The sequence below is a fragment of the Aulonocara sp. 'chitande type north' Nkhata Bay genome, linkage group LG8 (assembly GCF_057382095.1).
Source record: "Aulonocara sp. 'chitande type north' Nkhata Bay isolate Kocher_YH1m ecotype deep benthic linkage group LG8, A_spYH_male_GT1.1, whole genome shotgun sequence".
NCBI lineage: Eukaryota > Metazoa > Chordata > Actinopteri > Cichliformes > Cichlidae > Aulonocara > Aulonocara sp. 'chitande type north' Nkhata Bay.
In genome coordinates, this window is record NC_141351.1 from 20,359,350 (window position 1) to 20,431,438 (window position 72,089).

A 72,089-nucleotide genomic window follows, 5' to 3' on the forward strand; every position below is an offset into this window, starting at 1 on the left:
TTTCAAAATAAAACAGGAAACAACCCCAAATATAACTACTAAACCCAGTAACAAATAACTCACAACAAGATGAAGTGATAGGAAAGGAGAGGATGCTGGGATTTAAACTTGAGACGGAATTTAAGCAACACAGTAGTTTGTAACATAATCATGACCTCTATCAATTTGTGTTTCTTGACATGGATTTCCCTGTGTTTCCCAAGATTAATTTCATCCCCTTAAATAAGATTTTCCATCTGTCTCATATATACTGACTCATGTCCATATAAAATTATGCTCCACATTGAAAACACAAAAAGGTCCATATTTGGAAGCTGGAGGGATCAGTGGTGGAGTGATTAATTTTGCCACTTACAGCATTGTTGAAGTGATGTCACTCTGATTTAAGTGATATGTATGTTTATGTCGGGGGGAAGAAAAGGGGATTTAAATTATTTTGAATGTGGCACGGTTGTTGGCGCCAGTTGGGCTACTTTTGAGCATTTCTGAAACTTCCGATCTTTTGGGATTTTCCCACACAACCATGTCCAAGGTTTCCAGTGAATGTTCCAAAAAAGAAAAAAAAAACAGCAAACAGTTCCCTGTCTGAAATGCCTTGTTGATGACAGAGGTCAGACGAGAATGACCAGACTGCTATGAGCTGATAGAAAGGCAACAGTAACTCTAATAACTACTTGTTATAACCATAGATACAGAAGAGCATCTTTGAACACATCATACCTTAAAGCAGAGGGGCTACAGAAGCAGCAGAAGAGCACACAGACTCCCACTCGTGCCAGTTAAGAAACGGAAACTGAGACTACAAATCACACAGACTCACCAAAGACTTTATTTCAAACCAGTTTTTAGGTTAGTCATCAATTATTTAGTTTTTACATACAACATAACTGGAGGTCTGATATTTTAGTGGCTATTGTACGCAGCAACTCTAATAGGATGTGACACTCAATAAAAAAGCAATAATTTTTAATCCAAAAGTATCATTTTCAAGCGGTGACGCTAAATAGATAATAAAAAATGATTATGCACAAAGCTAACAGGGTGTTTTTCATGCTGCAACTCTTATTAACGAGTCATTCAAGGCAGAAATTTAATTAGACTTTTGAGGTACCTGGGGGGAAAAAAGACGTCATTTAATAGCAAAAGCCTGAGATCATCTTAGGAGGCACCACCAGGCCAGCTACTGACACTAACAAAGTAGATTTCATTCCAAGATCTTCTTTGATGTATATATTGCCAGTGTTGGGTTAGAGGTTACCTCTTCACCTACGCATGAAGTATGGAAAAAAAAAAAGCACAGCCCTATGAGCAGTGGGAAGTTTATTGTTCAACTGACAAAGAAAAATCACCTCGGAACAGATTTCCTCCTCATCAACCCTCCTAAGTAATTTAATTTAAAATGGGAGTTTGTGGTTATATGAAATATTTAGTCATACTTACCTCCTTTGACTTTATCTAATGTGACATATAATCTGATAGCTGCCTCGCAGATACCGTTTTAATCATTGCCAATAAACTATTTAATAAATTTAAGATGTTCTGTATAAGTCTTCAACAGGCCCACCCAGGACATCTGGTGGCGACATCAGAAGTAAGCTGATCTCTTTAAACGTCACCCCAAAACATACTCACGGACACGCTCTCACTGCCAGTCATCCCAGTTCTCATGACCTCGCTGACGAGGAGTACCAAACTCAGGTGTTTTCAGAGTGTGTGGTTTCCAGCCGGGCTGCTGCTCAGATGAAGAAAAAAAAATGTCTTCTATATAACAGCTTTAAAACGTTTACTTTAATATATGAGCACATCTCACAGATGGCTTAGGAAAAGATGGAATATTTGTGGAGTAAAATGTTAAGAGATAAATATCTTTCCAGTTACTTCAGCCGTCCATTTGTCATTAGCAACTGAGCTCTCTCTAGAGGTAAGGCAATATCCACCATATCCAGTACTGCAGGCTTGTCTGTTGATGCATCTCCATTCATAAACTCTTTAGAGTGCTCATTAATGGGACGGCGGGTGGGCTACGATCTCCAAACCAGTCTTTTTCCATACATCAAGCTGCACACCTTCAGGTTTTCTGCCATGACAGCAGCCTGTCACCCTCTGCTTTGCTTTCACAAAGAATTAATTTAACTATGCACAATAATCACACAACCTGACGTCTTGTTTGTTTTGGATGTTGTTCTGACTCTCGGATGTCCATTCGGGGAAAGGCTGGGTTACACTCACATATCATGTGGGTTGAGGACCACACAAAACCGAGCTGATTCATAAACAGAAGTGTCAAGACTGATTGATATCACTTCCAAGGAAAAACAGGTGAGAGGGAACAAGAACAGGCACAAGATGATATTGCTAGTGATTTGTATCTACTGTGCAACTCTGAGAATTGCTTAAAATGGGTGTGATTGCTATGACATCATCAAAAACATGAATTAAGTCCCAGTTGTGGTTGCACAACATGCCTTAAAACCACAACATTGCATATTCACTCCTGGTGCTAATATAATTTCCATATGTTCCGTGATACTGTATTTTGTCAATTACTTGACATGAATCATGGTTGAGTGCCAACAAAAAGACAGATTCTGCTCTGCATATATTGCAAATACATCAGGTCAGAGATATTCGGTGGGACACGAAAAAAAAAAATTAGAAAAGTCATACCATTGTTGCACCCATGCAGAAAAACACCTGATTCAACAAATGGTTTCTTTAATTCTTTTTCTTGGGTTCCATCATGGCGTTAAGACAGAAAACAGCATGAAGATATTTTGGCCAGATTGTAGGCCCTAACCTCATATTCCACACAATTTCAAGCTCAGTTAGCAACATGGTTAATTCGTACTCACAGTTGGTAGAGCTATGCTTTGTGATTACACTGCCCTGTGGAGGCTAAAACAACCCACAGCTTAGCTGTCGTCTTTGAATGTATGAGCAGATACTAATCTGCAGGAAATGGCAGATCAGACTTTCACATATTGCTTTTTAATGAACACAGCATGTTGTCCAATGATGCTCTAATGGGCTCATGTGATGCATCATCAGTGCTGGTCATTTGGACACCAATATCAATCCCATATTACCCAGCACCATCTCCACATTTTGGCCTCATCCCAGGAACTAAGCAGTGTCAGGACATCAACAGAGTAAGACTTTGTGAGTCTTTTCTATATCGATGTTGTCCACCAGAATGGTTGTAAATGGTAATGCTGAGGAATGAAAAAGAATAAAAGACACCTAAAGTGTCAGGGAACACTTTAAGAAATAAATATCACAAAGTGCTTCAGAACAGAAATACTCCAAAAAACAAAAGAAAGAGTAAGTAAAAAGTAAGCAAGTTTCAAAAGATGTCATTTTAGCTGCTTTTTAAAAGAGATCAAAGAGTCCAAAGATCTCGGGCTCATAGCGAGCGAGTTCTAGAGTCTCGGGGCCATTGTTGCAAAAGCTCTGTCTTCTTTAGTTCACAGCCTTCCATGATGCACAGCAAGCAGGCCCTGATCACATGACCTCAGGGACCTGCTGGGGTTGTATGGATGTAAAAGTTCACCGAATGTGCTGGTGCTTGTAAGTCAAAACCAAAATCTTAAGTTAAGTAGACTCTGAAGTTAATGGAGAGCCAGTGCAGCTAAATGTATGAAGTGATGTGCAAATACGATCCGAGATCATGCTAAATACACTCATCTCTGTCACTTAGAACAGCTTTGGTCATTCCAGGTTAATTCCTTTATTTGTGTTTAGATTCTTGCTTGTCTGGCTGGTTTCAAGTGAAATCTACTCAGTTAATAAACTATAAGACTGCATACTTCTTTGTGTATAGTAAACTGAATTTGATGTGATTTGTTGGAGTTATTTACTTAGTTGCAGGCCGACTGCCACATCTGCAGAACCTTCATCTGACCCCAGCATGCTTCAGTTTTTGATTGTTGCTCAGTATTCAGTGTTATAGATAAATACTGGAGATTACAAACCAAGTCTTCAGGGGCGTTAAGTACTGAGAATACACCTCATGTTGAAACAGTGGAGAGTTTAATCCCTGCTACAAATTTCCCATGTGGAGCATTTCTAGGTTATATTTCATACTCAGTGCACTGACATGCCTTGACCATGATTTTATTTTCCAACTGAGCAAAGATTATTCTGGACAGTTGTTCTGGACAATTAACCTTGTTTTACCCACACCAGCCTGATTACCGAAAGTCAAGAGATCTGGACACGCAGCCACGCAACTGTCTGACCCTGTCAGTCCCCTCCCCTCCCCTCCCCTCCCCATCCTGCCTGCCTCTCTCATAATCAGTTGCATCCTGCTGCCTCTTGGAGGAAGGAATGTGACACAGAATGAAGCGCTCCATACACAAACTCCAGGATGAGTTATTTCTGTTAGAGTGCACGTCGTTAAGTTTGAATTTATCACCTCCCATTGCCCAAATGTTTGTTTGGCTTTGTTTTAAAATATAAATGACGATAGTTTTGTAGGATATTTAAAAACCTGAGTTTTACAATATTCCCTTTAAAATAATGCTAACATCTATAAATCAAAATGCATTTTTACTGTACGTGTGATGTCCTCCTTTTCTGCTGCTGCTGCTCCAAACATTATCAAACAAAGCTCTGACAATAATGCTTTGATGAGTGGAGAGTAATTACTCGTGTGCTTTATTCAAATTGGATGTATGTTGACATTTTGAGTCTGTTCAGAGAAATAACCCACTTCAGATGAGCATTAATCTGATTAAGAGCACAATTTATTTGGGTTTCCGTGCTCAATAGAAACCCTTCCTGCGCTGCTCACGGCCTGCCAATAGACCAGAAGAGCCCAACCACTATGAATGGCCAACAGCTGTGTATATAGAGGGAGCACATTTCCCCTCGCGCTGAGGAAATAAAACACCCTGTTTCAGGTAAACACTGAGTCAGAGCTCACACAGCATACACATATGTGCAAGGACAGCATTTTAAATTTGCATGCATTATGTAATATTAAAAATGTGTTGCTTATGAGAATTGGTGAATGTCGCTATATTTGAATATATACAATAGGTTGTCATTATATTTACAGTCTGTATGTTTTATGTTTCTACTAATTTATCTAATTGAGCCCCTAAGTGGGTAATGTCACTTCAGTTTCTCTCAAAATGAGATGGTTTTAGGGGACAAACATTTGGTGCCAAGGCGCTTTGCTTGTGTGGAAACTTTTTAACACCGGTTGCAGTTCAAGCACGTCATAAATTATCTCCATACAATTTCCACTTGTAAAACATTTTTACTCACTGCATCTGCTTGTAGCCGTGTTTGCCTGGTGAAACATTATACTTTTGTGACAATATTTCAATATCTATCTCACTCTCTTATCCATTAAAAGAAGACTTCTAATTCCAGTCTAAAAAGAAATATTGCACTGTGAATTCAAAATTAATTTAAAAAAAAAAGAATTTTATCACCACAGGTTTCAGGTCAAAAAAATGTAAAGCTGTAATACTGGCAGTAAAGATGTCTCCTCTAAACTGGCAGCCCCCAAACCTCAATTCATAAACCTGTCTTGAGATTATGTGTATGGTTGAGACACACAGTCTAACTACTTGGCCAGCTAAGCAATGGAAACAGTTCCTGCATGAGTATATTCTCACCGTTGATGGTGCATTTGAGAGAGCTAATGCACTAGCCTCGGTATGGTTAATACATTTCTATGAAACAACAATCAGAAACACATAGCCCCGCCATTCCTTATTTGGTTTGTCCCCTGGCGCATGCTAGCTTTCTCACAGCATTTCTTGGGAGTTTATCCATTATGCAAAGTAAAAATGCAAGAATATATTCAAAGCATAACAAACAGTTTGTGTTTGTGCTCCCTTTTTAAACTTGAAACCCTAAAATCTACATCCAAGATTCCACAAAGGCTGCGTCAGTGCAACCATAGTGGTGCAATTTGGATAAATGGTGAAGATGAAAGCAGAATTACGTTTTTACATGCCTTCCAGACTGCTTGCACATTTTTCTAAAAGCACCAATGTCTGGGTGTGTAATTACACACCAAATGCTGTTTTTTGGGGGGTTTTTTGGCTTTTTGTTTTTTTTAATGGAAGTATGTGTCGGCACACAAACATTAGTCCCGACTCAAAGTAGGCACAGGATACGCCCATGAAAGAGCTCTTGCTCAGGAGCTGCTGATGACAACAGCAGTATCAGAATAATCAACGACTTTGAATTAGTGATTCCTAGCTTAGTTGGTTTAATGAAACATGATATGCCTTATGAAATGTATTTCCCCTTGTCACAAGTTTAATATGTGTGATGTATTGAGCTAATATGAGCTCCCTTCCTCAAACTGTGTAGTAACTTAAAACACATAAAACCTTGGAAAAAGACATTTTTAAGAACTGCCTTGACTGTTTTTGTTCCTTTTATTCTTCTCCCTTGTCTACCTCCATTAAAGCTGATATAAGAGAACATCAAATAGTCATCTTTTAAGAGCCCATTAAAACCAAATAATCAAAATTATCGTGTCAATTCAATTCTATCGTATTCCATAAATAAATTATTATTCCAAAAAATAGTTAATTATTACTTAAGTAAATGTGTTCAAATTGTATCTATGGTACCTTTAAGGGACACATTCACATACATTAGTTACATGAGTTTTTCTGTTTTATGCCATTATTTTTGCCACATTTCAGCAGGAAGTATAGACTTTACTCTATTGATTTCACAATGATCCAAAAAAAAAAAAAGAAAAGAAAAAAAATACAAATATTAAACCATTTGATTGTTTAAGGATTAACTGCCCAATATTAGATGAAAATATTTTTTAAAAAATAACACTAAAATATATATTTTTTACACATTAATGAATCAGTGCGAAGCTGCTATTATATATATATATATATATATATATATATATATATATATAATTATTCCAAGGGGACATTCTGCTGTATTTTGAGAAAGCAAATTATTACTTTGCTAGTAGTACTTTTACACTTTGTGTTTCACTCAAACACTAAGTAATGTTTTGAATGTAAGATTTTAGTTATAACAATGTTTTCTAACATATGATTATTTTTTTACTACGATTATGGATCGTCTAACTGCTGCATAAAACTGCTGGACTAAAAGTGTGAGACTACAGATTTTATAAGCACTGCTTTGTGTGGACATGTATTTTGGATTATCTATTTTCCCATTAATCATGTGTGACCCCTCGGATTTATCTTGTGACCTCTGGTCTTGGAGCAATTTTGGGGAGGTGTGTAAATAAATAAATCTAAAAACTTTGAGCATTTTGATTGTCCTGAGACCATTCTCTATTTGAGCATCATTATTTTAACAGTGTCCGTCTATGATAAACAGAAATGTGAAGCCATTTGACCCCTGCTAGGGAATGCTGGGAGTCATAATGGTTGGTTTGAAGGGGTTGGACATCCCTCCAATGTCAGAGAGACAGAGAAAAGACACGGGGTGTGGTTGGTTAAATGCGAGACACCCCCTTTGTACTGTTTCAACAACATGGGGGGACATCTGGCACTGGCAATACTGCCCAGTGTTGAGGTCTCCATCGGCTTTCTCAAGCAGTGAGCTGTGCAGCATTGAAGCACTGCCTGCACATTCTCATGCTAATACCCAAAAGGCAGGAGCAGATGTGAAACATTTGGTTCTGTTCTTGTTCACTTGTAAAGAAATAATGTGTCCCGTTATCATTATTTCACTTTTTTTGTTCTTCTATGTGTTATAAAAAGGAGTTCATGGCGGAGGCCATCTTCTTTGGTGGCCCCACTTAGGTTGCATGTCTCCCTCTCACTGGCAGAAAAAAGTGAGTGTCTTGGGGATTTGAGGAGTGATTTTGTCATCTGGGTAGATGCTGCCACAGTAATTTTAGAGGGAATGGTGCACTTAACATTTGCAAAATTGCTCCTGCAAGCATGACAGACGAAGTAGTGTGTGTTTAGCTTAATGTGTGTTTCAAACCTTCAAGAGTTTATTATTATGCATTATAATGTTTTGAGAATTTGACTGTATTTTACTAGTTATAGTGTATATGATCATTCTTTTAAAACTCAGAAAATGACCTTAAGGAGGTTAGGCTTATTTAAGCCTAACCTCCTTAAGGTCCTTTCGCGAATCTCTTTGTACTTTTTTCTACCGTGTATTTTAGTGTGTAGCATTCCCCCTGTCGGATAATTTTAACTTTAATTTGCACATGCAGATGCCATCTAATTTCGCAGAGTGGCTGCGCAACAGTGTCCCCGCCCCCACCTGGAATATCATTGGCTCCTATCTGCTTCTCTCTTGATATTATTGGCCAGAGAGGTGCCTCTCAAGAAACTTGACGTGCGAGACAAGTTTACAACTCTATACACGTGCTGCTGGTATGTCAGGGAGAGATGTGGTAGCATCCTTTACAGAGCAAGGATAGCACAGACTTTATTACCTGTGTGTATGATTCGCTGTACGCTCACCTTTCAGGGGATACTGTGGAACAGTTATTGGGGCAAGTTCTTAACACCTGTTCACAGCAGGCATCCATCATTTGGCACTTTTGGAGGAGATTGAGGTGTTATCCACAGCTTACTGTGGATGTAGACACTTTAGTTCCTTCATGGCAAGAAGACTCAGTGATGTGCGCCTAGCATGGCTGTGGCTCCTGCACCGACCACCAAGGGACCGGTATGGCTTTTAGCCGCATCACTAAACTGGACCCCCCGTCCCGAGGCATCTTCAGGAAAGCGGTGGTCATGCTGTGCTCCCTCCTCGCCTCTTTTTTCCTCCTGCACCTCCTCACCGAAAGCTGCACCACCACCACCGGCAACTCACCGCCCAGAGGCTCCTCTAGTCGGACTGCTGGTCTTTTCGAGGACCTGAGTTCGCTGAGGACCAAGAGACTGGTATATGAATGGACTGGCGGATCGGAGTTGAACCGCTACGGGACCGCCGCGCGCACCTCACAGGTCCTCGCGGATGAGCGCGCGACGCAGGATTCGGAGCTGCCCGAAGAGGCTCTCGTGCTGCCACCTCCGGATTTAGTAGTTTCCAGGAGAGTGTCGCCCAGGTTCGCAGGTAAAGTCAGTCCGCTCGGGGAGGGGAGCAAGAAGCTACCTCAGGCTCTCATCATCGGGGTAAAGAAAGGAGGGACCCGGGCTCTGCTTGAGTTTCTTCGGGTTCATCCTGACATCAGAGCCGTGGGAGCCGAGCCGCACTTCTTCGACCGAAACTACCACAACGGGATGGAGTGGTACAGGTGAATATTTAATAAAGTAAATTTTTTTTATAAAGAGAGAGAGAAAACACACACTCACACACACAATTTAAACACTTCAGTTAATATTACGCCTGAACATTCCCCAACTTTATTATCAGTCTCATTGAAATCTGTGCAATGTTTTCGGTCATTAAATTGCCACGATGATAGATTGTGTTTTTCCAGCATTTTATTTCCCCCCACAACCACATCACTGATAAAGGCTGTTCCTCATAACCCAGAAATCTTTATTTAACATCTCAGCTTTTATAGAGGTAGCCTAATTGCAGCTGGAATAAGCACTGAGGACAGTCTGTTGATTTATGAAAGCTACATTAGGCCTGTTTTCATTAGATGTTATCGGGCTGCTCATTTTGTTTCACATTTTGGGGTTGACTGCCTTTTAAGTTGCTTTGGTTCGAGCCATAGTGGAGTCAGAGTTTAAGGCTTCATTAGGCTGGGAAATAAGACAAGGGTAAATCAAAGTATTTAAAAAAAATCAGAGTGTTGAGGAGTAATTTTCTCTTAGCGCTTAAAATCAATTTCTTTCACCTTTAATAATTTAGTAGTGAATACTTTAATGTATGTGGTAAGTTCAGCGAAGACCTTAAAGTTAATTATTTATCAAGGGGATTTAAAAAACAAAAAACTCAGACATGAGGCTTTATCCAAGATTGTCAGTCTCATGTGCTTTTATAAAAACCCAGAGAAAGTGAAAAACTCTTCATCAACAAAAGCTGAAACAAAAACAATTTACTGAAGAAAAATTACAGCAGTGAAGGTTTTTGACTGTGTTTTTGTGGCATCAGGACAAAGTTTGTCCGTGTGTGTAATAAAAAATAAATAACTTTGAATGTTAAAAAAAAACAAAGACAAAAAATAAACAAATAAAAACCCACAACTTCCTTGCCTTGCCGACGTTTTCTTTCTTTTTCTCAACACGCAGCATTACTTGAGTGTTAATTTTGATCACTTTAAATTTTGTCTGGCAAAAGTGGAAGTCTAAACACCGATCCCGCATAAACACACTACCCTCCTTCAATGTCTCAATTTCCCAGTTACGGAGTGCGATGCGTTTTTCTCACTCAAGTCAAATTTGTGATTGATTTCATCTGTCAGTGCGAGTGTGTGTGAGTGAGTGTTTTGTGTTCACATTTCCACAGGCCTGTGGGGAATAATGGCTCTTCCTCTCAGTGGTTCTCTGTGTAATGGGGCATTGCCGACATTGCGGCTCTGTTATTAAGAAGGATTAGGGCCATAATGAAAGGTTACCTGAGTGTCTCAGGAGGTATAATTCACCTTTTGATTGAGTTAGCACTACACGCAGCACCCTCTAAAAGCCTGGAGACAAAACTTTAACTCTCACCAACAACTCCCTCCAGACCCTTCTCCTTTTCACCCTCCCACCCTTCCTCCCCCAAACACTCTGGCTTTCTCCCATCTCCCACTCACACACCTCCCTCTTTGTGCCTCTCTGAGAGTGAACATTCTCTTTTTGCCATCACTCTTTCACACCCTTCTGTTTACCTATTCATCCATTGTGAGGTTTTATATCCATAAGGGTCCCATCTATCCCGAGGAGTTGCCAAGATTCTCTGGAATTTGGACCGTGCCTCCAAGGACAGACCTTAGTGCCGGTTCGCCTTAATGCTGCCCATTTAAAACAGAAAGACCCTTGAAATGAAAGAGGCATAAATAACTGTTACAACAGCATGGCCCACTCTACGGGAGTTCATCTTGTCAGCTCTCCTCTACAGTCTGAGAATCTTCCTGTTTTGTGGGTTTTTGGAAGCGTTTGATTGAGCTGAATCCATTTGAAGTTGCTGGCCCGAGGTCATCTGAAGGTGTTTTTGTGCACTTCGGAAGCACTTGTTGAAACAGGGGAATCGATTTGATTGCTAAAGTCTGCCATCCCCTCTTGAAAATCGGTGCAGCCTCTGTGCCTCGGAGCTACTGTCATTTTACTAATGGTTATAAGATTTCAACGCTGTGGGAATGTTTAAAACATGTCTGACATGCGATAGGCTGAAATCTTTGTGCCAGGACTACACTGCTTGGTGGACAACCCCCCCCTCCCCCCCCCCCCACACACACACCCCAAAAACTGTTGGTGTTTGTAGAAAACAGGACTTGATTTGTGTGACTAATCACTGTGTCCAATTTCTTGAATTATGTGATTCTTTTCATTAGCAACAGTGAATACTTAAAACACTGGGGCTTCCATTTTAGAAGACTTTGTTTATTGTCAAGGACGCCATGTGTCTTCAGTGTGAATCCCTCGTCTCTGTCTCCTAAGGGAATGCGTGGAACGTATTTTAACACCTCTAAGCTCTTAATGTGACATGGCAACATCTCTGGCATCCTTTTCCAGCTTTCCCAGAATTATACTTGTCTGGCTTGTTCTTGGAATTTCCTTCTACTGCCCTAAAAAGTTGGTTCCGCACCAAAAGATATGATGCAAAAATCTGTCTACCAGGAAAGATAAAAGTTTTAGTATTGACACCACAGCTGTACGAGCATGAAACATGGGGGGGGGGTTAAACTTGTAACTTCACCGCATTTCCAAAAAACTGAGTATTTTTGCAAAATTATGACTCACCATCTCCACTTGTTTAGATTCTGGTTGGGTGTTTTTGGGTGTTCCCAGCTAGCTTATCCAACTTGTTGACCTTACCTCAGTTAAAATGAAATGGAATATATTTTAATAATAGATTTAAAGCAAAAACATATTTTCTTTAGCTTTTTTAATAAATAAAATATCTGGTTTTTCATGCACCGCTCGTCCACAGGAGCATTTCAGATGTCTCAGCTGTGTCCTCGTGGTAGATTTGGGTCTTTTGTTGTACAAGAAACTAACACCCAGCCCAATTGCACAGCCAGTCAGTGTTACATTTCACTACACATTACTCTGAATAACCACACACAACCTATTAGGCTTTTGTTGTGGAAATGGACACTCAGAGTGAACAAGGAGGTCAAGCACAAGTACTCTGAAGTAAAGCAGAGGTCCGCGCTACAGAGTAGTCACTATTATGTTTTTGCCCTACTTAGGTTACTGAACACCCAAGCTTTCACCTGTCTAGACCCTGCCATTGCAGTTTTTTGTTTGATGTCCACAGACCGGTTGGATTAGGCTTCACCTGATCCCTTAATGGGTTAATTACCCTTCCTACAAACATGTGTGACCACAAGGGCATGGGTAAACACAAGGGCAATGTGCCGCCAGCTCTGCTGCACATATATTCATATTACAAAGGTATTCAGTGGAGAAATGCAGGATTTCGTCTTTAAAGCACTAACACGGACACACAGGGCCAAAAACTGGCAGCTTATGTATCAGCAAATTTTTGAAGTCTCCGTCTATGATTTTTCTCATACGTGTAATACTTAAAGCCACGAGAAAGCAAATGAAAACATTATGCTCGGATTTAAAAAAAAAAGCAAAGCTAAAAAGAAACACATTAAATTAGGGGGTTTCCCCGTTCATAAAACTGGCCATATTTGAAAGGAAGTTCTGTAATGGCTATAAAACAGGTTTTAATCATAAAAGCAGTGACCCAGCGGGGACTTCTGTTAGAAACGAGCCGTGTTTTGTAGCCTGATATGTGTTTCTTTGCCGTACGGCGGTCACAGTAGAGACGGGAATGAACATGGAACAAGTAAAATATTCTCGTTCTGTTTTGAATACACTTAAAGGTCCAGATGTAAATGTGTGTCGTGATAACATGCGTCCTTTCTACATTTTAATCCCCTGAATGCAATGGACTTTATTAGTTTTTAAAATTGATTACAATTTTCTGTATTAGGTTACTCATCTTGAAACTCCATTTGTTAAAATAAAATTTAAAAAGTGAAGTCTGATGGTGAAAAGCTAGTAAATTCCCAGGAATTGAAATGAGGCCAACTTCCAACTTTGTTCTTTCCAGTGTGTTTACAATGGGTTTCAGTGAGTTGTGTGGCAGAGTTTAAACTACAGTCCTGTTTGCTGCTGCCTGATATTCCCTCTTTCCCTCTGAGAGTGAAGCAGCTTGGGGGAACTAGTGGAAAGAATGACACGGCTCAAAAAGGGAGAGGTTAGCTGTTAATAATAAAAAAAAAACTGTCTGTCAGCATCTTTAGCCTGTCACAAATTCATACAATTTAGCAAGTATAAAAAATGGAAATTGGATAAAAAAAAAACAAAACATAAAACTTGCAAACATTTTGTTTTGTGCCTGGATCAGCTGGAAGATGAGGAAAAACATGTGTGAGAGCGTGTATACATTTATATTTATGTGCAACTTTAAATACTTTTAAGTGTATCCCGGTCAGGAATGACATGTTCGTCCAAGTCGTAAATAAATCTGCTCACTTGAAAATAATTCGGTTCATGCCACCCACTAGCTTTGCACCTCTGTGTATACCGATTCTACTTCACTTGCCTATCTGGAATTTTGCAATATGATCGGATTTGAAATGTCCTAGACCGTTTGTCTGGCCTTATTAGTCTCTGTGTGCGACATTTAAAAATATATCAATATGGTCTCTTTATAGATGCTTTGAAAGGAGCAATTTGTTGTATCTATTCTCCAAGGCACTGTGAAGATTTTAAAAACAGATTTCAACCATTTCCTCAAATGGAATTCCTGTTTGATTTATCTTGTTTTGACGCCACATTGGAAAATACTAAGCAGTTATAAGTTACCTTGTTAAAGGGCTGTGGAAATTACTGATTTTCTGATGTGGTTAGACATTTTTCGTCATAATTAGACATAATTAGACGTAAGAGTGGAACTTAGTTTGGTAGGGAACGTTTTTTTCCTGCCCAACATAGAAAAATTATACATAAAACTGCTTTACAGTTGGTTTAGCTTGTGAGTTTAAATTTAAATATTTTATTTTATATTATTTTTATTATTTTATATTATATTTTAAGGACTGAATGATTGTAATTTCAGCATAAATCTTCACAAAAGCGTGTTTTAAGGGTTTGTTTTTCCTAGAGCAGAAGTACATTTGCAACATAAAGGCAGGTTTGCCAGAGGCAGGTGGAGTGGAGGGGACGCACAGAGGTGGAGGGGTCATGGCTGAGGTTGTAGAGGGCACACACTCCCACATAGTGGACGTAACATGATCACCAGAGACCTGAGTATGAGCTCTGAGCTGCCTTTGGATTGTGAAAGTGATTATCGTGTGGTATAATTGTAAAACTGGGACGGTCACCTCCTCCCGAAGGCATGCAGCGCACATTGACAGTCCCCCCCTCATCCCCCTCTCGCCAACTTCTTGACCTCCGCCACCCCCTCTAACATCTTTACTTGGCCTTAGCAGCTGACCCTATGGGGCCCCGTGAAGGGGAGGTAGATAGAAGCAAGGGAAATATCCAAAGTAGTGCCTGTCAGCAGCTGCCCTGTGGCATCCTGGGAATCTGCCCTCCAATGGGTGGGTGAGGACAGGCAGCAGGTGCAGGGTGCTCAGCAGACACCACCTGGAGCTCCACTAGGCACTCGCACCTGATGTATTCACCTGACGCACCTAAAATAAGTTGCGTTTGCCGTCTTCTTGAAAGCTAGCAAAGATGAAGGAAGCTTGGAAGTTTCTTTGTTTTAAATATTTCAGGTGTCACAGACCTCTTAGAGCTTTAATGAGCATGTGCGGAAAGGGAGGGTGATTGATCGCAGTCAGGAAGGTCAGCCTCAGAATGTGCCACCCTCAGAGTTCATAAAGCCAACAGATGGTAATGTAACACTGGAGTCAGATTACATTGTTTCTAGGATTCTGTTGTTTGTTCACATTTGGGTTTATGTGTACACAAGTCAGCAACCTGTTTGACCCTGTTGTATCTCAGGCCTGTTCAGCTTAGCAGCTGTTGGCCTTTTTACGAGGTATTCAACCGTACATTAGACAATTATTCTGGGATTCAGATTTCAAAAGGAATACTTGTGTCGTTTTTTTTTTTATCGTGCTTGACTGTACTAATATACGTTGCACTGTAAACCTGTGAAGCTCTGTAATCACTTCTATCGCTGTATTGTACAGTTGAGATGGTTGACCTTTTCAAAGCATTTTGTTTTAACTCTGAAGGCCGCTGTTCTATTTTCAGCTAATATACCTGAAGCCCTTTGCCGGTTTAATGCTTTAACAGCAATGCCCATGAATGTCAGTGATGTTTATTTTCCTTCAACTCCATGGAAACCTGCCAGGTAATGTTTTCTAACATCGCAGCAGTTTTGCCTCCAGGCACTCTGCTGAGCAGTATGACTGAAAGGATGGGGAAAAAAGTCATGTTTGCAATTTTCTTTCTGTACTACATTTGTGTTTTTTTCTTTTTCCTTCTTCATGGCACTTCAAGGTTGATGGAAGTTAAGAGTTATCCTTCCTTGAACAAAGAAAGACTGTAACCCTATCATTTGGCGCTGAAGAGTCAAGGGGTTTTAGACTAGACCGTCAGCTCTCTTCATAGAAACGAGGTAAACAAACCACAAAACAACCTCCAGAATTCATGCATATTAAGATTTTTAGAGGATTTGCCAGAGTGCTTTAGGATTTTAGAAACGTGCAGCCAAAACCGTGTTATTTGGGCACAGAAGGGCTTGGGAAATGATGCATGGATTGAGCATGTACGTGTTACAGCCCTCAGTAGTGCGGATTGGCAGGGTAAACCAACGCCTCTGTGATGGATCTCTCTTTCCCATCTCGCAGGCTACAGATTTATCACAGGACAGGGAGCCTTCTATATTGTCCGCTAGAGAGAACAAGACAGACAGACAGAAAGAGAGGGGGAACCACCGCTATGGAAAGCCTGGGAACCAATAAAAAGAAGGAAGCCCTCTCCTCCTGGGTCCTCCATTTTACGTTCCAACTGTAGCGTTTTTTCTGCCATTTTCTGGCAAAAATCTCAGACTGGTATTTGAAGTCCATGTAAATTAAAAGAAATCCCTACAAATTCTAAGTGTTTATAGTGCTTGCATTCAAGGACGTTGGATGTTCATCTTTCCACCCTTTTGCTTGTGTTCGCTTAGCAGGAAAGCCTTTTTGTATTTTCAAGTGTCTTATTTTAAGCTTGCTGGCTCACTTGGAATCGTTTCCCTTTCTGCCTCTGTGCTTAAAGGCATTGACTTTGTCACACTTGCCATGTGTGCTATCTGCAGCTGCTTGTGTGGTGATAGGATGGCACCAAACAACCTTTTCCCCCTCTCCATCGGGGGCTTGGCCAGTGCCAGTCGCTTTGGCAGAGTTTGCCTTGCAGACATGCAGGGGCAATGCCAGACGGCACCTCCGGCACAACTTTAGTTTGACTGCCCAACCTCTGCCTCCATGCAGAACATTGAATTACACTGTCAGTATACTTAATGCGCACATGTGTGCTTGTCTGGGTGTTTGAGCCATCTAAAATGAGGGATTGGCATTTTTTTGGCATAGCCAGTTAAGAGGCCAACACATCATTTACTTCAGATGTTATTTTCAGGCTTTCAGCACTTCTGTATCCAGTGTATTTGGTATATTCCTGCTAGATATTGAACAAAGAAGTGTATGGTAGTGATGAGTGAAATAAAACATGCAGAAGATTAGGGTTTGGCAGTACTATAGACCAGGACCAGAAATCCTGCACAATTTTTAAAATAGCTAATAATGGAGGTGCTGAATGGAGAGAGAATGGCAGCCTGGCATATAATCTGACTTGAGAGCTACTTTATTCAGACAGAAGCACCCCAGATCCATTGCATGTGCGGTTTTGAGAAATCTACCTGGTTTCTCAAGGAGGAATCCAGCTGTTCAAACAAACGCTTTACGTGAAGTCTTTTGTATTTCAATTTTAAAAGGTTGCATGTCACAAAAGAGCCATTCATTATATAATGCAGCGGGATTTGTCTTTACAAATCATCGAATAAAATGTATCACAAATTTTCTATGACCTCATACAGAGCCTAGGCTTCAACTCTCAAGTCAAACAAGAGTCATTATAATCACAGGTATACCGTTTTTAAATTTGCTCATTTAGAGAAAAGATGGCACACAGGCTTTTGCTAACTATCGGCCCGATGTCTGGCAGCTTGATTAAGGAGAGGAATGTGTTAGAAAATGAGTTTGCCAGCCAAGACCCGTTTATTGATAGATGGAGTGCAACAGCACAACCTGCGTCTTTTTACATAAAGATGGAAGAGGGTGATAAAGGGTCTGTGTAGCGCAGAGCCCGTGATTGATGTGCCCACAGGGGAGTGCAGAGAAGCCACACAGTAATTCAATTAATCTTAACCTGAACACTAGTAATTGCTACTGTAACTAGGTCTGACTGTACATTAGACAGGAGGAAGATTGCTGTCAAAGAAACATGTTTAGCTAATAGAAGTAGGAAGGAACATTCCCATTGCTCCCATTGCTTTAAAAAAGAGCTTTTTAAAAAAAAATGGAGTGGAGTTTAATAAACTCAGCTGTCTGCTCCTTGCTATCTTAAATATAACAGGACACCGGAGTATATTCTCGAGCATCTCACACTTCTGATAATAAGTTGTCTGCTTGACGTTTATTCAGCTGTGTAAAAACTATAACTTTAATCTCAGCCAAACCGATTCACTCAGGAACAAATAAAATACTAAAAAAAAGCCAAATAATAACATTTTGAAGTTATCTAAGTGACTTATATATGTTTAACCTGAGTAGCGAAAGACTGCAGTGGGTTTGAAAACGATTTGCCGGGAGTCCGGTGTTCTCACCGGCTCTAGTGAGCCTTTTCCCCGGCTAACTATTGAGCTAGTGGGTAATAGACGTCTCCGAAAACGTCGGAGCGCTTTTGAAAATATGTGGTGTCTTGATAAACTGAGCAGATATTTGAGGTTTACACAGCTACATTCTCGCCTGAAAATATGTTAAACATTTATTTTGTGACCCAGAAAGAATGATAAGAGTAATATTAACACTAACTAGCTGCCGCCATTGTTGGAAACTGAGCTGGGCCGCGCTATGAATTCTGGGACAAAGCTTCTTCTTCTTCGGGGTTTAACGGCAGCTGGCATCCTTGTACATGCAGTGCTGCCATCTCCTGTTTCAGTCCATTATTACACTCTTAAATCCTACTACTTATTCCTGCGTCTTTTGGGATCTAACAAAGCTTCAAATGACGCGTCGACTATTAAATTAGTCGTCGACGAATAGTCGACGTAATCGTGACTAGTCGACTAATCGTGGCAGCCCTAGTTGTGGACAATAAGTAAGAGATGAAACGTGGCAGGGAAAATGAGGATTCAAATTTTAGTAGAAGCTTTACATTACATCAGTTACCTATAAAGAAAATGTCCTTTTGAGAAGCTGTCAATTCAGTTTCAATTCAACTCAGTTTTATTTATACGGAAATGCAAATCACTGTTGTATTTCTGCTGTTGTGAGATAAAGTACAGCATTTGTCACCTCAAGCTGCTTTATATTGTAAGGTAAGTAACCTATAATAATAAACCCCAACAATTAAATGACCCCCTATGAGCAAGCAAGCACTTGGCGACAGTGGGAAAGAACAACTCCCTTTCAACAGGAAGAAACCTCTGGCAGAACCAGGCTCAGGGAGGGGCAGCCATCTGCCGCCCTGTTGGGACTGATGGGAGGAAGACAGGGCAAAAGACACTGTAAAAGACATCCAGAGATTAATCATCACACATTTAAACTTCTGCTCCACATCGAAATTAGGCAGTTGAGGTGCTTCTGTAATATTGTGAAGTTCCTTGAGGACATCAGTGTTTTAAGTTCTGGCTATTTCAATTAAAAGCATTTTTTTTCTCCTAATGTCTTATATCCATTAAATACATGTATTGAGATTTAATGAAGTGACTTTTCCACAGAGCCAGGTTACCTGCGTCTTCCTGTTTTGGCTAACACACAACTTAACAGACGAGCGTGACAGCCGTATTGATTTTCTCTGCTGAAACACCGACAAACCACAGCAGAAGGCCCCATTTTCAAATCCTCGGCTTCATGTTGTGCCTTTCTGCTCGTCATCAGATAAACAAAAAGTGTAGTGTTTTATATTCTTTTGTGATCAAATCAGTGTATTGTTTTTCTTTTCTCTTGTGACTACCCCCTATTGAGGTCTACACCAAAGGTTTTTGGATTGTCAGAAATCTTTTGAGATGCACCCTGAGATATTGACCCTATTATTTCCTGTAGGAGCAGAGCAGTACTTTGAAGGTGTTGATCCATAAAGACAGAAAGACAAGACTTCTTTATGGGCTGGTTTTATGCATTCTCTGGAAACTGGATAGCTCGCGAACAGCAAGATAAATCAAGTTAACAGTAAAATCTATTTTTCTTACCCTCCTATGTCCCATTCCTTTGCCAGACCTATTTCTTTTGTTCAGTACGCCTCTGAAGAGCATTAGTCCTCGTCACTTAATTCGAAGCGAGGGGGTCACCGAGCTCCAGATACAATGCTAAGCATTTGTAAAAACTGACCGTGTTAAATCAATAGCTTATGTTTCATTTCTGCGTTATTGCAGTCATTTTTATTTACGCAGCTGGCTAGAGCTGGGTCAACCACGGTCAGTTTGGACTAAGGGTGTAACAACATTGTAGAGCCTGTGGGACTTGTCATGAGCCCAAGTCATTTTAACCGTCAAACATGTGGTTGGGCTGGGGCTCATTATATCATTATGTTGTCAGGGTGATTGTTTATCCTGACATCTTCGTCTCACATAGACACATCCTACCATACAGTCGTATCATCAATAGGCGGAGCAAGCCACCAACATAGACAGATGTACAAGATATACCATGCAGTGTCTTCTCTAATAAGATGGTAGCTGTTCTTTATCCACTGCAGTTCGTACTGCTGCTCCTCAAACAGGCTACCATCAATTATTAATCCAGCCAATTAGCAAGTCTGCATTATTCACCAGGAACCTGTGATCACATCCATTAACTTCACTGTCTCCCCTATTGTGGCTCTCCCAAATGGCAGTCACACATTCCACAGTTCCTCCTACCCAGCTGACGTACTGTAGTGTATTTGTATTTATGCTGTATTACTTTCTTCACCTCTTCTTATTACACGTCACACTCTGCACATACTCAGTAATCCCAAAGTAGTGTAACTTTTGTTTTGTTGGGCCAATCAAATAAAGAAACACCCTTTTAATGCTTCCTTTTAAGGCGTTCTAAGCCTTGGTAAAGACTTATTTGTAGTGGTATTACTGTGCTAAATTCACAAATAAAAAAGGAAAGATATTGGAAATGTAGGATGAATAAACATATTACAATTCATTAAAGTGTTATTACAATATACACGTAACTGATAAAAATTTATAGACAATCGATACGTCTGACTAAACTGTGTGCATCATTAGCACAGAATGTAAAGTTAACATGATGTTTTTTTTGCACAGACTTTCAACTGTTCACACAAGAGGATCAGTTCAGAATATCTTTGCTTTCTCACATGTAGCATGCAGCAGGGGTTCACTTCAGAGGCATTCGCACTACAGGAAATACTCTGGGTATTTAGGCAAGGGAGCTGCCTGGGTAGAATGTGCATGAATGTAGCATGCACGATGCACACACACTAGTAGCAAATGCCTGCGCTACTCTCACATCAGCACAGTCCAACATTACATGGACGTTTTACCAATGTCCCATACTGACTGCAAGTGAAAACAGTTCTACTGTGTGGTAAAGTATAGTATAGTATATAGTAGTGCATCAAGTAAGTAAGTGAGCCTTACTTTATTATGTATAAGTAAAACCTTTAAAAAAATGTAGGTCTCTTTTATTCTTATAGATAGATAATATAATCTTGAGTTTATAGATTATTCATTAATGATGATAATAATGATAATAATAATAATAATAAGACTCCTAAGAGCTAGTAGTGTGACAATCACTATCTTTGCTGTTATGGAATTCTACCATAGATTTCCCATAATGCATAGTGCAATGTCCCTGTCATGTAAGTTGGTGACAGCTGGACCTTTAATGAGAATAAAGCAAAAGTATGCAAAGCTCACCAATTAATTTTTGCTGATTAAAACAAGACGAATAAAGTAAATCAGGGGCAAAAATTAATACCCGCTGTCACAAAAAGAAAACAAAAACACATAACTCCTATCCAACTCCATTTGTATTTTCTTCTGAAAAGGAAGTCATGCATTTTCATGTCCGTCCGCTATTTCCCTGAGCTCTATAAACAAAGAGGCAACACTGCTTGTCACTGGGATTTATGGACCCTCAAATCGCAGAACAAAATCACTTCCCGTTTTTCCTGTGTTTACCGGACACACAAGCAGGCGGCTGCACATTTGATAAAAAAGTGATTTATTTTCATTTTGCTTATCTGCTTAATTGATGTCCGCCAGGCCTCCCTGACAGTCATAATTTCATTATACAAACAATTTAGAGAAGTTTGATTAACACAAATGAGAGTTCAGGGGCACTGCCGGTTTCCATGTTACCCTACACATGCTTTTCTTCACACTGACTCCGTCTGGCTCGGCCCGCATACTTGAGTTATAAATAACAACTCCTTATCACAATAAACAGGAGGAACAAAATAAATCTGCACTCACGATGAAATGTCGCTGTGCCACTTTAAATCCTCTTGCTGGAGCCACACGTTTATATGGTGAGAATGTGTGTCGCCATGCTGTAATTTTACATATGTTTCGCACCCAGCTGAGATTTAGTTCACTCAAAGGAGCCCATATGTGGCTGCTTCAAAATCTTCAACAAGCTTCTCATTGAGACACAACTGCATTGATTTTCTTGTTCGGGATTCACCACAGCTATTGATTTAGGGCTCTTCTGAGACAACAGCGTGATTAGGCCTATATTGTGAAGGGTTCGCCCCACTATTGCCTCATTGATAGGCCTGTGCTTTTTTTTTTTTTTAGCCCCACCAAGTGTTACACAAGCACTAATGGAGAGACCTAAACACACGTACACTGCGCATATATATGCACAGACTCAGCGGCTATCGTGGGCAGGTCTGTTTCTGACATCCCATTTATTACATCATATTATTTTCCACTCAGCCCAGCAGCAGTGGATATTCTTTTTCACCACCCTGTTTTTGCTCGTATGGGTTTTTTTCCCCCCCCTCCTCTTTCTTGTATCCAACTAGCTTTAAAACAGGGTCGGCTCTGGCAAGGCGTAAATCCAGCTAAAGGGTTTTCCCCCTCGCCCATAAAGCTTTTACTTCAGGCAGTCGAGTGATTCTAGCTCTCCCCAATGAACTCCTGAATGCACATTGTAGCAAAAGTGGGTTTTTGGAAGAGATTTTTTGAGTCTCTAGGTGAATGTGTAAAACATGCACTTGCAGACGGTTGCTTTAAATGTAATAGGTTCGCATTCAAGACACACATGAGCAGATAAACTCAAAATTTACACTTTAACAAATATGGTTAAATACTGCGAGCTACAATCTAAAACTTATATTTCTGCAGAGCATGAAGTCTCACGGAAATGCTAATTTCTTTTTTGTTTTAAATCGTTACTTTAAAGATGCTGTGATGGTTAAGTTGTTTTGAATGTGTGATGTGGTTTAAGCCTTTGTGTTCCTGAAAACTTGAATTTATGTTTAGCAAGGATTGCGCCACCGTGTCTGTGACTTTTATAACAATTAATCTCATCTGCCAGTGTTATTCAGTTGTTAAACTACAACAATAGCAGCATTCCTGCCTCGGAACAATGCAGAGAATAATGGAATTGCTACTAAGCTGATTTAAAAGTTTAGTTTAAGAAAGACAAGAAAATGATTTTGTGGTACGTGGCAAGAAATATAGCCAAATGTGTTTGTGGTGATTATAGTAAGAACACTAAAATAACAGCATAATTGAAACTAAACAACTAACAGTATTAAAGCTTGTATTCCTTACATCACCCTAATGTAACATTTTTTTTATTGCAAAGAACTCCTGTTGTAATTTATAGCAGGTCCACTGTAAAATAGCAGTTTAATGCTAGCTGTCAATAATCTTATAGTGGATTTGATGCAGTGTTTAGATACAGTTACACAGGTTTTTTTAAAGGAAGCATTCACTGTCATTAAGTCTTTTATTGAAGTCCTGTTGTTTGCACCACATTTTATTTATGCCACAATTTATTCTATGGGTATACAACTGAACTACAGGCCTGTAATGTAAATGCAAATGTGATTGAAAGGGGTTCATAATAACTCCCATTTCAACTGTCATGAATATGAATTGCATTAATGTGCATTTAGTTTTGGTTTGCTTCTTTTTGTATGTGAATGTGGACTCTTGAACGATCGTACACGCCCAGCCCCTCCTCGTTATTGTCTTACACCCAATTTATTTATTTTCTTATTGCGCTGCGGACAGGCTATATTTATTCGTGGCGCAGCCTCTATCTGCATGTGAGGCGCATCAGTCATTCAAGGCTGGAAGAGTTTGACTCAATAACAGTGCAAATATCCAGCCATTATCTCTCTGCGGAGTACTCCCTCAATGTTAATGTGTTTTTAGGACGATTACATCAATGTGAAATATTGAAAAATAACCAGATTGATAACATGAATCATCAAGCCTGTGTCTCCGCCCCCTTAAACACCTCATTTAGCATCTCCATGCCGGTAATTGCCTACATGGGCATTGCAACATCCCTCATGGAGTTAACTGTTAATCTATAGCTGCTCAAGTGTATGAGCCTCAGGCTTCCAGGTCAGCTTCAAGACTCATGTATTTAAACAGGAGATATGCAGTGCTTAACAAATGTATTAGACCACTACCCAATGCAAGGTTTATGTCACAACTGCCCTAATTTAAAAGTATTGATAATTGGCAAATCATTTTATTTTTAATGCTAAAACAGAATTAAAAACAGAAAAAAACAACAGTAAAGCACATTATTATTTTTTAAATGACGATGCCAAATTACAGTTACTTACAGATGTGTATTAAAAGAATTCAGTTGTTATGATTGATTCATTTCTGACTTCTCAGAGAAGTACAGTGTGTCACTTCAAGGTCAGTTCAATTTTATTTATACAGCACCAAATCACAACAATCATCTGAAGGCGCTTTATATTATATTAAAGAAAGTGTACTTTATTGATCCCTGTGGGGAAATTCCTCTCTGCATTTAACCCATTCACTCAGTGAAGCAGTCATTAGGCGCCCGGGGAGCAGTGTGTAAGGACAGTACCTTGCTCAGGGGTACCTCAGGATAGCTGTTCAGGGGAATCGAACCCCCGACCTTCTAATCATGGGGCCACCACTCTACCTATTGAGCTATCCCTGCAATAATGCATACAGAGAAAAAAAACCCAACAATCATATGACCCCCTAGGAGCAAGTTTGGTGACAGTGGGAAGGAAAAACTCCCTTTTAATAGGCAGAAACTTTAAGGAGAACTCTGCTCACGGAGGGGCGGCCATCTTCCGCAACTGGTTGGGGTGAGAGAAGGAAGACAGGGCAAATGAAATGCTGTGGAAGAGAACCAGAGATTAACAACAAGTAGTGATTAAATGCAGAGAGGTCCATTAAGACATAGTGAGTGAGAAAGGTGACTGAAGAAGAAATACTCAATGCATCATGGGAATCTCCCAGCAGCCTATGCCTATTACAGCATAACTAAGGGAGGATTCAGGGTCACCTGATCCAGCCCTAACTATATGCTTTATCGAAAAGGAAAGTTTTAAGCCTAATCTTAAAAGTAGCGTGTCCATTTCCCGAATCCAAACTGGAAGCTGGTTCCATAGAAAAGGGCCTGAAAACTGAAGGCTCTCCCTCCCAGTCTACTTTTAAAAACTCTAGGAATAACAAGTAAGCTTTCTGTGTGAGAGTGAAGTGCTCTAATGAAGTGATATGGTACCATAAGGTCATTAAGATAAATTGGGGCCTGATTATTCAAGACCTTGTATGTGAAGAGCAGGATTTTGAATTTAATTCAGACGTAGCTATAAAAACATGAATTAATTTTTTGCCAACATTGCTTTTAGTCTTTAACAAGTTTTAAATGTTTTATAAAATATTTGTGTTTTTATGACAGGTGGTCTAATCTAATAAATTTGTCAAGCACTATATTCTGGGTTCACTCTTCATCCCTGCCACTATAATTGCACTTATTTACTTAAAGATTTGACCAAACCATTAAACTGTATGGGGAGTCTCTTAGCAGTGCAATATCCCTGATGCTAGATAATATAATCTAGACTTCAAACATTTTTAATATTATTTAATAATAATAATAATACTAATAATAATAATAAATCATCGTCATCATCATTATTAATTCAGTTAACCTAATATTCAAGTGACTACTAAAGTAATAGGTCATTTTAATGAACTAGTTCACAGACCAATTCGCCACATTAGCAGGATCATTCTCAGAAAGAAATACCAAGTGTGGCATTGCTTTGTAAAGTACTGTTACGTCCCTCTGCAGCTTCTAATCGTCTCAGTGTTTTCAGCTGGTGCTAATTGGCCACACCTAGTCAGGTGTGGATAAAAGCATACCTGAAGCAAGCTTTCCGGCAGTGCACTAGTCTTTGCCTTGGTGGCACCAGCCATTTTAGCCAACCTGGTTTTCCATTTTAGGATGAAACCTCTTCTCACTGTTGTTCATCTCCTTTTTTTTTATGTTGTGGCTTTTGAGCCGGGTCGTAACATAAGTGGTGGCACGTCCGGGATCTTTGGACATTTTAGTGGAGACTGAATATCAGTCTTTTGTTTTGCTTTTAAGTGGGTGAGTGATGGTGTTCACTGTAATTGAGCAAACTCCCTTTAGTAAGTGTGTTTCAGCTGGGTGGCTGTGCTGCCCTTCCATCGAAGCACTTGTTTGTTGTTTTGCTTTATTGTTTTAGTTTATTGTGTTTGGTGGCTATCCTGGGTGGGGGTACGCTTCAGAGTTTGGTAGGAGACTATATCTGGTCTGCTGCCTGCTCTCGAGTTCGCGTTTAAAGTTGCCTCGAGCCTGGTACACCACTGAAGACTAGGGTAGGAAAAGTAAGGGTCTACAGCAAGCTGCCACCCTGGCAGATGAGTTTAGGCTGACTCACAAAGCAAGTGCTGTAGGACAGGATATCCCTCTACACTATAGCGCATCCTGGACAGGTGAGAGTGGGCCAGCTAAGAAGGAAAACGCAGTTATGGTGTTAAGACCTAGGCCCAAACTGTGTTTTTTCTGTCACAAGCCTGGCCATGTGGTTGCCAATTGTGTCAAACTGGCACTCAAACAGAAAGCCCACTCAACACAAAAGGGACCTGTTTTGAGAAAAGTCAGTCGTGGCTCTCAAACTGACAAGCTTGCCAGGCCTACGGAAAGGCTAAACCTGGAGCACAATTGCTCGGTAGCACCCCGTAATCAGTGTACGAGGCCAACTAACCCTGAGCTGCCGCTGGTTGATCCTTTCTCCGGTTCATGTTCAAAACCACCCTTCAGATCTGCACCCCTTGCTAACAAGTATGTCTGTGTTTCAGCGAAGCCCGCTAGCTGCCTGCTGGGTTCTCCACACGTGATAGTTCGAAGCCCTGGCTATCCCATGGGACACTGTTTCGAGGGTTTGGGGCCACTCTCTGGGAATGTTGTGAACCCACTGAGATGGGATTGGCAGTTTCCGCAGGCAATGCCTAACCGGTGCTATGGGGTTTGGTAGGTGGAAAGCCTGCAAAATTCGTCATGAAACGGTTATGGACTCATTTTTGGTTATGGTAATTTGACAAACCATGGGTTTGCATTTATGGGAGGGGGTGTTACGGCCCTAGCAGGGCCTCTCTCTCTCCTGAGGGTGCCTGTGTGGGCGTGTCCCACTACCTCCTGCCTGAGGTGCCACCTTTCCCTCCTGTACAGCTGACTCCCATCAGCAATTAAGGGTATTTGAGCCCAGAGCAGGGTGAGCTCTGGGCCAGAGTGCCATTTGTGTGGTTTACAGCTAGTGAGCTGAGTGTTTTTGTGGTGTTTCCAGCTAGTGAGCGGCGTTTTCCTTTTGACTTTATGCTTTATTGACCAACGCCTGAGTTTTGTTTGTGTTACTTTTATGGTGATAGCGGCTTGTCCGTCTCTTTTAGTTTAATTACTTCAATAAAACTGTTTTATTTAACTGTTTCGCCTCTTGACTCCTTTTTCTGACCCGGTCACTTTTGTTACTTCCCCCTCCCCGCCTAGACCCCCCAGGGGAACGTAACAAGTACCTTTGGTATCTTGTTGTCATGAATTTCAAAAAAATATGTCTAGACAAAACGCAATGCGGAGTGTAACCTTGTGCAAATGCAGTCACTGAAGTGTGCCAACCCTAAATATTCGTCAATGAAATACCTGCTTCTTGGAGTGGCTGTAGCTTAGGAGGTAGAGCAGGTCAGCTGCTTATTGGAAGGTTGGCGGTTTGATCCCTGGCTCCCCCAGTTTGCATGTCAAACATCCTTAGGCAAGATACTAACCCCGACTGTTATCTATGCTTTCAGGAAGCACTGAAAGCATAGATAACAGTGCTTGTGTGAATGGATGTGTATGGCTGAATGCGGAGTGTTGTATAGAGCGCTTTGAATATTCCAGGAGTGTAGAAAAGCACTATATAAGAATCTGTACATTTACCGTTATACCATTCCAAGAGTAACCAGTAGCTGGGACAGAAATATGTGTTCAGAAATTTTCAAAGCCCTAAAAATTTGCTTACTTTTCTCCAAATTTTCCCCCTGTCTATGTCTATATATATATATATATATATATATATATATATATATATATATATATATATATATAAAAAAGCAAATTTGAATTATTCCCCCCCAACTCCCCATTTCTGATCGTCAGTGGTGTCAGGAGAGTTCAAAGTTTCACGACACAGTGTCTAGCAAAAGTAACTGTTTTGCATTTGTATTCCTTCGCATTGTTGCATAAACTTTGTTTGTAACTGCTCTGGGAAAACAATTTGCTTCACTGAGAGATCACATTATCCTGCACCAGCAGTTCATTGGTTCGTCTGCACACCTATATTAAATATGGAGGGGATCAAAACAAACTCTCTCATTAGGCCTCTTGGCAATAAAATATTCACCTTTTACTTTCTGGTATGAAAAATGCATAAGTAAAATACTTTTTTGGAAATAGGGAAATAAAACGGAAAAAATTAAATATAGACCTCTTACTTAATTTTAAAAAAGGTACATCATTCAGGTTGCTTTGTGTCACTTTTGTCTCTTTACTCAAAATCACTTTCAACCGATTGGCCTTGTTAGCAGTGAGAAAAAATAAACCTCCACTACAGCATAGGCATTGTTCTAACCCCGACAACGAGGTTCTGCCCTGTAATTACATTCTATTTCTAAAACCATCCGTCTTTGCTCACAGAGAGCTGACAGGCTAAAACATTAGCACGTTGTCGGCGTCTCCTCAGTTCTCTGTTACATTTCATATTATCTTGTACCCTCAACTCAGCTTCCCAGATGGAGTTACCTCTCGGCAGTCTGGGGGGAAAAAAAGGTGTTTTCATGTTACACAGTCAGTTTAACTTAGCCACAATGGAGCCTCCCGTTTTCTCACTGGGGGTCTGTGGAATTCTGGGTCACAGCCCAGCCTCAGGCAACCACTGGCTCCACTTTAGCCATTCTGTGTCGTTTTAGCTCCTGTGACATTCCACAATGGGTCATTTTTCACCTTTTCTTTCAGCGACAACCTGTTCTCCATCCCGCCCCACCTCACTAGCACCGCTTACAATCACCATCAGCGTGTGCAACTGTTGCTGATAGCATACCAGCCTCGCACATCTCAGCATCACCTATTCGTTATGCACGGCACTGCTGCCTCAACAGAAAGGAGTGGCGCAAAGTTCCATTTTCTCCAGGCTATTTATTTAATGGATAATGCAAGGGACGTAAAATGGAAATCACGCATTCGACCATGGCTTTAACACTGGCTCCTCCCTGCCTGCCTTCCTGAACTGCATTCATTCTCACACCAGATGAACATAAATCATTTTGGTAACTTGCTATTACCAAGCTCATTATTTATTCTCCTGGATGTTTAAGGGGAAGAATAAAAAAATATATAAAATATTTAAAGCTCCTAGATGTGAGGAAGGGAACATAACCTTCATCTGCTGCTGTCTGTGTCGGTCTGGCACTAAAATTAAGAGGAAAAAAACGAAAAGATTGTGTGAGCATGTACATGTCAAAAGAAGTGATAAGGGAGAGCATTCATATATGCTAATCCCTGCCCCTCTCTGCTTCTTCTGTGGTGGCAGTGCAACGCAGAGGGTGCAAGCTGTGCTGGTGTGCTCTCCTTGTGGTTTGGCACAGCGATGAGGAGAGCAATGTGATGTGCCAGGCGCTTTGTATTCTAAGCCTGGGAGTAGAGGGATGGAGGCAGGAAGAAGGGGGGGAGGAGGGAGAAAATGAAATAGGAAGAGGAGACAGGGAGGAAGAGAGCACAGAGACAGTGTAATCACTTTTACACCCCCCGATACTGCTGTCCGCCTGACACTTGACTCTTACCCCAAGCCTTTTCTGCACTCCCCTCTACAATATCTCACACTGTCTGTGTGCCTTTCCCTTTTTACTCAGTCTAAACAGAAACTTGAGCTCACACGTTTTGGAAGTATTGCTTTTGTCCAGGTCTGTTTTGCTATCTTGTAACTTTTTTTGTTAATTTAGGTAAGCTTAGTTTCCATGTGCTTCCAGAGCTTTTTAAAGTGAACTCAAATATTTGGGTTTCATTATGTTCAAACTATCAAATTTCATATGGAAATTATGTTTTACTGCCTTTTGCCCCCTCCTGCGTATAGGTCCTGAGACAAAGCAGTGTAAGAAAATGAATGCGGTTCTGTACGATGGCATCTGAAACCAACACCGGCTCTCTGCTGTGAGGTAGTCCTAAATGTCTGAGAGAAAAATACAATGATGTTCTGAGTTCACAGCGAAACAATCTGCTAGCCTGTCTACTCCAGCTCTGTTGGCTGAGATTCTACCTGACTAATTTTGGCTTCTCTATATGCTTGCATTTGAACAGAACAATGACTCCTTTTCAGAAGTTGTTCTATTTTAGAAAATCCCAGGCGGTTTACAGTCAGAGTTCTCAGAAGTATGCCAACAAGACTCAGACTTGGGTTTTCAACCTGTCAAGTTCTTACTTTAATTGTGGATGTGGTACAGTATGATGTTGAGTTCAGTTATCCCACTGTATTATCGTCTGTGCATCGATGTGCTTACCTGTGCAGTGGGCATGAGATGAAAATGCTGTTAAAGATTAAAGCAGACTCGCTTAAGAGTTTTCAGGATGCATGAGACATCTTCACAAGCTTTTCATCTTGAGTGGTTAAAGTGAGCAAACTGTCTAATGCAGAACCAACAACACACATGCACACTTAACCACAGTCCTGGCCACACCCAGCTCTTCCTCATTTCTTCCCTTTCTCTTGCCCCTTGATTAAATCTCTTTTTCCCCTAAAGTTCAAGTCTTGTCTGTACAACTAAAACCTAATTTTATCCCTCTATAGTTTTCTAAAAACTGATCAAAAGAACTGATCAGCACTAACTCACATATTCTTCCATGATGAGGTACATGCCTTTTTTTTTTTTAAATCAAACCCTCATATACTAATTGTGTATTCATCTGTGGCTGAAGGTAGTGCCTAACTAATGCATTTTGCAAGGAAAAAAAAAAAAGAGTGCAGAGCTACTTTACTTTGGGCTGAGAGCCACAGAGTCGGAAAGCTGGTAACTGATGAGAGATAAAAGCATTGTTACATTGGCAGATGTATCCTCAAATTTGAATGATAAACAGCCACACAGCCTTCTTAAATGCTCTATAGGCAACCATGACACTAATCATTCATATGCAAGATCCCCGCTGGGTGTTAGTGGACTGTTCTGGTGAAACATAAGCCAAATCAAGACATACTACCATGTGTATTACAGTATAATGGGAAACAGATGTGGGGCAAAACTTAAAAGGATTAAAAGTAGCTCAGAAGTTTTAATTGTTCAACTGCCAGAGTTTGAAATAAGCTCCAGTTTATCAAGCCCCAACTGTCCCTAGACATTTATGCTAGAAAAAGTGTTAGGTAAGGGTTACAATACACACTGACAAAAGTTATGATAATTAATATGAGAATAGACATACAGTACACATACAAAAAAATAGTATTAGCAATGAAAAGACAGTATCAGTGCAGAAGAAGCATTTTCTAGTGTAGGCCAAATAAGCTTTTAAGTTCCTCAGTGTTTAGGGGGACTACCCGGTAGGTGGACTGATATACACTGCTCATAAAAATAAAGGGAACACTTAAACAACACAATGTAACTTCAAGTCAAACTTTTGTGAAATCAAACTGTCCACCTAAGAAGCAACACTGATTGACAATCAATTTCACATGCTGTTGTGCAAATGGAATAGACAACAGGCATGCAAGACATCCCCAATAAAGGAGTGTTTCTGCAGGTGGTGACCACAGGACCTATGCTTTCTGACTGATGTTTTGGTCACTTTTGAGTGCTGGTGGCGATTTCACTCTAGTATGAGATGGAGTCTACAACCCACACAAGTGGCTCAGGTAGTGCAGCTCATCCAGGATGGCACATCAATGCAAACTGTGGCAAGAAGGTTTGCTGTGTCTCTCAACGTTGTGTCCAGAGGATGGAGGCACTACCAGAAGACAGGCCAGTACATCAGGAGATGTGGAGGAGGCCGTAGGAGGGCAACAACCCCCTAGCATGACCGCTACCTCCGCCTTTGTGCAAGGAGGAACCGGAGGAGCACTGCCAGAGGGGTGGCATGAGGGCCCGAGGTCCACAGGTGGGAGTTGTGCTTACGGCCCAACACCGTGCAGGACGTTTGGCATTTGCCAGAGAACACCAAGACTGGCAACTTCACCACTGGCACCCTCTGCTCTTCACAGATGAAAGCAGGTTCACACTGAGCACATATGACAGACGTGACAGTCTGGAGACGCCGTGGAGAACGTTCTGCTGCCTGCAACGTCCTCCAGCATGACCTGTTTGGCAGTGAGTCAGTAATGGTGTGGGGTGGCATTTCTTCGGAGGGGCTGCACAGCCCTCCATGTGCTCGCCTGCGGTAGCCTGACTGCCATTCGGTACTCACATTTGAGAAAGGAAAGGGTTGCTGTTATGGCAACTCCCCCAAAAGTCTTGGTGGAACCTCAGGAGCCTCCTACTTTAGCTTGTTTTTAACCCGTGTCGCGAGACTTCAGTGAATCTAGTGGTAATGCCAGACTTAAGGTTCATCTAGCTCGCCTCCGGCTGGAAGCACGGGAAGGGCAGCCAGTGCGTAAAGCAGAGTTTTAGTATTTATTTATTTATTGTCATTGTCAAGAACAATGAAATTGCGTTTGGGGCTTCCATACAACCCAAAAAAAAAGAAGAAAATAATAAATACCCCTTAAAACCCAAGTGTACATATTTAACCCAGTGTGACTCCAATGCAATAAGACAATCCTTAGCAATAATGTTCGTAGAAATTCAGACAAAGACCTGAGAAACATGACAAAATACAACAATGCAACCCATTCAATATTATTGTACTGTGAGATATGATATCAGATATGATAGTTATCTATTTAAGAAAGAGGGGGGGGGGGGGCAGGAGGGGGAAGAGAATAAAGATATGATGCACCAATGCAGACCAGTTCATTGCTATTAAGAAGTTGGATATGGTTATTGTCCGTGAGAGGGGGGCAGAGAGTTCAGGAGCCTCACAGCCTGTGGATACAGGCTGTTGGCCAGTCTGGATGTTCTGGCCTGTATAGACCTATACCTTCTCCCTGAGGGCAGCAGATGGAAAAGGTGTTTGATCTCAAACTCCAGATTTGCCAGTTGGAGATAGAAGCTGGAGAAGGAAGTCAAGCAGCTTCACATCACAATCAAAGATTTCGAAAGTTTGGTTACCAGTCAGCAGTCTGAGAAGACAAAATGAAATAACAAGGCCATCAAGCTGAAATTGAGGACACCCTTATAAAAGGGAATTCACCTGTGGCTAGAGGCAGTTCTCTCCTCCTCCTCCTTGCTAAAGATCATTTGCCACATGCGTTGAGCTGCCCCGGAGCATTTCATTTGTTTGTGTAAAGTTTGTGGTGGGAGTTAGAGGACTAGGTAAGTCTGGGGGACGCTGTACATTTCCTCACGTAGGATGTTTTCTGTTAAACACACTAGGTAAGTAGGTTGGTGCCACCCATGTAATGTTTGAGCAGGGACGTGCAGAGAGGTTTAAAGGGGCGGGTGCTCAAAGTTAAAAAGGGGCACATTGAACCAGGCTGAATAACAACAACACACATTCATCAAGAATCTAATATGGGAAGGGCGGGGCTGTGTTGATCTGAGACTGTAGACATTAAAAAGTCCACAGGAGAGATGGTGACAGCGCTTGGAACCATAAGGCAACAAAAAACTGTGACATAAACTCGGCTCTGCCTGTGAATCACTCTTTGCTTCTCTTCTTCCTTCCTTCCCATCATTTCATATATCACTCTCCACTTGCTGTCCATCTGAGAACAAGGCACAACTTGCTATTGCAATAAACTATAATCTAATTATCCACACCTAACAACTCTTGCACTTAATCTATAATAAAATGATGACAGAAAAATGTTATAGCACTGCCTTTAGTAGCCTCATACAGCTCCTACTGTTTCCTCCTCATGTCCTTACCAGCCATGTCTGCACAATGTTATATCATGAGTAATATTTTTTTAAATCCAGCTAAATAAAACACACACATGCACACACAGTGACATTTTAGACCTTCTTCAGAATACTGTATATACTATGGGCATCATGGTGCTGATCCAGAATCCTTACATTATTATTCATTACTAGAGCTACAATAATAAAGCAATGAGGAGGGGGAAGTAATAAATATGAAATAATGTATTTATGATGATTCCATTTGTTTCACTATCCACTCTGTGCAGGGCAAAGCTTATTACATGTTTAAACTGTAGAGATACAATCATTTTACTGCTGTAAAATCCAACTTTTGTCTTATTTAAAATATAAATCTAATATAATCTGCTTCTTAATGTATGTTTTTTAAAATACAGCTTGTGTTTTTTAATATATTATAATTATAATAATTATTATGTGGACATGCATATTAGATCGTTTTTTAGTGAAATATAATCCCTCCAGAAAGGCAGGAAATGCCCAGAAACTTACTTTAAAACTAAATATGTTCTAAATACTTTAAAACTAAATATGTTCCCTAAAACGGTGACAGAGCTACAGACCCATGACAGCCTTACACAGGTAGCCAGCAGCTATGACCAGCACTACTTGTGCAGTTAATAAAAGGACAGGTAATGTTTGTCGCGCTGTTGCACACACAGCACGCTCGTTTGTTTCAGTTCGTCAGTTGCAACAAGACAACTTACCAACGTGTACGTAATAAGCTAATACTCCTGTGTGCTACACACTACAGTGTACGCTGTACACCTACTTACTGGTTGTGTCGCATCAGTCTGTGTCTCTGAGTTAACTTGTGTTTCTCCTACAGCTCCGGACCGCAAAAAATGCGCGTGCTCTTTGTGAGCTCGTTCCCGGCTCGTAACCAGCGCGTTCTGCCGTCGAGGGCGATCATTGGTTAATAGTGATCATGTGACTGATGCAAGCCAGATCCTTTTATTTAGCAAAACTGTGATTAATAGTTAAATATTATTGTTGAGGGGCACAGACAGGACTCCGCACGCACACACACATAAAAAAATAAATAAAAATTTTTTAAAAGTTGCCTCAACAAAAGGGCACTTTGGGCACTCATCAGGAAAGGGGCGGGTGCTCAAGCCCCTCTAGCCCCCCCCTCTGCACGTCCCTGTGTTTGAGCTTATTTTGTGAGTTGAGGATTAGGGCTTTGTTTCTTTTGTTTCTCTCTTAAAGTAAAGCTCAGCTTTCTGGGTTTGTCTTTTTGGTGTTTTTCTTCGGCACAACCAAACGCTCCCTTTCTCCCCCACATTGTTGTATGGCTTTGAGACTTTTTTTTGTTGAGAAATTAACCATTAAAACTCTTTTGCTACAACAGTTGTACTGACCTATTGAAGTTGTTGTGTTACCCCCTCCTGCCAACGAGAAGGCATAACACAAGATTGTCATATCTCTGTTAAGACTCAGAACTTGGTCAGCCTATTTTTTTCCCCCTTTTATTTTAGAAATATCAGTATCTATATTAGTCTTATCCCATTTCGGCTCTACTACACAGGTCTATAAACAGCTGCCAAAACATATTTGGTGACTGATTTTAGAATTTTTTTTATTTTAATTGTATTTTTTTTAAGCACATCTAGCTAAAGGGCCAGTGACCTCATGCCATCGTAAAAAGTCGGTCTGTCGATCGAAAAGTAATACTCCTCAGAGTATTGGAAGAGTATTGGTGAAACTTGCAGGGATCACCTAATGGGTCTATACCCAAATTGTGGTCAACAATCGCTAAATCCCAACTGTGTCATTGATGTTCTGCTTATCTTTATCTAGCATGGGGGTCCTCCCAGAAGGCTGACCAGTTACAGCATCAATTCAGATTTTAAGACAGTCTCAAGCCCTGCTGTCTGTTTTGGGATGCAGTTTGTTCACTGTAATCTGGAGTCTCAGTCCAACTAGTGCTTGCAGCAAATTTATATGCAAGCTCACCAAGACTGCAGAGCAGAACAAGGATGACTGTTGCCAGCTGCAGTCCAGAAGGATGGCGGTGGGGTCTGTCTGTAGGACTCACTGGGGAAGTGCCTGAATATTTTACTCAGATTTTTTAATTTGTCACAAAATGCTCAGCATTGAAATGTTGGCACAAAACTTCCTTATATAGTATTCATTAATAATTCATCTAAGAAAGCATCAGTGTGTCTTCTCAGACGCATGAACACACCTTTACATCTGCCACAACTTGAATCTAGTTCTTTGGGAAACACTACACAATGATCAGAGTTTGATGACCAAGTGGTGTTCCTGTACGCGAAACATCTTAATGTCACGTTTCCTTACAATGGTAACTAGAATGAAACTGTCATCTCTCGTTACAAGGCTGTTTTTTGATGATAAAGAAAGGGCCATGCCCAAAAGGAGTAAGGTATATAGAGAAGAGAATAAGAGAAAATGAATTTATAGAGCCGTTTCTCGATTGTAGGCCGCAAATTAAAAACCTTTTACAAATGTAAATTTTTGAGTGAGCTCCAGAAATGTTCAGGAAATTTAGCATTGTTGTATCTATGCCTTCGCAAACAGAAAGGATTGTCTTTTTGCCAATCCAATGTATTTGTCGTTGTGTTCATAGAAGGGTCTGTAGTTATCAGAGTTTAGCCTTTATATGTTCAAATCACAAGCCTTTGTCTGTTTTCTGTGTCGTAATATCTGAACTAATTTTTTCTGCAAGAGCAGCATGGAGGCATGCAGGCGGGATCTCTGCCAGCAAAGATGTGGCTTGTAACAGCTCTCTTTTTAGTGACAGTCTATGGCATATTCAGCATCCTCAAATGTTTATATTGAATGTTTCAGAAGCTTGAAAATCACCATGGCAATGGTTCCAAAGACAAAAGCCCTAGCCTTTTGTCATGGGTAATTATCACAGAGTAGGCCCCTTAAAGCCTTCCATTTGGCTCTGAACAAATTCACATTTAATTTTGCTCTCATGCATTTGACACAGGGCTTTTTTGTATTCAAATCAGGCTTAGATGTAGAATTTAAATATTGACTGAAATGAGTTCTGTTTGACGCAAGTAGTTCTTTCTGCTTTTTCTTTCTCCAGATTATTTCGATATTTGGAACCATGGAGAAGGGATAAGAAGGGCTATAGAAAGGCCACTTGAAATTTCCTAACGAAGCCACCTTCCCCATATAAGTGAACATTCGAAAACACAATACCTTGAAAATGAGCTTTGGTATTAAACCCAAGTTTAGGTGTCTTATCTCCCACTAGCTGCTGAGTCTCTAAAAGCTGACTTAGCAGAATGAAGAATAACTGCGAGCTTTTGCCAAAGCCGATCCCACTGAAGTGTCATTTCCACACGCTCTGTTTTAAACTCCATGTAACTTCAAATAAGTAGGTCAGAGAAATATGAAAAAAAGTGCTGTGGGGGAATCGACTCAGAGCTACATACAATGTGATGACATTATGTACAATATAGAGATACATCTTAGGTTATATTTAATGGTTAGGTTCTCCAGCAATTTGGTTTAATTGAACATGAATCACTAAATGCAAAATTAAGCCCCATGTCTGTTGGCTGCTCTCAGTTTGTGTTGGTTTTTCAGGCTCTCAAAGCAATAATCAGAATTGGTTCCACATCACCCAGCTGCTTCGGACGCAAACTTTAATTTTACAAACCAAAAATTTCTTGTTATAGGAAAAAGGTTGTGGTTTGGATTAAAATATACCCCTTCATAGCATTGATCATTAACTTACCCGGTGTGTTTAATTGTGACATTGGGGGGTCTTTTTATAAACTTCTATGTGATGATTGGAAATGAGACCCATTTCAGAATGGCCTTTATCCAGTACATGACATCACCACAGGGCACATGCGCATCTGCCAGGAGAAGTAGAATGACTGGCTAGAACCATGAGGAGACATGTAAAGTTTTGTCTTAATGTTATAAAATTATAAAGAGAAATTACACTATTTGTATATAAAGTGTAAACTAATTAAAGAGTGAGAAATCTTTACGTGCATTAACCTTTGTTTTTATTTTATTTTCATTTCATCACAATGTTCAACCTTTTTGCTTAACCTGGACTAGCAGCACAACAGAAATAAATTTTTTGACAAGTTAATTCAACCTTGTCTTTGATTCAGATTGTAATAGCTCAACAATTAGAATATGCATATAAAGATATACAAGCATTTGAAAAAGGAAAATCAAGTATATCTCATGATTCAAAAGCTTAAAGAAAACATTGGCAACAATAACTTGAAGAAATCATTTATGTTTCGAGTTTCCAGGAATTTTTATGCAGATCTCTTTTAAGGTCCGGCCGCAGCAGGTTTGAGGTCTGGGCCATTTCCACACGTTGATTCTTCTCTTTTTTTAGCCATTCTGTTGTAGAGTTATCAGTGTACTTGAGATCATTGTCCTGCCTTTTACCCTGTTTCAGCCCAGCTTTAGCGGCCTCTTAGATTGCCTCACGTTTAACTCTAAAGTACTTTGGTATACAGGAGTTCATGTAGGCGTGTGAGTGTGACTGCAAAACAAGAACAAATAATCATTCCTCGACCACTGTGATTGACATTTGGTATTATATTTGTGAAGTGTGTTTTGATATGCTGTGTTTGGTTTTTGCAAAACATAGTGCTGTGCATTATGTTTAGATATCGCTACATTGGTCTCATCTGTCCAAAAGACAGACAAAAGTCTTCTGGTTTGGTCAGATGCAAACCAAAGCTGTGCTACCTTGCTCTTTTGCTCCTTGCTCAAGAGGCTTTTCTCCTGTCAGCAGTTCTAAAAAAAAGCCGTACCTGTTAACTCTTTCTCTAATTACATTGTCATGCTAACTGCGGCCTGTGGAGTCTGAGATGTAGCTCTTGGTCTTATTGCGATTTTTCTAAGCATTGCTTGAGTTGACTTTGCTAGGGTGTTCAGCCCTGTTAAGATTTTGGCATTGTTTTAACATACACACCTGAGTTCTCTGAATAAGTAAACTGCCCAAACCTCTGCTTTTATAGGTGCTCACACATGCTGAGGATCAGTTAATCAAGTGCATTTGATTACGAGCACCTGGCTGCAATTTATTCTCTTAATCTCTATAGACGCTGCAACAGTTTATGTAGTTTTTTTTTAGAGGTCTGCACATAGTCCTGTCAAACCTTTGTTTTTCACCTTACTGTATAGAAGAATAAAACACTAGCAGACAGATTATAAGTCAGCATGTGGATAAGCCATCCTACCTAAATGAGTTTATATGGCAATAAAGCAAAAGTGAGTGATCTTCTGTCCTTCATCACCCTGACGCTCATTCATTTCCTTACCTCACCTCCTCTCTGCTCATGTGCAATCTGGATGTTGAAGCCTCTGCTGATGTCTGAAATGTTTCAGACATCAGCAGAGGCTTGAATGCCTCCTGCAACCTCTTTGCCTCCCTCAGTAACTCTTCCAAACGCCGTTAGAAAGGTTCAATAATTCACAAGCTAGTTGCCATAAGGATAAAGCTTATTTTTTCCCCCCATATGCAATAAACTGGAGGACACTCAGCACCAGCGAAAAAAAGAGAGAAGGATTCTGTTAAAAATACTGCTGACAAATTTATAAGAACATATTGCAAAGCTGAGCCTATAAATTTTTTACTAAATCGTATGGTGGTTGTTGTATGGAAAGAAAAAAAAAAGGAGGAAAACCTCACGGCTCAGTAGTAGGGCGAGTGTCCAGCAGAGAGATTTATTTACACAAGATTATATGAAAAAAGAAAAGTTTTTACTACAGTGCATGATACAATATTATTCTTGTAGTCTATTTATAATCAGGTTCACTCAGTAACAACTTGCAGTGGTCTGATTTTTTTTCTTTACAGGCATTATTTATGAGGTCTCTAATATTTAAATGTGTATAACATTTTCCAAGTTCAGCCTGACATTATATGAATTGCAATGGAAATAGGCCAGCATATATTTTTTCAGATTTTATGTATGAGAGTAGAAAAAAAACATGTTCAAGTGCTTTAACCAGTCTATTTATAGCCAGCGTGACTGGATCTTAAGTTTTTTTGCTTTATTGTTTCCCTCACCATCTCCGTTAAGGAGCGGCTGAAAGTTTTATTCTTCAGTTTTTTCAGTGAGAAGTTATTAACAACAAATATTTTTATAGACCTCTTTGATATTAACCAATATTTTTATATTTTAATATTTCAACCTAATTTCCTGCTTTCTTCTCCCCAACAGAGCCACTACATGACTGTTCATATCCCTTTCATCTACTAATTTTCAAGCAGACAGTACATTTCCTATTTTTTAAAAGTTGCCATTTTACTTAATTCATTTAAACTTTTCTTCTTTCCACCATGACGCTGTTATCTTGTGCGTCCCCAGTGTCCTGCAGAGTTTCTTTCCTTTCCGACTTACTCTTTATCAAAACCTTGTCATTTCCCAGCAGAGAATAGTTGACTATGTCCTCCCATTTGTTTTTCCAAGAATAGACTATGCTGTTATCTGGAAATTGTATGTCTCTCAGAATTACTTCCTGCGTCTTACGGTTCCCATGGATCACTTTGGTGTAGCTCTTTATTTATTAGACAGGTGGATAATTTTGATGTAGTCTGTGCTTTTACAAATCATAATCCCAATTGTGTTTTTTCCCTCTTTTTTTTTAGTTGAAATCAGTGTAACCAGCTTCATTATATGAACGTATTTTGGTCAAGAGATTTACTCAAGGATATTTGTGACTGCAGTATAGAAAAAAAAAACACAAAAGAAGGTTAGAAATGATGAAAAATAACTTTTTATTTAAATTAGGAAACTGTCTTTATGTTGAGGGGATGCACACTATAGCATGAATCCCCTGTCTATGACAGGGGTGGGTAACTCCAGGCCTCATGAGTGGTGTGCTGCAGCTTTTAGACATCACCCTGGGTCAACACACCTGAATCAAATGATTAGTTCATTACCAGGCCTCTGGAGAACTTCAAGACATGTTGAGGAGGCAATTTAGCCATTTAAATCAGCTGTGTTGGATCAAGGTCACATCTAAAACCTGCAGGACACCGGCCCTTGAGGCCTGGAGTTGGACACTCCTGGTCTATGAGAAACACAAAACCAGAAATACACACATACACAAAAGTTAACACCTGACCCCCTACTCACACTCGCCCTCTGTTGCCATGGTGAAACAAAGTGAGGTCTTAAAACTGTAAGTGCAGGGAGCCAGGCAAAAGTGACATTATATGGGATTATTCTAAATCCAATAGAGGGGGGAAAAAGGATCAGGTAGATCCTTCAGGACCTGGGATTTAAAAGGACAATAATTCTGACTGGGACTTGCTGGGAGGATAACACCTGTAATCTCTCCATGATAAGTAGTTGTATTTCTTACACCAAACCTTCTGGAGCTGAAAATTAGGGCAAATGCAGAAATTCTAAAACTGTATTTCCTCAAACAGCCACTAGAGACTGGCTTCAGAACCAGGTTTACTACCAGTTATGATAGAGCTTCAGTTTAAAATTCTCAAATTTAGAATAGTAGTAAACATATTAATGCCTTGGCATGAACAAGTCTGCACCTTTTTTAAGTGAATGACATTCTAATATTGTTTCATGTGTATGCTAGCAGGTATCAACTGAGCTAGTTAATATCAAATTAAAGCTAGCTAAACTTGACTTAAACTTCATCCTCTTGAACAAAAGTGTTTGCTTATGGCTCCGTAAAACACTTGTTCTTTAACTCTGTACAGAACTGGTGCTATATGAATAAAATAAATTAATTTAAGATATGATATCATGTGGGTACTCCCATCCTTTATATACAGTTCTTGATTAGCCTCCACTTAGTAAAGTCTGAAACATTTTACTTCACACTACTACCATTAAACATTTCATTAATACTAAGGGAGGTGATTCCAGAGTTTAAAGAAAACATTATTTTGCCATTCATTGTTTTTCCTATGGGATCTTAGAGAAATTTGCACAACAACATCCCGCCTCACGAGTTTCCTCTCGGATGCCTTTATGTTGTCAGCCTTGCCAGCGATTACAGCCCGCAGGGCAGGTAAAGGGCTGTGTTGTTGCAGAAGGTTGACAGAGAAGAAAAGCTCTGGGCTCAAAGGAATGGGCCTTCCCCTCACCGCACAGCAGCCATTACTCTAAATCACCCCCCTTTTTCCCTCCTCCTCCTTCTTTATCCCTGACCTCCGTTAGAATTCACTGACCTGGAAAATATCTGGTGAGTCCAAGCCACCAAGAGCGGCACTGGCCCTAGCGTCGCCTGCAAACAGCAGAAATATTGAGCCAATTACAAGATTATTATCTGGTGGTAGTGGCAGGGGAACACAGTGGGAGTGTATTTATGCCTGCCAGTGCTCCCTGCTGAAAGAGGAAAAATGAATCAGAGGCTTTTGGGAGAGAAGTGGACAGTACTCATTCCCACTTGCCTTTATTTCTTTACAACTCCCGTTTATTAACAGACTTTGGCTCCCATCCAAGCCCCTTTCTAAAAGGTCAAAGATAACACCAGGAAATGGCCCTTTTGGAGCTGATAGTTTGTTAGTATTTTCACCTGGCTAATTCATATGCCGTGCTGTCATATTGTGTGTGCACCTGATTTACAGTAAATATGACCTATGACACATTCAGACTTTTTTTCACCATTTATTTAAGAGACATGAGTCACAGCCTGGATATGAGGGCAGAGCTGAGTCGGTTTGCAAGTGTAATTTGTTCAGCAGGGAAGGGAAAGCATTGATGCATCAGGCCCTTTATTCCAAAGTGGTTGCTTTATAGACAAGCTTACAAAGGGCACATTTAGTGATCTACTGCCTGTTACTGTGTACATTGGATTTGGTTTTTTAATAGGGAATAGAGTTTCCTGAAAGAATCCTGGCCTCTCTTTCCAGCTAGTTAGTTCCATATGAGAGGAATGACGTACATTTACAACTTGTATGATGTTCTGTCATGTCTACAAACTGTTTGTTTGTCATCTTCTAAACATTGTAGTCAGCCTTTGTATTTTTTCTTGTTTTGTCTTCTGTACTCAAACGTATGCCAAAGCATTGAATTTGATTTAAAGGGAAGCCTGGGTTTGCGTGCTCCGTTTCGTATTTCATTTTGGGTCTGCATCTTGTTTCACAAGTCGATCCCACTGCCTGCGTTTCATGCGTCAGTATGCTTAGGGAGTCGTTTTTTAGCAGTGTGATGAAGACATCAAAGCAGAATCTGGAACTGCAGTAAATCTCAAGCACTTGGACGGTTTGTCATCTGTTACATCACCTACCACTGCCAGTAAAGTTTCATTAGAAAGCGCTGCATGCTTCTTCTCTAGAATGGAAAGAAATGTCCTACTACAGTTCCCCTACTGTAAAAAAAAATTATTTCCCCAAGTAAAACTTTAATGTTGAGAATTAAAGTTCTTCTCTTTATATAACTTTACTTTGTATTAGTCACATTATTGGTTAGACCTTTGACAGCTTTGAGGATTTGTTTTGGAGGTCATCACAAGTACAAAATCTGTGACACCACTCCAAGATACACCAGATGAGCATGGATTTTCTTAATGATCTCTGCAAGCACAAAAACATGCCTGATCTACTCGAGTTGCATTGTGGGTAATATAGACAAAAAGAGAATTGGTTGGAATTAAAGTAACAGAAACTGGCTCTGCTGCATCATTTCATATAGATGCAAATCTGGCTGCAGCCTACTGCTTATCCAGAGTTGGGTCACAGTGGCAACAGTCCTTCTCCTCAGTAATGCCCACAAAGCCATGAGATGGATAAACATTTAACTGAGTTCTGGGTTTAGCCTGGGCGTCTGACCTACTAATTGTGCCCTCTAGACTCCCAGGAGAAGTTGCAAAAAGGTAACAAGCGATGGCTTGGTTTCAAACTGCCTCTGCATATTTAGACTTGTTACCTTTACTTGACTCTTTAAAAGTAATTAATTTTAGCCACTTGTAACCACAGTTGCATTCAGTTGGTCGGTACTCAGAGCTCTGAGAGGCACATAAACAAGAACCCATGATAAGTAAAATCCTTTGCTTAGAGTGTTCAAAGTGTTCAAATTTCATTTTTCAAACAAATATGCTGTTTAATCAGTATTGCATTTTTCAGGTGACTATAAAATTTATATCACTCTGACTACTACTTTATGACGTCTCTATTTTAACTTCCAAACATGGCTGTCTTCATGTAATCTACATTACACCATGCCACATCCCTCCCTGTCTCCGAAAATTCCCCCCACTGTTTCGAGTGGCCTCGCAGCACCACACCACTGCTGTTAGCGCATCGACCACTGGACCAGCTCAACGCACACCATGAAATATGGATGCTTCCTTTAGTACAGACTCATTTCTTTTTCATAACGCAGTAATGTTCTCTTTTGCGTCGGAAACCTGTGAGGACTGCTTTGGAAGGTTGGTGGTTCCCAAATCAGCATGTTCCCGATGTAGGCAGGAAGACATTCTGAGTGTCTGCCTGCATGCCAGCGTCTGGAAGTCCTCTTATATCAATAAATAGTCTCAATGTTCTCCATCAGTGACTTGTCAGCTCTGCAGCCTTTGTAATCCCTGATGGCATTGATTTTGTTTCAAAGTACTATTATACTGCCTCGCTCTGGACTCTCGGTGCGATGGGGCAGAGCTAATGCGAGAGGAAAGGAGCCTTGTCCGGGATCCTCTTTACACAGCTGTAGGAGAGGTCGCAGTTACTGAGAGGACTCCGGAGGTCAGCTGACGGTCAGTGTTGCAGGAAGATGTCGAGACATCGGTGCACCTGTGTTGACGCTGTTGCTCTTATCGACCACATCCTGCTTGTCCCCACTGTGCTGACCTCGTGAATCGTCCCTCAAAGAGGGGATTCACTCAGGATACTGGATGTGTTTTGACATTGGCCTGAAGGTATTGACTTGTAGCTCTTAGATCCATTTCACCTCACACACTGAGATCAGCCAGCAGCTGTTTTAAAACCTGAGACAACCATAAAGAAAACTGACAATGCCATTCTTGTTCTGTCATTTCGGTGATCCAACCTGCAGCAGCTTTACTCACAAAAACAGTACATTCAGCAGCTTTACCTAGTTTACTGTTTTCATTATGCTTATAGTATGTTTTCTTTTACAACTATTGCTGCATATTATAAAAAATCTATTCGAAAAGTTTGAGCGTGCACACATTTATTCCAATTTCCATGCACTTTCCTGTACCTGTGCAGATGGCAGATTAATCTAAATCTGAATCTTCAGGCCGTAACAGCGACAGATCCGACAGATCTTTAATGTCTGCACCTGTTATCTGTTCGTTGTCAACCCACCAGTTAGAGCATTTGATCAGAAAGAGCTTGTATTTGTCATTATAAAGAGTAATTGCAAACAGCCCCGAGCAAAAACAGCCATCACGTTCATCTCGGCTAGTGTCTTTTAGAAATGCACTCTGTTTGTTTAGCGCTCCGTCTCGGCAAACATGCCCTCTGTCTTATTTCATACTGTGCATGCTAAACGGAGCATGATTGTATACCAGTGTCTTAGCAAGGATGAAAAACGGTGCCTGTCACATCAGAAATTAAAACGTGCCTACTGTCAGGCAGAAGCTGCACTGTGATTGTATATGTTACTATGTATTTTACTACATGGTATTACACGCAACAGATTCAGTTGTCGAGCACTCTCCAGAAATTTATGAGGACCACCCTCTTTGATGGTCTTCTGTCACAGGTGGGAAACTTCATCTACCTTGGGAACAGGCCGGGCCACTTAGTCGGTGCCAGTCCTTGCTTTACGCAGCAGCCAAGCAGATGAATAATTGACACTTGCATTCTGTACTTTGGTGAATTTTAAAGCTGTATTCTGCAGAGACTCTAAATGGTAGAGGGAGGGTGCGTTAATCATTCATGGGCTGCTTTTACCCACTTTTGCTTAAGGTCGCTGTCCTGAAGGCGGCTGGACAGAAGGAGAGTGGAGGTAGAGAGATGTGAAAGAAAATGGTGAAAAGATGCCATTTATAACTACGACCAAATATTATAATTTCAGGGATTGCTCTAGCTGAACTTTATCACCAGGATTTCATTTCATTTAGGATCAGTATGTGGCTATGCATTGTGTTCAGATTGCTCAAGTGGAACCATTTATATGAGAAATTTTCCAAATTATGCTTGAAATAAACATAATGTTGAACCATATGTGAACCTTGTGAGGAGGAAAAAAAGTCTCCCTATCCACTTGAATGGATTTTTTGGATACTTTTTTTTCCCATTTGTTGAAAAAGAATGGCAAGAAGGTGATCATACTGCGAGGGCATTGAGTATTAATATTTTATAACTGGCATTACCATAGTAGAGGTATAGAGATTGACATTCTCTCTTTTTTGCTCTGGACAAGAGTGAGGAATACCCCCTTTCAAATGCACCCAAGGGAGAGCCCCGTCTTTTATAACCACACCACATCTCTTTACATCCAGAGGCGTTCCTGAAAGCGGAGCTGCGGCAAACCTGCCAATCAACATTTGGTCACGCATGAGAGAAATCCAATAAATAAACTTCTGCAACCAAACTGTTACTAGTGTTATTCTTGATTGATTGGATTCAATGTTTTTGATGACTTAGCTGGAGTTCGTCCAGTTTTAATGTTTATTGTTGTAAGAGCGGTTGTGTAACTGCGACAGTTGCTTAGTAGGTTTCGGTGAAGAGTGCAGGTCAAATAAATATTTCACTTCCTTTTTTCTCTCTCACTATTTTCTCTTCTCAGAGAGCTGATGCCCAAGACCCTGGAGGGTCAAATCACAATGGAGAAAACTCCTAGCTACTTTGTGACCAGGGAAGCTCCTGCCCGAATCTCCGCCATGTCCCGGAACACCAAGCTGATCGTCGTAGTGAGGGATCCTGTCACTAGAGCTATCTCCGACTACACACAGACGCTGTCTAAGAAGCCTGACATTCCCTCGTTTGAGAGCCTCACCTTTAAAAACAGGACTACAGGGCTCATTGACACATCATGGAGCGCCATCCAGATTGGCATCTACGCCAAGCACCTGGACAACTGGCTGCAGTACTTCCCCATGGAGCAGATCCTGTTTGTGAGCGGCGAGCGTTTGATCAGCGACCCAGCTGGAGAGCTGGGCCGTGTGCAAGACTTTCTCGGGCTCAAGAGGATCATCACAGACAAACATTTTTATTTCAACCAGACCAAGGGATTCCCGTGCCTGAAGAAAGCAGAAGGCAGCAGCAAGCCCCACTGCCTTGGAAAAACCAAAGGGCGAACCCATCCAAACATTGACCCTGAGGTGGTGCAGAGACTACGAGACTTCTACAGGCCCTTCAACATGAAGTTCTACCAGATGACAGGAAGATTTTTTGGTTGGGATGACTGAATGTTTAGTTTAGTTTTGGTTTTTTCTCGTGAAGTTGAGAACTATCAGACTGCAAAGGATCACAACTGACAGAAAATCAATATAAGATTCTGAGAATAAAGTTTTGTTGTTATGAGAATAAAGTTTTAATTACAATAACATAGTTATTGGGGAAAAAAGGCTACTTTGGCAAAAAAAAAAAAAAAAAAGTCATGGATAATTCCAAACATATATAATTATCATATTAAATTTAGTTTATTAAAAAAATTATATAGAAATATTTATATTTTAAAAAATATTTTATGACATAAAAACGATTAATTAATTTTTAATAATACTTAATTATTTGAGATATATTTGATTGATAGTACTTTTATTTATAGTAGTCAACCCCCTGCCAAAAACAGGTCACTAGGGAAAAATGTGTGTTCTGCAACTGGTTGGTGAGTGGTTGCCGGAGGTTGCTGGATGTTACCAAGTAAAATCTGGCCACAGATGTGAGGGTGTACCAAAAACCTTCTTGATTGTTTCAGAGGCTAACAGATTGCAGCGTTGCCTGTGGAAGACCCCAGCTTATCTCTAAACACTCACCAAACATTTACTGAGAAGAAAACATTCTGCTTCAAAGCATCTTCATTACAAACTGCATGAGATGGCTGCCACTCGCTAGCGACCTAAGCAGTTGCAACACATGGCTGTGAACTGAGCCTGGTTAGAAGGAAACAATATACTGATTTAAAAGAAGTGATAGCTTTTATTAGTTAACTTGCATATGCATCATCTGGTATTTGTTTTTTACGAGTACCTTACTGAGGGTGATACAAAATGGTATAAGAAAAAAAACAAACTTTTTTTCTGCTACTTTTGTTCAAAAACCATGGAGATTCCTTACACTTTCTCTAAATATTATTTCCCTAGTGGTTTTTAACCCCTTATAAATGGCATAGCTTTATGCTAATTTTGTATTTTTCTCAAATTAGTGCAAATTAATATTCAAAATTAAAAAAACTATATACGTAAAATTATTATAATAATTATTATTATATTATCAATATTAGTATTGCCACTTTTAATGCCTAATTTTGTTTTTTTGCCGAGATATGACATTTTTTCCTAATAGGTTTGAAGAATATTTACACTTTTTCAAAGAACCAGTACTTTTATTCACTCGTTTGCTTACCGTTCTCTTAGATTCCCAAATCTGTTCTCAAAGTCTTGTATTTTTTTTTTCCAAACAGTGTTTCCACCACTCCATCCTCAGCATTAATACACTAGCAGCAATACAGGGCTGTTAAAAAAGATCAAGATGCCCTATCTCACCTCAGTGGCAGTTTTGATATGCAATATTTCTCTGCTACATTTTCCATCCTCAGAACTCGTTGTGATCCACGCTCATGGAGATGTTTTCTTCAAAAAAAAAAAAAAAAAAAAAAAGAGTGAGTTGTTGGAGGATTTGCATCATATCTGCCTGCATTATCTGGGGAAACTTTTTTTCTTTCACGTTGCAAGTCCTCGGCTGTGAAATGGAAATTATTGTGTGCTGTGCTTCCGCAAGAGGATGGGTAAAATCCCATAGTGTCCAGGAGCTTCTGATAAAAACTAATGCCATATATTAAACATGACTGCTTTAAAATGTTCACATTTTTTCTAGCAAAAGTAATATGAAAAGATAAAACATAGTTATTTTTTGAAATGTATTTATTCGAGAGGTACACGAGAAGCAAGTATGCATTTTGAGCAACTCCTCGGTGAGTGTGTCCTCATTTATTATTATGTTTTCCATGCTTTTAGAGTTTTGTTTGTTTTATACTGTGTGCGCTAAAAAATTGTTATCCTCGTTTTAATTTCAGGTCGTTCATTTCATTATGTATTTACTATACATGGATGAATGTGGTGTTGGAACACTTTCAGTTCCAGAGTTGTGAGTTTGTTATTTCAAGGGTCGTTTACCCACCTTCAGTTAATGAAGCTGCAAGCAAAGATAGCACTCACTGTTATTCAAGAGACATAGACTCCGATGGAGGAAAAGGGCCTTCCCAAACTGTGACTCAGATTTCCTCAACATGCCTCCTTGTGTATTGAATACACTTAATGTCACTGGCCTTCCTTGCCTTGAGGCAGTGTGTGTGTGTGTGTGTGTGTGTGTGTGTGTGTGTGTGTGTGTGTGTGTGTGTGTGTGTGTGTGTGTGTGGACACTGTGCTGAACCCAGGGAGCATGAGAACAATGACTGAGTTGTGTTCCTTCTTTGTCCACTTGTATTGTGAGCTACTTTCTGAAAGCAGATGTGCCTCAAAAGATAACGCAATCAACAATGTTATTTTCTGTGTGTGTGTGTGTTTGTGCGTGGTTGTGCAAGAGAGCTTCAGAGAAGAACCTTATATAGACTTTGGGGAGATTATGTAACAAATCTAACTTTATTGTTGCGACTGTTTCTTTCTTAAAGTGTTGAGGTTTTTTTTTCGCACCCGTTGAATAAAAGATGTTATATGTAAATATTTTGTGTATCTGAACCTCTCTCTCTTTTTTTTTTTTTGGGGGGGGGGGGGGTGTCATGGCTGTAACTTCATTGCAAAAATCCAGGCATAAGGTGTATATCCACACTCATAAGGATGAGCCACTAAAGCTCAGCCTTCTACGGATTGATAACACCCATTGGTTCCTGCTTTCCCATCTCCTCTGTTACACCTTCCCATATTGGCGCTGTCACTTGGTGTTCGCTCGCTCTGTGGTAGAGTATCACTTCCTGTTCCTGCTCAAACACAGTGGTGTTTCTGAGTAGCTTATTTGCTTAGCGATTTAATTAACAACTTTTAAATACATTCTTCTTTCATAGTATAATCTTCACGTGCTTCCTCCGAAGCACACTTTCTGTGTACTCACTACCTAATTTATAGCCAAAGTATTCACTCACTGTCTCTGTACTGTCTCGCTAGCCTAGCTTAGCTCGTAGCCGACTCATTAGCACCATGGCTACTTCACCTGTCCCTCCTGCACTTTCTTGCTCATTGTGTCAGATGTTTAGTTACTCCTCGGCCTCCTTTAGCAGTAATGATATCTGTAACAAATGTAGCATATTTGCAGCGCTGGAGGCCAGGATTACTGAATTGGAGACTCGGCTTCGCACCCTTCATTCACCCGCAGCTAGCCAGGCCCCTGTAGCTGGTGCAGCCGAAAATAGCGTAGGCCCCGCTAGCTGTTCCCCGGCAGGTCCCAAGCAGCTGGGGAATCAGGGCGGCTGGGTCACGGTGAGGAGGAAGCATAGTCCTAAACAGAAGCCCCAGGTACACCACCAACCCGTTCATGTGTCTAACCGTTTTTCCCCACTCGGCGACACACCCGCCGGGGGTCAAACTCTGGTAATTGGCGATTCTGTTCTCAGACATGTGAAGTTAGAGACACCGGCAACCATAGTCAATTGTCTTCCAGGGGCCAGAGCAGGCGACATTGAAGGAAATTTAAAACTGCTGGCTAAGGGTAAACGTAAATTCAGTAAAATCATAATTCACGTCGGCAGTAATGACACCCGGTTACGCCAATCGGAGGTCACTAAAATCAATATTGAATCGGTGTGCAACTTTGCCAAAACAATGTCGGACTCTGTAGTTTTCTCTGGTCCCCTCCCCAATCAGACCAGGAGTGACATGTTTAGCCGCATGTTCTCCTTAAATTGCTGGCTGTCTGAGTGGTGTCCCAGAAACGATGTGGGCTTCATAGATAATTGGCAAACCTTCTGGAGGAAACCTGGTCTTGTTAGGAGAGACGGCATCCATCCCACTTTGGATGGAGCAGCTCTCATTTCTAGAAATATGGACAAATTTATTAAACCCCCCAAAATATGACTATCCAGAGTTGGGACCAGGAAGCAGAGTTGCAGTCTTACACGCTTCTCTGCAGCTTCTCTCCTCCTGCTACCCCCCCAAAAACCCATCTCCATAGAGACTGTGTCAGCTTCCAAAAAGACAAAAAACAAACTAAAAACCAGCAACAAACAACTTAAACATAAACAATCACAAAGAAAGAACAATACAGTATCCACATCTGAACCAAAGAGTAAAACAGTGAAATGTGGATTATTAAATATTAGGTCTCTCTCCTCCAAGTCTCTGTTAGTACATGACTTAATAATTGATCAACAAATTGATTTACTCTGCCTTACAGAAACCTGGTTGCAGCAGGATGATTATGTTAGTTTAAATGAATCAACACCCCCGAGCCATTCTAACTACCAGAAATCTCGAAGCACAGGCCGAGGGGGCGGTGTGGCAGCAATTTTTCACACCAGCCTATTAATTAATGAAAGACCAAGACAGACTTTTAATTCATTTGAAAGCCTGATGCTTAACATTGTCCACCCCAGCTGTGAAACTCAGAAACCAGTCTTACTTGTTATCATCTATCGTCCACCTGGGCCTTACACAGAGTTTCTGTCTGATTTCTCAGACTTTATATCTAATTTAGTTCTGAGCTCAGATAAAATAATTATTGTGGGTGATTTTAACATCCATGTAGATGCTAAAAATGACAGCCTCAACATGGCATTTAATCTGTTATTAGACTCAATTGGCTTCTCTCAAAATGTAAAAGAACCCACCCACCACTTTAATCACACTCTAGATCTTGTTTTAACATATGGCATCGAACCTGAACATTTAACAGTGTTTCCTGAAAACCCTCTCCTGTCTGATCATTTCCTGATAACATTTACTTTTACAATAATTGATTACACAGCGGTGAAGAGTAGACTTTATCAAAGTAGATGTCTTTCTGAAAGCACTGTAACTAAGTTTAAGAATATAATCCACCCACTGTTATCATCTCCAATGCCCTGTACCAACACAGAGCAAAGCAGCTATCTGAACGCTACCCCAACAGAGGTCGATTATCTTGTTAATAATTTCACCTCCTCACTACGTACGACTCTGGATACTGTAGCTCCTGTGAAAACTAAGGCCTCAAATCAGAAGTACCTGACTCCGTGGTATAATTCTGAAACACGTACCCTAAAGCAGATGACTCGTAATCTGGAGAGGAAATGGCGTGTCACAAATCTAGAGGATCATCATTTAGCCTGGAGAAATAGTTTGCTGCTTTATAAGAAAGCCCTCCGCAAAGCCAGAACATCTTACTATTCATCACTGATTGAAGAAAATAAGAACAACCCTAGGTTTCTCTTCAGCACTGTAGCCAGGCTGACAAAAAGTCAGAGCTCTTTTGAGCCAACCATCCCTTTAACGTTAACTAGTAATGACTTCATGAACTTCTTCACAAATAAAATTTTTATCATTAGAGAAAAAATTACCAATAATCATCCCACAGATGTAATATTATCTACAGCTACTCTTAGTACCATTGATATTAAGTTAGACTCTTTTTCTCCAATTGATCTTTCTGAGTTAACTTCAATAATTACTTCCTCCAAACCATCAACGTGTCTTTTAGACCCCATTCCTACAAAACTGCTCAAAGAAGTCCTGCCATTAATTAATTCTTCGATCTTAAATATGATCAACCTATCTCTAATAATCGGCTATGTACCACAGGCCTTCAAGCTGGCTGTAGTTAAACCTTTACTCAAAAAGCCATCTCTAGACCCAGCAGTCTTAGCTAATTATAGGCCAATCTCCAACCTTCCTTTCATATCAAAAATCCTTGAAAGAGTAGTTGTCAAACAGCTAACAGATCATCTGCAGAGGAATGGTTTATTTGAAGAGTTTCAGTCAGGTTTCAGAGCTCAGCACAGCACAGAAACAGCTTTAGTGAAGGTTACAAATGATCTTCTTATGGCCTCTGACAGTGGACTCATCTCTGTGCTTGTCCTGCTAGACCTCAGTGCAGCGTTCGATACTGTTGATCATAATATCCTATTAGAGCGATTAGAACATGCTGTAGGTATTACAAGTACTGCGCTGCAGTGGTTTGTATCATATCTATCTAATAGACTCCAATTCGTGCATGTAAATGGAGAGTCCTCTTCACACACTGAGGTTAATTATGGAGTTCCACAGGGTTCAGTGCTAGGACCAATTCTGTTTACATTATACATGCTTCCCTTAGGCAGTATCATTAGAAGACATAGCATACATTTTCACTGCTATGCAGATGACACCCAGCTCTATCTGTCCATGAAGCCAGATAACACACACCAATTAGTTAAACTGCAGGAATGTCTTAAAGACATAAAGACCTGGATGGCCGCTAACTTTCTGCTTCTTAATTCAGATAAAACTGAGGTTATTGTACTCGGCCCTGAAAATCTTAGAAATATGGTATCTAATCAGATTCTTACTCTGGATGGCATTACCTTGGCCTCCAGTAACGCGGTGAGGAACCTTGGAGTCATTTTTGACCAGGACATGTCCTTCAACGCACATATTAAACAAATATGTAAGACTGCTTTCTTCCATTTGCGCAACATCTCTAAAATTAGAAATATCCTGTCTCAGAGTGACGCTGAAAAACTAGTTCATGCATTTATTACTTCCAGGCTGGACTACTGTAATTCATTATTATCAGGATGTCCAAAAAACTCACTGAAAAGCCTTCAGCTGATCCAAAATGCTGCAGCAAGAGTCCTGACAGGGACTAGAAAGAGAGAGCATATTTCTCCTGTTTTGGCTTCCCTTCATTGGCTTCCTGTTAAATCCAGAATTGAATTCAAAATCCTGCTCCTCACATACAAGGTCTTAAATAATCAGGCCCCATCTTATCTTAATGACCTTGTAGTACCATATCACCCTATTAGAGCGCTCCGCTCTCGCTCTGCAGGCCTACTTGTTGTTCCTAGAGTATTTAAAAGTAGAATGGGAGGGAGAGCCTTCAGTTTTCAGGCCCCTCTTCTGTGGAACCAGCTTCCAGTTTGGATTCGGGAGACAGACACTATCTCTACTTTTAAGATTAGGCTTAAAACTTTCCTTTTTTCTAAAGCATATAGTTAGGGCTGGACCAGGTGACCCTGAATCCTCCCTTTGTTATGCTGCAATAGATGTAGGCTGCCGGGGGATTCCCATGATGCATTGAGTTTTTCCTTTCCAGTCACCTTTCTCACTCACTATGTATTAATAGACCTCTCTGCATTGAATCATATCTGTTATTAACCTCTGTCTCTCTTCCACAGCATGTCTTTATCCTGTCTTCCTTCTCTCACCCCAACCGGTCGCAGCAGATGGCCGCCCCTCCCTGAGCCTGGTTCTGCCGGAGGTTTCTTCCTGTTAAAAGGGAGTTTTTCCTTCCCACTGTCGCCAAAGTGCTTGCTCATAGGGGGTCATATGATTGTTGGGTTTTTCTCTGAAGCGCCTTGAGGCGACTTTTGTTGTGATTTGGCGCTATATAAATAAAATTGAATTGAATTGAATTGAATTGTCTCAGCTTATCTCTGCCCAGCCTCCATGGAAGAGTGTCAAAAGGAATTATTGGGGATTTTACAAGATGGTTAAAGTCTGACATCCTTTTTGGTGTGGGGAGCATTTTGAAAACTTAGGTACAAGCTTTTTTTTTGGAATAAAGCCCAGGAAGTTGAAGTAGTACCTGTGGGGTCCTTGGGTTGGAAAATGCATTTAGTTTGCATATGAAAAACAGAGCAAATAAACACCTGCACTACCTGGACACTTATTTTTTCTTTTAGTTTGCACATCCATAACTGTAAAACAAATATTGTGTGCTATGCTTCTTAAAGTGGTTTGGTGAAATCACATAGTGTCCAGGGGGTTTTGAAAAAACGCTAATGCCATGTATTAAACATAACTGCTTTACTTTTTTTTTTTGCATTTTTCTAGCAAAAGTAATATAAAAAGATATTTTTCACATGTATTTATTCGAGAAGTACACGAACAGTAAGTATGCATTTTGAGCAGCTCCTTGGTGAGTTCTTCCTCTTTTATATTCTAGTGTGTTGGCAGCATCTTGAAGACTCAAGAAAAGGCTTATTGTAGAATAAAGTCCAGGAAGTTGAAGTAATTTTGGGGGGCTCTTTGGGTTGGAAACTGCATTTGCTTGCATTTGATGAATAAGGCTAAATGTGTTGCAATTTTGTTAATCCACAACAAACTTTGTTCGTCCGTTCTGCATGTCAGAAATATCGCAGGTAAGGTTCTCGGCTCTGGTGCTTGCACAGAAACACTAAAGTTGGCCAGAAAAGAGAAAGACATCATTACTTGGATCAAGTCTGCTTTCACCAGGATACATGAAGAAGAAAATGCTGAATGTGGAGATTGTGAACCATGTTCAAAATCTGATAAATGCATTTAACACGCTATTGTAACCTAAGCTTGCACCTCCCGAAGCTTATCCATTGTGCATGCCAACTTTTTAGGCATCTGGGTTAATACACACATCACTGATGGCCGGTTAAACTTGTGACACACCCAACAAATAAAAGCAAAGGTTCTTCGATCTACTGTGCCTACTGTTTCAAAGAAGCCTGCTGTGCGAAACATTGCTTTAACCCTTGTTTCGATGTTCTGCAAAACAGGTGAGCTTTCATCTTATAGGAGTCTGAAACAAGTACAGTACCCTTATAACCTCTAAATTACAGGAGCACACAGTGCTTGTCGACTCTTGTTCTTTTGCATTTTGCTGGCATGCATTGTTTGACAGCTAGTACAGATTAAAGGATGTCAGACTTTCTCTAAGATCTCATGACTGTGGCACCAATGCACAAATAACAGAGTGACAATAAACAGAATGCTGAGTTTTAAAAAGCTTCTGTAACAAGCCTTCCCCTGGTTTAAACCCAAGAACTTCCAAGCCAGTACCCAACCATTTGGACTGCTTTTAACTCGGGGAAAGTGCCAAGTGTGGTAAGGCAGAAAGAGATGTGTGGTATATGTTGGAGAATATGCTGATTCTGAGCGTCATGTTTAATATTTTAATTAATGCTTTTCCAGAGTTGACTTGTTAAAATGTATCTAATGAGTGACAGTTTAAACAACATTATAACTTAACTGTGTAAGTAATTATTCTTTCATATTGCGAAAGTGGAGAAGAGGAATCAGCATCTGTACTGCCAGTGGGAGAGTAATGTGTTGCAGCCCACTGCGGAGTTGTTTTCTTCGTTGTCATCTTTAATTTTAGTTTTTCATTTTAAAGTTAGACTTTCATAGTATATGTTTCATGTTTAGCCATTTTTTTATTCCTTTTCTTAGACTTGAGGTTTTCTTCAGTTTTTACCCATTTCTGTAAAGAAAAGAGAAACAAAAAATCACTGCTGTTTCTACTGAAACAATGTCATATTTCAAAGTGGACCATCCAATAAAAATGTGCTTCATCTGTTCCAGATACATGTCCATCACGTTATGGAGTGTGATTATTTTGTGCAAATGAACCCCAAAAAAGTGTTCTATCTGTACATTGACTGCACGGCTTTAATAAAAGCCATAACAAACATCCATAAAGCATCCATTTATCCAGTCAGAGAGGCAGGGTGCACCTATCTGTCACATGGCTAACACCTCTTTTTGAAAAAAGACAGAGGTGACTGAAAAGCTTCTAAAGAATAAAGAATTGAATTCACTGTAGTGCTAACTTTTGGGAAACACATGTCAAGCCTATTTTCAGCCTGACAAATAACCCCTTTTGGCCTCTGACAGCAATAGGGACTGGTTTCTGCTGTTCTTTGTGATGGTTTTAAGGTAAAACTGAAGGCTTGAAATGGCCAACATGCTTCTGTCTAGCTACAGAGTAACAGTAGACTGAATGTATAAACAGTGTATCAGTCAGAGCCCGTGCCTGAAGGGACAGTCTCCCTTTTTCTTCCACACCTCTGTCTTTTCTTTCCTCTTCTACTGCACCTGCATGTTTTTCTTTGCTCTTGGCCTTTTCCTCCCACAGTCTGCTGATTGATTTGGAGAAATTGCACTCTCAAGCATTTATGAACCGTGATGAGAGGAGGAAACCTGTTGAAAGTCTCTGAAAATCTCTGAAGGAGATTGTCAGTGTGCTGAAAATGATGTTGTGACTTCGACGACCTGCGCAGTGTCACGGGAGCAAGGGGGAAGCGGAGGCTGATGTCCATTTGTTGACTCGTTCAATTTGCTTGTTATTCCTTCCTGAGTGGGTCAGCAGGTCCTCCTTAGTGACGGTTCCTCACAGTAATAAACAGAGACAGTTTTCATCCATCAGCTCAATTCTCCAAAGCTTAGTATGAAAGATGCCGACATCTGCTGTGGGACAACATACAGACCACCCTTGCCAGAGTGTATTCAGCTCGATATCAATGGCACGATTCTGGAGGGAACTTTAAGTCTGTCTTTTGAAAAACAGCTGACCGCATGTGGTGAGATTTTTTTTGTTTTTTTGAGGGTGCGGCAGGCTGCTGCAGAAAGACAGGCATTTCTGGTAGCGTTGCAAATCTCTTTGATCGTCTTTTTCTTTCTTCTTATATTTCATCCTTTATGGTTATTATCCTCATTCCATCATAATAGCATTACGTGCCTCACAAACACACGCAGGAGCACCTGCGTGGAGTCACCTGCGCACAATTAGCTCGCAGCCCACTCGACTTAAAGTAAGCCACCTAAACCTTCTTTCATCCAGATCCCTCTGTCCACACACTCAAATCTGAGCCTGTTTTTGCACACAACAGACGGTACAGAAGCACAGCTAAAGATGGCTGGACTGAGTGTGCTTGTGTGCTTGCATGTTAAGTGCCCTAAGCATCATATAGGCCATGTAAAATGTTGAAGTAAAGGGATCAGAGAGATTACTTTGAAGAGGAAGGCAGCAGTGGGAGAATTTGCACACACCCAGGATCGTTTCTACAACTTCCCGTCAATCACATGCACATATATGCAGATGTGGCTTCACTCTGTGCCGTAAACGTATGAAATCACTCACGCATACATACACACTGACCTATTGATTTCCACACTTGAGCACAGTCACCACCCACTTCTGCCCTGCGGTGAGACATGGAGGGGATCAGATCTGTTTTCTTTGGTTCCCAGAAGAGAAGCCCTTAATCCCTGGCCTAGTCTGGGCAAATATATCCACCAGGCACGCTCCACACACAGTCTTAATCAAAACAGCCGGGGGGCAATAGAGTTGTCTTTTCAGTTTCAAGTTTGCTTTATCTATCATAGACTGAAAAGGATATCCAAATTTCAAAAAAGGACTTTCTCACGTGGTCTATTACTCTCAGATTGAATGAATATACCTGTGTTTTATACTAACTTCCCAGGAGTGCAGGTGATCATGTGATTTATAGTTATGACGGATAATAACCATCAATATTTTCTTTGGAGATGAAAGTGCTTCACGACTTTCTTTTTCATATCCTCCAAGCTGTCATTACTTTATTTTATTTTGACCCTCACTGAAGTTTTTCATTGTGACAGAACAGAGAGACTGTGGCCTGCAAAAGACATACAGAAAGAAATGTTTAGCTATGCTGCAGCAAAATTGCTGGCTTTATGTTTAAAGACATTCTCATGAAAATGACCAATTGTTTGTTCGTGATGAAAAGGCATTTTTACCAATGGTTTGCATGCTAGTAATAAAGCAAGGCACTGCTCTTTGAACTGTCACTTCTGTGCCCACAGTACAGCAGACAACTCACAAAATTAGCAATTAAGATTGTCTGGGAGCAGGACTCTTTCCAGACATGTGTGTTTTGACTTCGAAGTTTTCACGCATCCCTCCTTAAGAGAACCTCCTTCAAAAGGGTTGCTGCTTTTCAAAGGGTGATAATTGATCTTGACACGTGGTTAAAGATGTGCTCATGTTAAGCTCAAATTTTCCTTCCTTTGAAAGAAAAGCAGGGTGACAGAACTCTAAACAAGATGACCAGATTGTCTTAGGGGTAAAGCCAAAATGTTGTTCTGTGAGCCGTGCCACCGCACTGGAACCTTTTTCTTATAGAAGCATGAAGTGCATTTGCATGAATGCTACATTAAGGTCAGAGTTCTGTAGTTTTGGGATAATCCTTTTGAGTGTTTTGCAAATGTAAATGTGGAAGCAGTTTCTAAAAGCCAAATAGACTCGGTGGGTTAATCAGGGAACAAAGGGGGCAGCATCTGAAAACCTCTGGGGTTATTTTTTGGGACTTGTGATGTAGCCAACAGATACCTTCATGTTGCAGGTGGTAAATATTGCATATGTGTGGAAGAAACAAAAAAGCTTGTCATCAGATGATAGTCAGTGATTCCAAGGTTTAGGATTTCCCCACTCTCACACCCACATGAACTCAATTTAGGCCTGTGTAAGCTTTTATCAACGTCTCATTCTCTTTTTCATGCACACACACGCTTCAGTAAAAGCTCTGAGAACTTGAGGGGTTCGTGATTTTTATGCATTTTATAGCTTAACTGGGTTGGTTCTTGGAAGCTGGGACACACTGCTTTCTTCTTATTATAAATACTGGAAGTTGGGTCTATGCAAAGTTTAAAAATGCTCCTATAATCTGCTCCTTGAAGCTCACTTGCTATGATAAAGCGAGTATAACAGTGGCTATGTCCATCTTTTATACAACTTATGTTGTTCTCAACAGACACTTTTCCTCTTCATTTATATTTTCTTTTTGGACCTCTTTCGTGACTTCTTGACCCTTTTTGCACAAGTTATTCCTGTTTATGCTTGTGTTAAACTGTAAAAGCAATTGCACAAAAGTACAAATTGTTCTGTTTGTTCTTTTGAGATAGTAAAAAGGAGGTACATACCCAGAGACAGTGGGGGCAGAGTTGGATAAAGACCACTAGTTGTTTTAGAAGGAAATTAGCCTGTGTGGCCTGAAACAAATAGCTCTAAATAAATCATCACACACTTATTCCCATTCAGTGCACATCCTCTGTTTGCCTTATGAATAAATAAGAACTCGGTCCTGTTTACCTCCCACTCATTACAGACACTGGCCCATCACACTTGGAGGCCCTTACACAAACACACATACGGGCTGTATTATTGCCGAAAAACACGTCCTCTGAGGCTCTTTGAGCTCCTTATTGTTCTCGTTCAAAAAAAAGAAAGCTCCCAAAATTGTCCCCTTGTCTACTTCATACACACAACAAACTAACAATCAGTCAGCCAGTGCTTACCCTTGCAGTCTAAAGTTCGTCTTTTCTGCCTTTTTTTTTTCAACACAGAAAAAATCGAAACACACCGAGAGTACACACCAAAGCAAAAGGAGCTTGTTAATAATTGAAGTTGTCAGAGTGCCACAGTGCTGAGTGAAGGGACAGCATGCAAACACCACAGAAGAAAAGTCAAGGTTCCACTAAGTAATTATTTATCACCCAAGGCTATAGCTGTGGAGACAAAGTGTTACTGGAGAGTGCCAACATGATGAACTATCCTACAGGAGACCCTTATGAGGTGTTACAGACAGATTCAATATTACCTTTCAGACTGTATATTTTGGTGGAGAAGGTCATACTTAGGGTTGATGTCAAGATAAAGAACAAGCAATGGGAAATTTGAACAGTTGGTCCTCCACCGCCATGAAAGAGGCTCATTTGTCTCCATGAACAACTAAATTAAGTTTAGCCCATTGACTTTTTTTTGTGTTAGATTAGTGATAGCATGCAATCTGCGGCATATAAAACTTTGTGTGTTTTTGCCGGACCACTCCCTGTTCTGTCACTGAACCCACTGATTTCTCCACCCGTTTATTCAAATGGGAGTGCCAAAGGGGTCAGTGCATGAAGTACGCACCAGCTCTGCTACGAGCAGAGGCCCTTGGACTCACAAATATGACAGGTATGGCAGTTTGTTACCCTTTTCTAAAGAACTGTGTTGCCATTGAGGTTTAGGTGTGCACAGGTGATGGATCTGTTTCTGGGGATGCCATAGTAATCAGCGAGGTTGCATAGAGGATCATTTACACATGCTGTCAAATATTTCCCCAAACACTGACCGTTTTAAGGTGCATTTAAGTGTGATGTATTGCTACACATAATGCCGCCTGGCCCTTAAAAAACAGTCATAAACCGTGTTGACATTCCTTCACATGGTGCTTTTTTTTCTTAGCACGCTTTGTGGTCACGCTGATACATGGTGTGTAACCTTTATTTAACTTGGGGAAACCTCAATGAGATGATAAATAATATTGTTTAAAGACTCTCCTGGTCACAGAGTGAAGGTATTTTGCAAGTACCGGCCAAAGAAGAATTAGCATCTTATAAAATTTCAGAAGTTAAACCAACTTGTGTCCACATTTCAAAGTCATGGGGTTCAAACCTAATAGTGGTATTACCTTCTGCAAAAAAAAAAAGAAAAGAAGAAGCTAAAAGTGAAGAGAGCACAACAGTGCCAAAGACAGAAGTTTCTCTAATGGCCACTTTAAAATCAATCCTCAAAGGCTCCCATGAGAAAGTGCATAACTTTACAGCTGAAATAAATATGCGCACTGCGTGCTATGAAGCAGTTTTTGTCTCTATAGCTTTATTTCCCGCCCTTCATTTGAATAATGGGGTGGCAATCAGATGCCAAGTCACTGCAATCTATAGGCAGCTGCTGGTTTATAAATGTTTGTAATTTCAGCCTGATAAAAAATCTTAGTTGCCAAATACATTATGACAAATGATGGCGCTATACTGTCAGCTGCTTCTCCAATGAATCTCTAATTCTCTGAAAAGGCTCTTTCTCCACTTTTTCGGACTGCTCCGCAGCTTCAGTCAATTCAGTGCAGAAGCACACAAGTGTAGAAACACCTCCAGTTTGCAGAAGGTCTAGAGAGAAAAAAAAGACACTAATGTGCACTGGTATGGTCCAAGATGGTGGAGTTAGTATCCATGCAACTGTGGAACAGAACCCCAAAGAAGGAACTGGGTGAGTTGCAGACAGTTGTAGCAAGCTAGCAAGCCAGAAGGTAAGGACTAGGCCTGATCTTTCAAAATAAGAGAGGTTTATTTTTATTTTTCATTCAACCTTTATGTATACAGGAAGTACCACTGAGACTCAATGTCTCATTTACAAGAGAAACCTCATAAAATTGTCTATTAGTAAAGTGACCACCAGTTCAATTTTACCAATGAAACCACATTAAAGAGAGCTAAAGGTATAAAATACATTTACTGTCATGAGCTACACACCTCTTTGGAAACAGAGAAGAAACAGACAATTGAAGATAAACCCTGGTGAAGCAACATTACCTTCAAAACCAACGTCAAGATGCTGTAATTGTATGTTTGTCCAGTTCATTTATTGCAAGATACAGCCTGTTTTATGCAGCTACATAATGAGATTACAAAAGGTACATAGCAAATTAATATAATGTATGGTTCAAGGCACCAGCTACTTGCAGCACAATACTTGCACTCTGCTGCTGCCCATTTAAAATGCAAACATTGCCAAGCAGGTGGGTAACATGGACCTCTATTGCCTTATGACTTTTGGTGAAACTGAGCATTGGCAGGTGAAAAGAAACACCTGCCAATACCATGTGCAGCTAGAAAATGGCCCAGGCAACCACCCCTAGGCCAGCAGCAGAATGAAACAGGTTGCGGTGAATAGAAAACTGGCCAGATCACACTGAGAGAACTCGCACACAAAGACAGTTCAACCCTAAAACCACCTTGAACACAGCCTAATCTAAAGCCCCATAGCGCTGCCACACAACTGAGACTGCATTCAGTTTCTACAGCAATGTATGGTCTCCGACAGAGAGCCCTGTGTGCATGAGTAGACTGTAGTATGAGTCCGAATAGGATACTGTTGGCATTTGCATCTGTATCTACACACGTGTGCAACACTGACTGAGTGTTTGTGTGCGTCAGGTAAGTTATCCAGGTGGATGGCAGCAGAGGGGCTCGGGTGTCCTGTTTCAGGCAGCAGCTGGTGAGCGAAGCCTGGCTGAGGTCACCCTCGGGGACCCTGCCCCCTCGTCACCTACTCCCTCTCCACATTCACCCTGTCATAGTCATCTGATCTCATTTCTGCATGCATGGGAACAGCAGCTTTCCTGCACGACAATAGAGCTCCTTTAATTATCACGGACAGTGCCCTCGCTCAAGTGATGACAGCTAAAATGTACGGCCCAGTCATGAGACGAGCAGTTCAGGCATGTAGCTTCAGAGGCATGGTGATAACTGATCACGTTGTAGAACTGTGTACGCAATACAAAGGCCATGCAGGTCCTTAGTGTTACTTTTAGCCCTGATTACCACGCTGTCAAAGCCTCATACAGTGGGAATATTGCAAATGAATACAGATATATCTGGGTGTCAGTGGGGCTTTATCCATTTCTGGCAAATCCTTTGTGTCTTTGATCATTTTTGGATCATCTAACTAACTTCTTCAACCTCGTAGACTAGGGCATGTACCCTAAAAAGGGGGGATATGTGTAGGGAGCATACTGGAGTTCTTAATGTGAAACAGGGTTAATTTGTTCGGCCTCATTTCCTTTGCTGACAATTTGTCCACATTAAGATAACAACATAAAGACAGGATGACACAGAAGCATGGAAGAATGCAGAGTGTGTTATTATAATAATGACATAAGTCAAAGCTTTAAAAAGAGCTGGCTGCCACGAGTTCCTCAGCTCATGCAGTCAGGTCTATCCATACCAAAGGGAGAGGTTCAGGAGGATGCTGTATGTGGGACAAATTAAACAGGCTTTATACTCTGGGTTTTAAAGCATGGCCTCTTCAGCTCACCAAGGAAATTGAGTTTGTGACCGAAAAAATGCACTTTCCTCTTAACCCCCTGACCAACCGTCACAGACACACAAACTTTCTCTTTGAAGGCTAAACGGGCAGAAACGAGGGAGGATTGGCTGTTCTGGGGAGTTATGGAGGCCCTGATCCTATTACCCGCCCCCCTGAAAAATGTGTGTGCAGGCCCCAGGAGCTTTTAACCTTTCGCTGCTCTGCGCTTTGATTCATGGGGGCGGTGGTGCTCTCTGTGAGTGTTTTTGTCAGTAGTGCACTGGCCACTGGAAAATGTGGAGCCAGTGGTTTTTGGCCACAAAGTAAGTCTGACTCTGTCTTGTCTATGAGTCGAGGGATTCCCGGTGTCCAGAGAAAAGAAGGAGAAGGGAATCAGGAAGGCCCACTTAATCCTGCTGACAAACAGACACGAACAGCACTGATCGGCTTTCAGCTTATTTAAAGGGAAAAAAGGCTTTAATGAAGCAGATCTCATGCTGCAAAATATGGTTGATAGTCTCAGTTTGGAGTGTCATCACAGAGCTACGTTTTTACATTGGAGAAACTTGCAAGTCAATGGCTGGCATGTAGTCAAAGAGGAGACAAAGAGACTAACATTCTAACATTAAAGAGCAATGCTGTAATAAAATGAGAGAGACACACACAGATATATGAAGAAAACTGCCTCCTGACAAACATGTTTATTTGATAAGAATCCTGAATGATTCATTTCAGTCAGGACTTGAGAGAGAGCGCAGGTTTGTTTCCAAACAAAGATGTCTCATCAGTCAGTCAGGAAATTGGGACACAGTCATTGGAAATGAAGTGTATTTGTCATAGGATTTGGTTGAGAGTGTAAACTGCACAAGAAAATAAAGGCAGATGAAGAAGCTAAAAAAGGATATGAAGGAATTAATATGGGCACTACATATCTATGAATAAATACAACTGATGATGCTGTTATGTTTGCAGAATATATGCAAGGGACTTGACTTCCTATTACATTTTGCTGTTTGGTAAATGGAATTTATTGATCCCATTTGCGATTCTTAGCTATAACTGAATTAATTCTGTTTAATACCAAGAGCCAAGAACTTAAAAAAAAAAAAAGCTGACATAAGAAGGTATGGCATCTCCCAAAACTTGAAGGCACGCTTTTTTGTTGCCAGCCAACAAAGAAGAGCCTTTAAGCAGAGCCAATATTTCATGACAATCACACATTCGTTGTCCTCAGCGATATCTACGTGTGTGGCAGTTCTTAAGTCCCCGTGCACCTCAGCTAACGTGTTGGTTCAAATACCGCAGCGAAGCTCTGAAAACAGGCATTAAAGTAGCCTAAATCCCCCAAGTAGCTGTGTGCTTAGCGTGGTCTCTGAAAGGTATCCAGCCGTTTATGTGAAACCCAAGCACTTCTTGATCAAAGGTTTTCAGAAGACTGTGAGGTGAATGAGGAACCTTGTAGAAATCTCAGTTGATTACGTTGGTTTTTTTTTTTCAGTCAGCACTAGAGATGGAGAGTATGTGTGAGTTTAGTGTCTCTAAAGACAGGAATCTTTCACCAGGGAGAACAGATTAACACATCAGATCCAGCCTTTCAATCAGCTGGGAGTTAATGGAGCGATAGAAAACGTCTGTGCACTGGCTGCCCTCGCACGAGCAGTCTCTTTTGCACAATCCCATAGACACACTGTAGGCCAGTTTGACAAAATAAGACAAAGCTTGAATTTATTATTTTATTCACAAATAATAAAGCAGAGACAGATTATGTTTCATTAAAAAGAAAACAAGAAAATCAGTAGGACTGACTGAAGTTCATATAAAAGATGAAATGTTATGTGAACCATCCATCAACAATCCAGCCATCCATCTTCTTGTCCCATATAATCTTAGCAGACTGTTAAAATGCAAGGCTAATACTTCTCAGTTATGCTGACCGAAGAACTGAAGTCTGCAAAGCTCTTGACAGTAGTTGCAGCAGAGTGAGTTTGTGTTTGCACAAACTTGAACTTTGACCTCTTCCAGCGGGCTCATGACCCCTCTCACTGACCCATCAACAAACTAATTTGTCAACAGTGACCTTCCAAGTCTGAACCAGACACTATGACCTGCCTGTTCCAGCCAACAGAGATTGTTTTTCCTCACAATCAATAAGAGAACTTTACTTAAATGAGAAAAAGACTCTAAAGCACTAAACCATGACACTTTTTTATGCACATACCTGCTTTTTTTGTACACATTGCATCAGCACACACTCGTTTTAAAAAGCTTTAAGCACTGATTTGTATACTTTTACTTTTGTATTTGTATTTTAATGTTTCCATGGCAGCAGGAATTTAGCTTTAAGGTACTGTAGTATAAAAGTCATACCCAAGGTGGCGATACTTTAAAACACTGCAGCAAAACACCGCCTGTTGGTTTGTTTACATCAAAGTATTTATCAGTTATCATTATAAACAGCATAAAAAATTACAGTGCCTTTATTTATTTCTAACAATATATCACAAATTTGGTGCATTTGTTCTGTGAATCACTTGTAAGTGATATAATTAATTCATTTTTATTTATGCACCACCAGTTAACAACATGTTTTATACAGGACTAGAGAAAAGGCCATGAATCCAATGATGGGCAACAGTGAGAAGGAAGAACTCTATTTTAACAGGAAGAGACGTCAACAAAACCAAGATCAGGGAGGAGCAAATATCTGTTATAAGCAGCTGGGAGGAGGAGGAAGCGCAAAGAGACTCCAAATGTTAAACGGGGCAAAACACAAACTTCAAATTATCAATAATCAATATTTCAAATGATATTGCTAAAAAAAAGAAAAGAAAAAAAACTGTCTGGATTTAATCAAACCACATTGATAAAATCCTTCCACTGGATGATATCAGTAGTGTGCTTCAGCTGGCAGCATGTTATTTAACCCCAACTGATGCTCATTTCTTAAACAACCATGCCAGAAAACATATCTGAAACAATATTACTCCATCTCAGAACGGTGAACTTGTTGGCCTGTATCAAGTAAAGAAAACATCTAAGGAAACTGATTAAAAAGGGGAGAGAGGGTGGGGCACGTAAATGAGAACGAACAACTTGTAGAACTGGGGGAACATATATAGATGAGAACCGGAAGGAGCGTGTTTGGAGGCGTGGTCCCACTCCTGAAATTCAGATGCTTAATCTCCAGTTGGTGAAATCAAAAATCATAAATTCAATAGGGAAAATAAGAGCATTTTTACATGTTGTGCAGGCTTAAGAAACTCAGTTATTGAGGCTAACTGAAACAACAACAACAAAAAGCTTAGGTTTGCTAGTGATAGTAATAAAGATCGGACACTAGGGCAATGGAAAAAGGTCATGTGGTCTAATGAGTCCAGATTTACGAGAGAGATTGATGTATTACAGTTAGAAGAGAGGCAGATGAATGCATCCACCATACCTTGTGCCTACCGCACACGCCTATGCAGGGTAATGTTATAATCTGGGGTGTCTTCAGTTGATCAGGTATAGGTTCAGAAAAATTATGTGCCCAGAAGAATTAAGTCAGCTGACTACCTTAACACTCTGAATAACCAGGTTTATCCATGGATGGATTCGATGTTTCCTTTCCTAATGGCGTATTCCAATGTAATGCCAGAATTCATCAGCTTATAGTTGTGAAGAAGTGGTTCAGAAAGCTTGAGATCTTAAGGTGGTCCAACAAAATATTAGACTGTTCATGAATAAATACCTCAGTTTATGCACCAACAAAGTTAGCTACTTTCAGTTGCTCTCTTGTCACAAGGGGTCGCAGAAAGCGTTAGCGCCACATGTTTGATTTGGCAGTTTTACACTGGATGCCATTCCTGGCACAAGCACAACGGGGATCTGTGAACCGGGTAAGAGAGACTTCATAAATCACTGTTGAATATAATAAGAGTTACAAATTGTGTGCTGCCTTACAAAAGTGTTGAGGTGATTAAAGTATATTAGTAGTAATGCTAAATAATGCTTTGATTACGCTGTTTATCTTGTGAAGCCTTTTGTTTAATATTTGGTAAGATCACACATGTGGAAAACAGGGGGATACTTGAAGCTTTGTGGAAAATAGAAGCAGAAATGGGTGCAAGAGATAAAAACTGCTTATGGCATCTAGGAGGAAGTCGAATCTATGTGGAGTTACAGCCACCCTGGACCTTGGACTTACTGGTGCAGCTACAAACCAGCTTGCTTGAGGCCAGCTGTGGAAACACTACTGTGACCTGAAATATCACCGATACCCTCTTTATGAATTTATGTTATGCAAGAGAATTAAATCTAAGAAAAATTGATAGTATATTAACAGAGTAATAAATGTTCCTTTTCTTTGTTCATCCTCGCCACTCGTGCACAATTTCTCTTTCTGTTTTCATCCTCAGCTTCCATCCCCCTGCTGCCTTGCTGACAGAATATTGCCAATAAAATGACAAACCTATTAACCTAGCTGCTCTTACCGTTCCTTAATCTCAAACACCACAGGGGCTAATGGCATCATTAATGGGTAGTAAGCTCAATGACAAGTGTAAAATGTTGAAAACAGGACATGCAGGAAGGTGCGCAATGTCTCAAGTCCACTGCAGCTCACCCCGGTTGGTTGGAAACGGTGCTTTGCAGCCGTCACTTACTGCTGCTCTAAGCTAATGACCTGAAGCCTGTGATTTAGTCTGTTGTTCCTGGAGCTGGACATGATTGCACTAAGCAGCACAGTGGTGTTAGCTCTTATCAAGCATAAAATGTACCTACATGGGTGTATGCACACACACACATGCACACATACACATACTCAGATATATGCAACTTGTGGTGTAGAAGGTTAGTTGTGCGGTGCCAGTGCCTCCTTGGCATGTGTCAGTGTTCAACAACAGATGGAGACCGCCTGCATTAACGCTGATGGTAGAGTGACTCTCTGAGGACTCGTTCCACTCATTCTCTTGTTTTAAGCGCTACAGAATAAAAAAAGAAGCAGTATTTCAAAATTGTCAAAGCTGCAGAGGGGACTGTGTGAAAATGTGATAAGACAAAACAACTGCACTAAGCACCAGGGCACAAAGGAGATTCTGGAAGGTATAAAGACAGACCTCTCTGTGTTTGAGTCCTGACAGATTTTGTTTGCGAGTGATGTCAGGAAATAAACTGGACAGAAATACTGAGGGCAGGATGCAATTTAGAAGTTTAACAAAACAGAGTCCTTTAACCAATCCCTACAATTTTGGAGATGTATAAAATTGTTGGGCGTTGAGGGAAGTCTGGCCTTTGATTTTGCACTTTACTGCAAATCAAACATAATTTTTTTTATTAATTTGAGACAATAAGTTATTGCTTTTTTTAAATAAAGTATTTTCACTTCACTTTTTGCATTAGCTCTGTGATCTTGCCATAAAGGAGACAACCAATGAAAAAAAACATAGCGCTGTGCCCCCACATGGCTTGTGGCAAACTGCAAACGGGACTTCTTATGGTTTTCTGTTAACAATGGCTTTCTTCTTGCCACTCTTCCGTAAAGGCCAACTTTGTGCAGTGCACGACTAATAGTTGTCCTATGGACAGATTCCCCCACCTGAGCTGTAGATCTCTGCAGCTCGCTCAGAGTCACCATGGGCTGGCAGCTGTAATTGCAGCAAAAGGTGGTTTTGACTCAGGGGGCTGAATAATTACACACACCCCACTTTGCAGTTATTTATTTGTAAAAAATGTTTGGAATCATGCATGATTTTCATTCCACTTCTCACGTGTACACCACTTTGTGTTGGTCTTTCACGTGGAATTCCAATAAAATTGATTCATGGTTGTGGCTGTAATGTGACAAAATGTGGGAAAGTTCAAGGGGGCAGAATACTTTTGCAAGCCACTGTATATGAAATATGAGTGAAAGCCAAAATGCACGTGCAAACTTCACACAGAAAGTCCACTGCTGGAATTTGAAAGGGGAAACGTTCTTAATGTGAGGTGACACTGTTAACCACTGCAAAATCATGCCACCTGAGCTATGTGCATCCCAGGCATACAGCTAAAACTGCGAGAAGAACGATAGCAGCAAGAGTGAAAGGAAAGGTTTAGGAGATGGTAGTGATGGTGGGGCTGAAGATGTTAAAATTTTCATTGAGTGTGACCAGAATTGACATCATTAGAAATGAATTTATCAGAGGGACACCTTGGGTTGAGTGATTTAGAGGCAGGGTTAGAGAGGCAAGGCTGAGAGGGTTTGGACATGTGCAAAAAAGGGATAGCAAAATATACTGGACAAAGGATGTTGCTGCTGTTATGCAGGAGAAAAAAGAGGAAGACCAAAGAGAAGATTCATGAATGTAGTGAAGTAGAACATGCAGAGGATTGGTGTGACAGAGGAGAATGTTAGGGACTGGATGAGATAAGCTAGTCAGATAATCTGCTGTGGCAACTCCCTAAAGGGACCAGCTGAAAGAAGAAGAAGAAAAAGAAGAAGCAGGTATTTGTCACTTGAGAGAGAAAAAATCCAGTGTTCTGTTGACAATTTCCTACATCTCAGCCTCCTTATTGCCTCTTATCAGCCTGTCATTTTGGGCAATGCTTAAAAAGCTGATGCTACTGTTTATACTAGCAGAATACTCAGCAGGTTTTCACTGGTATATTGCTGCATGTCAGGCCTGCATTTGACTAAAGCTGAACATGAACTTTAAAGGAAGGACTTGTTACAGAACAGGACACTACCTGCATATCAGCTAATGGCCAGAGAACAGCTAAACTGCTCAAAAGTTGTCAAAGTGAACATATGGATGTAGAGGTCAAGGGGAAGCATGAACATTAATAGGCATTAAAAGGTGCAGTTTTGAATGTGTACAGGGAAGGAGGAGAGTCGGAGCAGGCTGAGAGGCAGGGCCCTGGCACCAGCACACAATCCATTTGTTCATGGCACAGGCCTTAATGGTTGAGCAGCTCTGAGCCAAAAACCATAAGGGAGCGCTTTAATCAAAACTCGCATACATTACCTCGCAGAATCTCAGCAAACATTTGCAGAGGGGCAGGAGGTGAGCAAATTCCAGTTTGGCCTCTTAAACTAGTGGATGAAGGGGTGTAACATGTCGAGGGGGGAAATGAGGAGCGTGTGCAGTATCAGAATGGTGTCGGGCAATGGAGGTTTGAACACGGAGGTAGGATTAGGGCTGTCAATAGACCACAGTGTGGCTGATCCTGTCAGAGCTGTGGCTGGGGTTAAAGACCAGGAAATCACTCTCAGAAAGCACACACACACACGCACACTGACTTAATGCTGTGAGAGTGCAGGCTCTTGCTGACTTTCCTCTGGTGGCTGATGAGGTGTCCTAGCTGATTAATGCCACACAGAACTTTGGAGGTCATTTCCAGGACTTTAATTAGGCCAGGCACTAACTAAATCACACTTAGACAATTGAGTTCGCAGTTGAGTATCTTCAATTAGGCTCAGCTGAAGGCCAGGAAACCTGATTATTGTGTTTACTTGAGGAGTAGTCCCAAATTTAAAGGTCAAGGGGGAATAATGGGATACCTACCGTAGATACTGGACATTCAGACAAAATAAAAAGTTATGCAGGGTCTTTATATTAGTTATACATGCAGCAGTTGTTTGGGAGACTCATGTTAAGGTCAGACACACCCAAATCAGATTTACAAGCCAAATTTAAGTAATTTAACAAACCCTGTGGAGAGGTTGATCTCATTACAACACTGACCCATCCTCTCTGAAGCCTTCAGGAACTTGCTTTTTATAGTCTCTAATTAACTGACCATCAAACCTACCCACCAGCACATCTGTGACAAGTTATCTTATTTCCTGATTCATGGTTCATCCTGTTTGCAGAGCTCTCTTCAAATAAACTCGGTTTTGTGTCCAATTACAGTACAGAGCAGAGGTGAGGGAACTGTCATGCTCGAGGCAAGTTTAAGCAGTTTAAAGTTAGTGAAGTGGCTTTTTTTTGTCATCCTTAATTTACTGTATCTATGTTAAAGCTGCACAAACTATCTTTTTTTTTCCACAATAACAAAGATTTATTTGATTGTGTGTTATAAGACAGTAATTCTTGTTTTGGTTTCATGGCCCAGAACGTAACTGTTTTGGTTCTCCCTCACTGCTCTCATCAAGCAGCAGCTGCAGGTAGATGTTTTCAGCTGGAAATCCATGACTGAACAAACTGTACACAACCTGCCCTGCCCACTATGAAACAGCAGACATTTAGTTACCATGTGGCGAACATCAAAAGCAATTTTGAGGTATAAGGAAAAAAAAAACAAAGCTAAAAGACAGCACTGGACTTACAACTCATTAAACGTAAAGGAGAATGGGTTGTAATGGGGTGAGGATGAGGTCTCTGTGGGTGGCCTTCTACTGAAATACAACTTATATATTTCTACTGATATTTCTACTAATAAT

The 72,089-nt window shown here is 40.6% G+C and overlaps 1 protein-coding gene across 1 annotated transcript; it reads left to right on the forward strand.

Annotated features, from left to right (window-relative positions):
- The first annotated feature begins 8,373 nt into the window (after positions 1 to 8,373).
- Positions 8,374 to 49,608, forward strand: LOC147323675 (heparan sulfate glucosamine 3-O-sulfotransferase 3A1-like). Its single transcript, XM_086304185.1, has 2 exons — positions 8,374 to 9,232; positions 46,512 to 49,608. Exons 1-2 carry the CDS (start codon positions 8,664 to 8,666, stop codon positions 47,131 to 47,133), a joined length of 1,191 nt encoding a protein of 396 aa, XP_086160311.1. The 5' UTR covers positions 8,374 to 8,663; the 3' UTR covers positions 47,134 to 49,608.
- Positions 49,609 to 72,089: the final 22,481 nt, after the last annotated feature.

Bases quoted from the DNA above. Each gene is read 5' to 3' on its own strand.
- LOC147323675 (XM_086304185.1), top strand. From the start codon at position 8,664: ATGGCTTTTAGCCGCATCACTAAACTGGACCCCCCGTCCCGAGGCATC. The intron at 9,233-46,511 runs GTGAATATTTAA...TTCTCTTCTCAG, and splicing joins AACGGGATGGAGTGGTACAG to AGAGCTGATGCCCAAGACCC.